Below are 72,089 nucleotides of genomic sequence, written 5' to 3' on the forward strand. Positions count from 1 at the left end.
TAATTAACAAAAACAGGTGTGCGTCTGTAACCCTCAGCAGGTGAAATTAATATGTTGCCATGGTGACCAAACTGACTCACAAAAAGGTACACAAAGAACAAAGGGAGTCCAAACTAACAGGAAATAACTAAACTAAACATGATCCAGACTACGGATCATGACAATACGGGGCTTAGGCTAAATAATTATTCGTTTAAGGCATGGGTGTCAAACTCTGGCCCGCGAGCCAAATCTGGCCCGCCGTGTAATTTAATTTGGCCCTTGAGGCAATATCAATTTATCATTAGAGCTGGCCCACCGGTGTTATACAGCGTCGGTGCCGCTGTAACACCGCATTCACCGCTAATACTCATACTTGCCAACCCTCCTAATTTTCCCGGTAGACTCTGGAAGTTCAATGTCCATCCATCCATCCATCTTCTTCCGCTTATCCGAGGTCGGGTCGCGGGGGCAGCAGCCTAAGCAGGGAAGCCCAGACTTCCCTCTCCCCAGCCACTTCTTCTAGCTCTTCCCGGGGGATCCCGAGGCGTTCCCAGGCCAGCCGGGAGACATAGTCTTCCCAACGTGTCCTGGGTCTTCCCCGTGGCCTCCTACCGGTTGGACGTGCCCTAAACACCTCCCTCGGGAGGCGTTCGGGTGGCATCCTGACCAGATGCCCGAACCACCTCATCTAGCTCCTCTCGATGTGAAGGAGCAGCGGCTTTACTTTGAGTCCCTCCCGGATGACAGAACTTCTCACCCTATCTCTAAGGGAGAGCCCCGCCACACGGCGGAGGAAACTCATTTCGGCCGCATGTACCCGTGATCTTATCCTTTCGGTCATGACCCAAAGCTCATGACCATAGGTGAGGATGGGAACGTAGATCGACCGGTAAATTGAGAGCTTTGCCTTCCGGCTCAGCTCCTTCTTCACCACAACGGATCGGTACAACGTCCGCATTACTGAAGACGCCGCACCGATCCGCCTGTCGATCTCACGATCCACTCTTCCCCCACTCGTGAACAAGACTCCTAGGTACTTGAACTCCTCCACTTGGGGCACGGTCTCCTCCCCAACCCGGAGATGGCACTCCACCCTTTTCCGGGAGAGAACCATGGACTCGGATTTGGAGGTGCTGATTCTCATTCCGGCCGCTTCACACTCGGCTGCGAACCGATCCAGTGAGAGCTGAAGATCCCGCCCAGATGAAGCCAACAGGACCACATCGTCTGCAAAAAGCATAGACCTAATCCCGCGGCCACCAAACCGGAACCCCTCAATGCCTTGACTGCGCCTAGAAATTCTGTCCATAAAAGTTATGAATCTCCCGGGGCAACCATTCTCCCGAATTTATACCGATTTCCACCTCGGACCACTATATTGGGGGCGTGCATTTAAGGCACTGCCTTTAGCGTTCTCTACAACCTGTCGTCATGTCCACTTTTCCTCCATACTAACAGCGTGTCACATAATATTTGTGGCTTTTACACACACACACACATACACAAGTGAATGCAAGGCTTGGTCAACAGTCATACAGGTCACACTGAGGGTGGCCGTATAAACAACTTTAGTACTGTTACAAATCTGCGCCACACTGTGAACCCACACCAAACAAGAATGACAAACACATTTCGGGTGAACATCCGCACCGTAATACAACAGAACAAATACCAAGAATCCCTTGCAGCACTAACTCTTCCGGGAAACTTCCAGCATACTGACCAATAATTATCGTTTTATTCATGCATTTTCTCTTGCTACTTCAAGGCTTGAATGTTTGGTTCATTCATTATTGTTATTTTATTTTCAAATGTATTATTAGCCTGTGGAAAAAAATTGATATATACCTCAGAGGATTGCAAATAGCAAAAAAGGCATAACATTTGTATTTAAATTTTATTTGATATGCCATTGATATTTTTTAAATTATTACTATTATTATTTGAAACTGGATTTTGCATGTCACTAAAGTTATATATGTTCAATATTTAATGCAAAACTTGTTTGGGTCCCTATTAAAAGGTTAATTTGTTCAACCTTGGCCCGCGGCTTTGTTCCGTTTAAAATTTTGGCCCTCTCTGTATTTGAGTTTGACACCCCTGATTTAATGGGTTATCCAGCTTAGTGTAGACATTACCTAACTCAAGTAACACTTACTCAATCAATCAATCAGTGTTTATTTATATATCCCTGAATCACAAGTGTCTCAAAGGGCTGCACAAACCACAACGACATCCTCAGTAGAGCCCACATAAGGGCAAGGAAAAACTCACCCCAGTGGGACGTCGGTAACACTTCTTGTATAATTATGGTCACAACCAGACACTGTTGTTTTTTTTCCAGTTGTTTTGGCCATTTCCACACGAACACAGATAGTTTCAAAAATGCATATCCAGAGTTAAAACGATCTCCATTCACACAAGAGTAGTTTCAAAACCGTCCAATCAGAAGCCTAACGCTAACAAGGAGGAAGGATACATCATGTTTCTTTAGTCGCTCATGCTCGTTAGACGCCGTCTCCATTAACACAAAGAGAACTAACTCACGTAAGGTAACTTCATTGTAACGCCGGTTCGGCATCGTGGTACCGGGTTCGATTCCCTCGAGGATGCGTCAAACGAAGAACACAACAAAGGTAAGATCTAACAAATTTATTAACAAAAAGTGAGCTCTGAACAAAAACACTGGAGCTAATAAAAAGGGAAAATAAAGACGCTAGCGTGAAAGCTAGGAAATATAAAGAACTAAGACTTGGCACGATGGCACAAAAAAATTAAAACAAAGATGATTAGCTTGTGAGCTAAAGATGACAACAAAGTGGCTTAGCTAATGAGCTGGCGAGAAAAACATACCTGACGTTACTTGTTGCATGTGAGCAAATTAGAGTCCCAGAAAGAATAAACAGAAGAGGCTGGCTTATAAAGGGAAGGTAATTAGGTTCGAGATGCTGCCTCAGTAGAAGCATTTAAGTCTCACCTTAAAACTCATCTGTATACTCTAGCCTTTAAATAGACCTCCTTTTTAGACCAGTTGATCTGCCGCTTCTTTTCTTTCTCCTATGTCCCCCCCTCCCTTGTGGAGGGGGTCCGGTCCGATGACCATGGATGAAGTACTGGCTGTCCAGAGTCGAGACCCAGGATGGACCGCTCGCCTGTATCGGTTGGGGACGTCTCTACGCTGCTGATCCGCTTGAGATGGTTTCCTGTGGACGGGACTCTCGCTGCTGTCTTGGATCCGCTTGAACTGAACTCTCGCGGCTGTGTTGGAGCCACTATGGATTGAACTTTCACAGTATCATGTTAGACCCGCTCGACATCCATTGCTTTTGGTCCCCTAGAGAGGGGGGGTTGCCCACATCTGAGGTCCTCTCCAAGGTTTCTCATAGTCAGCATTGTCACTGGTGTCCCACTGGATGTGAATTCTCCCTGCCCACTGGGTGTGAGTTTTCCTTGCCCTTTTGTGGGTTCTTCCGAGGATGTTGTAGTCGTAATGATTTGTACAGTCCTTTGAGACATTTGTGATTTGGGGCTATATAAATAAACATTGATTGATTGATTGAATTAGCAGTGAACAGGTGTGCAGGAACCGGGAGTAACAGCTGAAACTAATAAGTAACCATGGTGATGGACTAAACGGGATCAGACGGAGAATGAGAACAAAGATGGAAAAATAAACAATAATATTTGAAGCTCCGAGTCACAGATCGCAACATTCACGATCCGTTGTTAAAATAAGAATTGAAAACAAGAGATATTGTTGCACCTTTCTTCTGTGTGTACTTTCTCAATCAACACGATCAATAGCAGGGTTGCTGATCAGCCGCACTTTACTCCGGCAAAGCATCTAATGATATACAGGAAATACAAATGAAGTAGTTAATATTTGTTGCCAGTTGTGGAGCCCCTCTCGCGTAGATATCATGCACAAAAGGGCAGTAGAATTGTGCGTCCAACACATATAAAGGGGCAGGTGTCACAACAATTATTGCAGTAGCGGGGACACGGCGAGACAATGGTTCCACATATCGAGTTGAGTTGAGTTTGTGTTTATTTGGAACATTCATGCATGTATGCAACATGATACATCTCAATTTTCAGTGTCTTTATTCAGCGTGTTTGAAAAGGAGTAGGAAGAAGCAGAACTTTTTTAATCCTACCCCTTTTCTTTTACATAAAAGTCGCTAAACCATTTGTTTACTTCCTGTTCTCAATGTACTCACAATTTACTCCCTAACTATTAACAATAAAATAAAAAAAAGAATAATGCGTTAGGTGATTTATATTTCATATGGTGAGATCAATCAATCAGTGTTTACTTATACAGCCCTAAATCACTAGTGTCTCAAAGGGCTGCACAAACCACAACACAAACCACTACGACATCCTCGGTAGGCCCACATAAGGGCAAGGAAAACTCACACCCAGTGGGACATCGGTGACAATAATGACCCAGTGGGACGTCGGTGACAATGATGACTATGAGAACCTTGGAGAGGAGGAAAGCAATGGATGTCGAGCGGGTCTAACATGATACTGTGAAAGTTCAATCCATAATGGATCCAACACAGTCGCGAGAGTCCAGTCCAAAGCGGATCCAACACAGCAGCGAGAGTCCCGTTCACAGCGGAGCCAGCAGGAAACCATCCGAAGCGGAGGCGGATCAGCATCGCAGAGATGTCCCCAGCCGATACACAGGCAAGCAGTACATGGCCACCGGATCGGACCGGACTCCCTCCACAAGGGAGAGTGGGACATAGAAGAAAAAGAAAAGAAACGGCAGATCAACTGGTCTAAAAAGGGAGTCTATTTAAAGGCTAGAGTATACAAATGAGTTTTAAGGTGAGACTTAAATGCTTCTACTGAGGTGGCATCTTGAACTGTTACCGGGAGGGCATTCCAGAGTACTGGAGCCCGAACGGAAAACGCTCTATAGCCCGCAGACTTTTTTTGGGCTTTGGGAATCACTAATAAGCGGGAGTCCTTTGAACGCAGATTTCTTGCCGGGACATATGGTACAATACAATCGGCAAGATAGGATGGAGCTAGACCGTGTAGTATTTTATACGTAAGTAGTAAAACCTTAAAGTCACATCTTAAGTGCACAGGAAGCCAGTGCAGGTGAGCCAGATGAGTAAGATTATCTTGAAAATGAATGGATGGTTGAAATAAATTCAGAATATTTATCATGGTTCTTCTTCTTTGTACTTTGTAAACACTTTAAGTCTGAATAGTTTCTTTAATTGGATCATATTAGTATATTGTTTTATTTATTTGCTTACTGCATTCCATAATTTAATTCCACATACGGATATACTGAAGGTCTTAAGTCTTGTACGTGAGTACAAATGTTTTAAATTACATTTTTCTCTAAGGTTATATTTCTCCTGTATTATATTGATCAAACAAACTTCAGGTATTTTTATGTAACATACACATTTTCTGTAATTACAACATTATAAAATACACGCTGAGATCATTATCCATGCGTTTGTTACGTCTCGTCTCGATTACTGTAACGTATTATTTTCGGGTCTCCCCATGTCTAGCATTAAAAGATTACAGTTGGTACAAAATGCGGCTGCTAGACTTTTGACAAGAACAAGAAAGTTTGATCACATTACGCCTGTACTGGCTCACCTGCACTGGCTTCCTGTGCACTTAAGATGTGACTTTAAGGTTTTACTACCTACGTATAAAATACTACACGGTCTAGCTCCATCCTATCTTGCCGATTGTATTGTACCATACGTCCCGGCAAGAAATCTGCGTTCAAAGGACTCCGGCTTATTAGTGATTCCCAAAGCCCAAAAAAAGTCTGCGGGCTATAGAGCGTTTTCCGTTCGGGCTCCAGTACTCTGGAATGCCCTCCCGGTAACAGTTCGAGATGCCACCTCAGTAGAAGCATTTAAGTCTCACCTTAAAACTCATTTGTATAGTCTAGCCTTTAAATAGACTCCCTTTTTAGACCAGTTGATCTGCCGTTTCTTTTCTTTTTCTTCTATGTCCCACTCTCCTTTGTGGAGGGAGTCCGGTCCGATCCGGTGGCCATGTACTGCTCGCCTGTGTATCGGCTGGGGACATCTCTGCGCTGCTGATCCGCCTCCGCTTGGGATGGTTTCCTGCTGTCTCCGCTGTGAACAGGACTCTCGCTGCTGTATTGGATCCGCTTTGGACTGGACTCTCGCGACTGTGTTGGATCCATTATGGATTGAACTTTCACAGTATCATGTTAGACCCGCTCCACATCCATTGCTTTCCTCCTCTCCAAGGTTCTCATAGTCATCATTGTCACCGACGTCCCACTGGGTCATTATTGTCACCGATGTCCCACTGGGTGTGAGTTTTCCTTGCCCTTATGTGGGCCTACCGAGGATGTCGTAGTGGTTTGTGCAGCCCTTTGAGACACTAGTGATTTAGGGCTATATAAGTAAACATTGATTGATTGATTGATTGATATTTACAAGATATAATTGACCCTGTTAGACATACACACACACACGCACGCACGCACGCACACACACACACACACACACACACACACACACACACACAGTAAAAATGTTTGGACAACCCGGATCTAGAGGTTACTATAGATTTGTATTAGCTGGCTACCTAGTTGTTACACAGTTGTTAGCCTTGGTGTTGGCACGACATTTATTTTGGGGTTGTCTGTTGAATGTGGAGTGAATGAAGGATGGGTTCTCACTTCTTTGTGAAACGCTTTAAGTGTCGAGAAAAGCGCTATATAAAAATATAATCCATTATTATTATTAACATAGCCAATATACAGTAAATGCCACAAAACATCTCAAGTTTGGCAAACCCAATTCAATTAGTATGTTTGTACAAACAACTTGATATTCTCTGTCATCTACAAACCCTGTTTCCATATGATTTGGGAAATTGTGTTAGATGTAAATATAAACGGAATACAATGATTTGCAAATCATTTTCAACCAATATTCAGTTCAATGTGCTACAAAGACAACATATTTGATGTTCAAACTCATAAACAATTGTTTTTGGCAAATAATCATTAACTTTAGAATTTGATGCCAGCAACACGTGACAAAGAAGTTGGGAAAGGTGGCAATAAATACTGATAAAGTTGAGGAATGCTCATCAAACATTTATTTGGAACATCCCACAGGTGTGCAGGCTAATTGGGAACAGGTGGGTGCCATGATTGGCTATAAAAGCAGCTTCCGTGAAATGCTCAGTCATTCAGAAACAAGGATTGGGAAACGGTCACCACTTTGTGAACAAATGCGTGAGCAAATAGTCAAACCGTTTAAGAACAACATTTCTCAACGGGCTATTGCAAGGAATTTAGAGTTTTTACCATCTACTGTCCGTAATACCATCAAAAGGTTCAGAGAATCTGGAGAAATCACTGCACGTAAGCGATGATATAACAGACCTTCTTCCCTCAGGCGGTACTGCACCAAAAAGCCACATCAGTGTGTAAAGGATATCACCACATGGGCTCAGGAACACTTCAGAAAACCACTGTTAGTAACTACAGTTTGTCGCTACATCTGTAGGTGCAAGTTAAAACTACTATGCAAAGCCAAAGCCATTTATCAACGACACCCAGAAACACCGCCGGCTTGGCTGGGCCCGAGCTCAGCTAAGATGGACTGATGTAAAGTGAGAAAGTGTTCTGTGGTCTGACGAGTCCACATTTCAAATTGTTTTTGGAAATATTCGACATTGTGTCCTCCGGACCAAGGGGGAAGCGAACCATCCAGACTGTTATCGGTGCAAAGTTCAAAAGCCAGCATCTGTGATGGTATGGGGGTGCATTAGTGCCCAAGGCATGGGTAACTTACACATCTGTGAAGGAACCATTAATGCTGAAAGGTACATACAGATTTTGGAAAAAACATATGTTGCCATAGAAGCAACGTTATCATGGACGCCCCTGCTTATTTCAGCAAGACAATGCCAATTCACTTGTTACAACAGCATGGCTTCATAGTAAAAGGGTGCGGGTATTAGACTGTCTTGGCTGTAGTCCAGACCTGTTTCCCATTGAAAATGTGTGGTGCATTATGAAGCCTAAAATACCACAACGGAGACCCCGGATTGTTGAACAACTTAAGCTGTACATAAAACAAGAATGAGAAAAAATTCCACCTGAAAAGCTTCAAAAATGGGTCTCCTCAGTTCCCAAAGGTTTATTGAGTGTTGTTAAAAGAAAAGGTGATGAAACACAGTGGGGAACATGCCCTTTCCCAACTACTTTGGCATGTGTTGCAGCCATGAAATTATAAGTTAATTTTTGTTTGCAAAAAAAAAAAATAAAGTTTATGAGTTTGAACATCAATTATCTTGTCTTTGTAGTGCATTCAGTTGAATATGGGTTGAAAAGGATTTGCAAATCATTGTATTTCGTTTATATTTACATCTAACACAATTTCCCAACTCATATGGAACCGGGGTTTGTACATCAGTGGTCCCTAACCTTTTTTGCACGACGGACCGGTTTAATGTAAGCTTTGATTTCAGGGACCGGCTTTCCACTTGTGCCGGATAAATACAGCAAAAAAAAAGTGCATTAACAATACAACTCACATTAACGCTGAATTAGTGGGAGCCCTGGGCTTGTTACTTTTCAAAGAAATGCAGATGCAAATCAGCTCTTGGCTACAATCTGTCACATTTTTATTTTATAACACAGATAGACACAACATTCACAGGGTGTGCACCGCCTTCCGCCCCATTGTAGCTGAGATAGGCTCCAGCTCCCCCATGACTCCGAAGGAATAAGCGGTATAAATGGATGGATGTTCATTAATGTGAATTGTATCATGTCACAAAGTTATAACAAAAATAACAAATAACAACTTCCGATCAGGAGTTTTATTGTACATCTATGAACCAGCTTGTTGGTGTGTCTAGTGCAGGGGTGCCCATTACGTCGATCGCGAGCTACCAGTCGACCGCGGGGGGTGTGTCAGTCGATCTCCAGCCAGGCTTTTAAAAAAAATAGACCTAAAAATTAGTGATCATCAATCTTCACCAAGACGTCACTTAAATGACATTCACGGTACCGGAGGGTCTTGTGAGATGACGCTGGCTGCTGCAAGATCATTATTATGAAAATATGACCGAGAGGAAGGCGAGAAACACTTTTTATTTCAAGAGACTCTCGCGCCGTACCTTCCGTCAAAACTCTAAAGGCCGACTGCACATTTCCTATCTTCACAATAAAAGCCCTGCTTCATGCTGCCTGCGCTAACTAAATACAGAGTCTCGGAAAACTGGCGTGCACAAGCGATCCCTCAGAAAGCTGGCGTGCACAGCACTTGTGCACGCCAGCTTTCCGAGACTCTTATTTTGTTAGAGCAGGCAGCATGAAGCAGGGCTTTTATTGTGAAGATAGGAAATGTGCAGTCGGCCTTTAGAGTTTTGACGGAAGGGACGGCGCGAAAGTCTGTTGAAATAAAAAGTGTTTCTCGCCTTCCTCTCTGTCATTTTTTCATAATAATGAACTGGCAGCAGCCAGCGTCATCTCACAAGACCCTCGGGTGCCGTGAATGTCAATCAAGCAAGCTACGGAATTCGCCGCCAATGTTTTTCTTGTAAAGTGTATGGAAGCTGGATGAATTAGATGCCAAAAACCAACCACTTTAATGTGGTATTGTACAGAAAGGACAACTTTTTTTCTCCTCCATTTGAAAATGTGGGCGTTATCATCATTACTGTCTGATTCCAATCAATGCAAGTCATCAGAATCAGGTAATACACCAACTTATATTCTTGTCTTTGTGAAAGAAAGACATCTATATGTGTTACACATGCTTGTATTATCATTAAACACATTTAACTTGTTTACAAAAATGTCTCTTTCATAAATAAGTAAATATAAATGATATATATAAATGAGGTAGATCCCCTCGAGTTGGTCAATGGAAAAGTAGCTCGCCTGCAGAAAAAGTGTGGGCACCCCTGGTCTAGTGGGACAGGCGGAATTTAAGTTGGAGAAAATGCAGGAGTTTATAAATGATTTACCGGTAATGTTTCCCTGCGGCCCGGTAGCAGATGCGTCATGGACTGGTTGATTGATTGAGACTTTTATTAGTAGATTGCACAGTACAGTACATATTCCGTACAATTGACCACTAAATGGTAACACCCGAATAATAAGTTTTTCAACTTGTTTAAGTCGGGGTCCACATTAATCAATTCATGGTAGACTGGTGGTTGGGGACCACTGATCTACATGATTAAGCCCAACCAACTCAATTTAAAATGTTTTGAACGCCATTTGACATAGTTATTCTAACTTTCTAAGTCAGTGGTTCTCAAATGGGGGTGTGCGTACACCTGGGGATACTCGAAGGTATGCCAAGGGATAAGTGAGATTTTTTTTAAATATTCTAAAAATAGCAACAATTCAAAAATCCTTTATAAATATATTTATTGAATAATACTTCAATAAAATATGAATGTAAGTTCAATGCAATATTCAGTGTTGAATTTTGCCCACGAACGATGGGCAAAATTCCCCCCAAAGAGGCTTGTCCTCTTTAAGTGAGACATGTAATCCATGTACGCAGAATATGAGTTGATTATCAGAACACCCACAATACTCGGTGGAGAAGATGTAAATATAATTACAGTGGAACCTCCATTTACAAACATAATTAGTTCTTGAACATGATTTGCAAATTGAAGAGTTCATAAAGTGAAGCAGAGTTATTTCTTTAGAGTTACTTTCTGTTGTAAATTGCTTCTATCTACACTTAAGTTAAAATGTAATAGGCACTTATTCGTCTGTTTGATACTTTACATTAGTTTTGGGCGATACTACACATTTGGGTATTGACGGAGATAGATATCTACATATATCCAAATTTTAGAGTTATTTCTTTTTATTCATAGTCATATTTTAAAACAGCTAGTGTTCTTCTATTTGTTCTCTTTCTGTTTGCCCGCAAGTAAACTGTGTGTTAGCCTTGAAGCTTTGGAATGTAGGAAGTTGGAGTTCTCCCTAAAAATCTTATCTTTAGTTGAACAAAGGACCTGTATGTCCCATCTGGGGAGGGTGGGGGGCTGGTTGCGTATTCAAGAAGTAGTGTCTTCCCGTTGGAGTTAAATCAATTTGGGCAATGGGATTGAAAGGTTGTTGTATCTAGATTGGTCTCCCAAAGCTTTGGTAATAAAATATCAAAATGAGCAGCTCTGCCTGGGATTAATTTATAACCAGTTTATGTGTCATCAAAAGAACTTGGGAGAGACCGGCAGTTTAAATTCCCTGGGAGAAAAACTGGTCACAACGCAACAGTATCGATCCAAAAACACATAGATACAGGGACAGTATGTATTTAAAATTTTCCCGGATTATTAAATTATTATTTTTTATCTTTGACAAAACATGGGATAACGGTATAATATCGACATTTAGATGATTTCCTTATTGCCTTTTTATTACATGTAACATCCATCTATCCATCCATTTTCTACCGCTTGTCCCTTTTGGAGTCGTGGGGGGGGGGTGCTGGAGCCAATCTCAGCTGCATTCGGGAGGAAGGCGGTGTATACCCTGGACAAGTTGCCACCTCATGGCAGGGCCAACACAGATAGACAGACAACATTCACACTCACATTCACACACTAGGGCCAATTTAGTGTTGCCAATCAAAGTTTACGAACGCAAAGTTTGTAAACAACAATGTATGCGATGATAAAAAGTATCACTCTAATCATTGAGGTATCGACCATACAATGCTTGTTTTGCCCATTTAATCTAGACCCTTATTGACACCTCGTGGCGAGATGTCCCTATACAGTGGGGCAAAAAAGTATTTAGTCAGCCACCGGTTGTGCAAGTTCTCCCACTTAAAATGATGACAGAGGTCTGTAATTTTCATCATAGGTACACTTCAACTGTGAGAGACAGAATGTGAAAAAACAATCCGGGAATTCACATTGTAGGAGTTTTAAAGAATTTATTTGTAAATTACGGTGGAAAATAAGTATTTGTTTACCATTCAAAGCTCTCACTGATGGAAGGAGGTTTTGGCTCAAAATCTCACGATACATGGCCCCATTCATTCTTTCCTTAACACGGATCAATCATGCTGTCCCCTTAGCAGAAAAACAGCCCCAAAGCATAATGTTTCCACCCCCATGCTTCACAGTAGGTGTGGTGTTCTTGGGATGCAACTCGGTATTCTTCTTCCTCCATACACAACGAGTTGTATTTAGTTTGGCTGAGTAAATACTTTTTTGCCCCACTGTACTTGGTTAGTTTCTACCAACTTCCTTGTTTGACGATTTTAGAAATTTCTATTTGTTACGAATGAGGAGCAGACAAGTTATGTGCTTACCAGCCTTGGAAAAGGTGAGTTTGTAAGTAAACTGTGTTAACTTATTATGTAACTCGTCTTTAAGATGGAACGTTAATTAATTTGACAGTCGGATGGCTATGAAAACACTTAGTAATATTGGAAGTCCACCCAAAGACACTTCACAAGGAATGATATGTAACTCAAAAGATAGATTATTCATACTGAAAATCATACCATGAATTTATTTACGTGGACCCCGACTTAAACAAGTTAAAAAACTTATTCGGGTGTTACCATTTAGGGGTCAATTTTACGGAATATTTACTGAAGTGTGCAATCTACTAATCAATCAATCAATCAATCAATGTTTACTTATATAGCCCTAAATCACTAGTGTCTCAAAGGGCTGCACAAACCACCACGACATCCTCGGTAGGCCCACATAAGGGCAAGGAAAACTCACACCCAGTGGGACATCGGTGACAATAATGACCCAGTGGGACGTCGGTGACAATAATGACTATGAGAACCTTAGAGAGGAGGAAAGCAATGGATGTCGAGCGGGTCTAACATGATACTGTGAAAGTTCAATCCATAATGGATCCAACACAGTCGCGAGAGTCCAGTCCAAAGCGGATCCAACACAGCAGCGAGAGTCCCGTTCACAGCGGAGCCAGCAGGAAACCATCCCAAGCGGAGGCGGATCAGCAGCGCAGAGATGTCCCCAGCCGATACACAGGCAAGCAGTACATGGCCACCGGATCGGACCGGACCCCCTCCACAGGGGAGAGTGGGACATAGAAGAAAAAGAATAAAAGTTTCATTCAATCAATCAATCCAAAAAAAAAAAAAACACCGAGCCGAGCCTTATCACATCTCCGCAGCAGGAGACACTTCCTTCGACATTGGTGGTGCATCAGACCTGGCTAAATATATAATACGTAAAGAGAGGTTTCGTTCTGGTCTTCTTTAGTTTGATGACCAACCACAAAATTAATCAGCCCGGAGGGGAACTTTCATTACCTCCATAAAAAACTTAAATATTAGTGCACACAAAGATTTAGATTTGCTGGCTAAATGGCTTGGATCTCAATCAGCAGAGCAAGCTCAGAGGGGAAGAGTCGCGCACAAACATGAGACCGCAGCAGGTATCAAAATGGTGTGACAGAGGCTAGAAGAGTCATATTGAGCACCGGAAATCATTGAGCATACGTTGCTTAAAAAAACTCGAGAACTTCCCAAATATCTCAAACACAGACATTCAAAGACCGAGAGAGTTTTGGGACATTTTTCTTGAGTCAAATGAATTCTAACCAAGTCTTCTTCATCTTGACACAGCTCATTGCATTACAATGATCCTAATCAAGCTACCACATTGTCTCTAAAAAATGGGTGGGTGCGCCCCCAACATACAAGTGAGAACAAAAGGTGGCTTAACTAGCCTTTTACTTCTTTGTTAACTTCATTTGTAAAGTAGCTAGGGATCCACAATGATCCCAGCTTTGTCTGCAACACCAGGGCCAGCGTTAGCTAATGCCAAACCAAAATCCGCTACACTGCCTTGATACCGAAGTACATGTCAAATTACTTCCTTAATGTAAATGACCGCCACAACCACAACACAAGGGGGAGCTCCATAAACCACGTTAAACCCAGATTTCGATCGAACAAAGGTCTTAACTCATTCTCTTTCTATGCCACATCAATGTGGAATGCACTCCCAACAGGTATAAAAGTAAGTGCATCTCTATATTCCATCAAAACCGCTCTAAAACAACACCTCCAGGCAACTTCAACACTTTACTAATACCCTCCTCCATTCACATCCCATCTCCCCGGATTATAAACAACTCAAATGTACTTCTAATGTATATACTTGTTCTTATGCTATGTGAACTCACTATGTTCTCTGCTGGCTGTACATATCCTACTAAGTAAGACCTACACTGTTTCAATGTCCACATTTCTCTGTTGATGCAATTGTTGATGACTGAAGTTCTGATATCAACCAAAGCTCCTCATCCCACCCCCCGGATTGTAAATAATGTAAATAATTCAATGTACATACTATGATGATTAACTTGTGTGATGACTGTTTTATGTTGATAGTATATTTTTGTACCATGAATTGATTAACGTGGACCCCGACTTAAACAAGTTGAAAAACTTATTCGGGTGTTACCATTTAGTGGTCAATTGTACGGAATATGTACTGTACTGTGCAATCTACTAATAAAAGTATCAATCAATCAATCAATCAATCAAAAAACAACTTCAACATAATTACAGAATGCCAATGTCCATAAAGAAATCTCAAGTGGTGACAGTTCTTAAAGCGAAGTACAATTTCCCCGAAAACCAATCTGAAGATCCAGTTAAAATATAAAACTTTGGAACAATATCCCTATTGTTATTTGGATGACTCCCTTAAAGGCCTACTGAAACCCACTACTACCCACCACACAGTCTGATAGTTTATATATCAATGATGAAATATTAACATTGCAACACATGCCAATACGGCCTTTTTAGTTTACTAAATTGCAATTTTTAAATAGAATTTTGTTTCTTGAAAACGTCGCGTAATGATGACGCGTACGCTTGACGTCACGGGTTGTTAGGAATATGAGCGCTGCGCACACACACACAGCTAAAAGTCGTCTGCTTTAACGGCATAATTACACAGTATTTTGGAGATCTGTGTTGCTGAATCTTTTGCAATTTGTTCAATTAATATTGGAGAAGTCAAAGTAGAAAGACGGAGTTGGGAAGCTTTAGCCTTTAGCCACACAAACACACGGTGATTCCTTGTTTAAAATTCACGGAGGTGAAACTTTACTATGGATCAGATCCCAACCGAATGTCAACCAGCAGGTTTCGGTAAAAAAATTGTGGTTAAAAAGTCACTTTTTACCGGATATCAGCTGAGCTTGTGCCGCCCATAAAGCTGCCGTCGACTTCCCGGAGACACTGCGCGTCAACACACGGCCGTGGACGTACACTTCCGACTATCAGGTACTGTTAAACTCACTAAAACACTAGCAACACAATAGAAAGATAAGGGATTTCCCAGAATTATCCTAGTAAATGTGTCTAAAAACATATGAATCCGTCTCAATGCAATCGCGTTTTTTTTTTTAAACCTTTTTTTTTTTTCTAGTCCGTCGGTATCAATATCCTCAAACACAAATCTTTGATCCTCGCTCAAATAGATGGAGAAATAATAGTTTAATTGGTCCAAATAGCTATTTTTGTTGGAGGCTCCCATTAAAAACAATGTGAATATGTGAGGAGCCCTCAACATGTGACGTCATCGTCTGCGACTTCCGGTAGAGGCAGGGCTTTTCTCTTAGCACCGAAAGTTGCAAACTTTATCTTGGATGTTCTCTACTAAATCCTTTCAGCAAAAATATGGCAATATCGCGAAATGATCAAGTATGAACTCCTCAATATTTGCACCTGGCTCGCTGAAAACAAGCTATCCATACACTTAGGTAAAACGTAATCCATCCAATTTGGGTCCCATATCAAACTTAAGAAGGTCAGTGACTTCACTATAAAAGTGGGTGACATTGTTATCACCAGGAAGGATGAGATCACCTACCTAGGTTCCATTCTAGAGGCTAATCTTTCCTGTGATAAAATGGCAACCAAGGTGATCAAAAAGGTCAACCAAAGAACGAGATTCCTCTACAGAATCTCCTCTCTGGTCAACAAAAGCACCTTGAGGATTCTAGCGGGAACTCTCATTCAACCCTTCTTCGATTACGCTTGCACCTCCTGGTACCCCAGCACCTCCAAAACCCTCAAATCTAGACTCCAAACATCCCAGAATAAGCTAATCCGGTTACTTTTAGACCTCCACCCCAGATCACACCTCAATCCAACCCACTTCTCCAAAGTGGGCTGGCTCAGGGTGGAGGACAGAGTAAAACAACTTGCACTGAGCCTAGGCTATAAAATCCGCTACACCTCCTTGATACCGAAGTACATGTCAAATTACTTCCTTAACGTAAATGACCGCCATAACCACAACACCAGGGGGAGCTCCACAAACCACGTTAAACCCAGATTTCGATCTAACAAAGGTCTTAACTCATTCTCTTTCTATGCCACATCAATGTGGAATGCACTCCCAACAGGTATAAAAGTAAGTGCATCTCTATATTCCTTCAAAACCGCTCTAAAACAACACCTCCAGGCAACTTCAACACTTTACTAATACCCTCCTCCATTCACATCCCATCTCCCCGGATTATAAACAACTCAAATGTACTTCTAATGTATATACTTGTTCTTATGCTATGTGAACTCACTATGTTCTCTGCTGGCTGAACATATCCTACTAAATAAGACCTACACTGTTTCAATGTCCACATTTCTCTGTTGATGCAATTGTTGATGACTGAAGTTCTGATATCAACCAATGTTCCTCATCCCACGCCCCGGATTGTAAATAATGTAAATAATTCAATGTACATACTATGATGATTAACTTGTGTGATGACTGTATTATGTTGATAGTATATATTTGTAGCATGAATTGATTAACGTGGACCCCGACTTAAACAAGTTGAAAAACTTATTCGGGTGTTACCATTTAGTGGTCAATTGTACGGAATATGTACTGTACTGTGCAATCTACTAATAAAAGTATCAATCAATCAATCAATCAAAAAACAACTTCAACATAATTACAGAATGCCAATGTCCATAAAGAAATCTCAAGTGGTGACAGTTCTTAAAGCAAAGTACAATTTCCCCAAAAACCAATCTGAAGATCCATTTAAAATATAAAACTTTGGAACAATATCCCTATTGTTATTTGGATGACTCCCTTAAAGGCCTACTGAAACCCACTACTACCCACCACGCAGTCTGATAGTTTATATATCAACGATGAAATATTAACATTGCAACACATGCCAATACGGCCTTCTTAGTTTACTAAATTGCAATTTTTAAATAGAAATGTTTTTCTTGAAAACGTCGCGTAATGATGACGTGTACGCTTGACGTCACGGGTTGTTAGGAATATGAGCGCTGCGCACACACACAGCAAAAAGTCGTCTGCTTTAACGGCATAATAACACAGTATTTTGGAGATCTGTGTTGCTGAATCTTTTGCAATTTGTTCAATTAATATTGGAGAAGTCAAAGTTGAAAGATGGAGTTGGGAAGCTTTAGCCTTTAGCCACACAAACACACGGTGATTCCTTGTTTAAAATTCACGGAGGTGAAACTTTACTATGGATCAGAGCCGACATGGATCCCAACCGAATGTCAACCAGCAGGTTTCGGTAAAAAAATTGTGGTTAAAAAGTCACTTCTTACCGGATATCAGCTGAGCTTGTGCTGCCCTTACAGCTGCCGTCGACTTCCCGGAGACACTGCGCGTCAACACACGGCCGTGGACGTACACTTCCGACTATCAGGTACTGTTAAACTCAATAAAACACTAGCAACACAATAGAAAGATAAGGGATTTCCCAGAATTATCCTAGTAAATGTATCTAAAAACATATGAATCCGTCCCAATGCAATCGTGTTTTTTTTTTTAAACCTTTTTTTTTTTTCTAGTCCGTCGCTATCAATATCCTCAAACACAAATCTTTGATCCTCGCTCAAATAGATGGAGAAATTATCGTTTAATTGGTCCAAATAGCTATTTTTGTTGGAGGCTCCCATTAAAAACAATGTGAATATGTGAGGAGCCATCAACATGTGACGTCATCGTCTGCGACTTCCGGTAGAGGCAGGGCTTTTTTCCAGTTGCGAACTTTATCGTGGATGTTCTCTACTAAATCCTTTCAGCAAAAATATGGCAATATCGCGAAATGATCAAGTATGACACATAGAATGGACCTGCTATCCCCGTTTAAATAAGAAAATCTCATTTCAGCAGGCCTTTAATGACTTTTAAAACACATCTTAAAACATATTTTTACTCTTTGGCTTTTAAACCAGATTGAGAGTTGTGTGATTTTAGTCAATTTTATTTTCTCTGATGTATTTTAATGTTTTATATTACTGACTCTTCCAGTATGTATGTCTTAACTTCTTTGTGAAACATCTATTGCAGGGGTCGGGAACTTTTTTTGGCTGAGAGAGTCATGAAAGCAGCCAAATATCTTTAAATGTATTTCCGTGAGAGCCATGTAATATTTTTTTAACACTCAATACGACTAAATGTGGCATTTTTAAGTCAGACCAACATTTTTAGAGTATAATAAGTCTTATTATACTCAAAAGACTCCGGCTTATTAGTGATTCCTAGAGCCCCAAAAAAGTCTGCGGGCTATAGAGCGTTTTCCGTTCGGGCTCCAGTACTCTGGAATGCCCTCCCGGTAACAGTTCGAGATGCTACCTCAGTAGAAGCATTTAAGTCTCACCTTAAAACTCATCTGTATACTCTAGCCTTTAAATATACCTCCTTTTTAGACCAGTTGATCTGCCGCTTCTTTTCTTTCTCCTATGCCCCCCCCTCCCTTGTGGAGGGGGTCCGGTCCGATGACCATGGATGAAGTACTGACTGTCCAGAGTCGAGACCCAGGATGGACCGCTCGTCGGGACCCAGGATGGACCGCTCGCCTGTATCGGTTGGGGACATCTCTACGCTGCTGATCCGCCTCCGCTTGAGATGGTCTCTCCTGTGGACGGGACTCCCGCTGCTGTCTTAGATCCACTTGAACTGAACTCTCGCGGCTGTGTTGGAGCCACTATGGATTGAACTTTCACAGTATCATGTTAGACCCGCTCGACATCCATTGCTTTCGGTCCCCTAGAGGGGGGGGGGGTTGCCCACATCTGAGGTCCTCTCCAAGGTTTCTCATAGTCAGCATTGTCACTGGCGTCCCACTGGATGTGAATTCTCCCTGCCCACTGGGTGTGAGTTTTCCTTGCCCTTTTGTGGGTTCTTCCGAGGATGTTGTAGTCGTAATGATTTGTGCAGTCCTTTGAGACATTTGTGATTTGGGGCTACATAAATAAACATTGATTGATTGATTGATTATTATACCACTTATTCTTTTTAATAACATTGTAATTCTGAAGCTAACCAATAATAAATAAAATACTTCTTACCATTAATGCGACTTCTTGAACAAGTGTGGTAGAAAACGGATGAATGGATTAAAATGCATGACAATGTTTTATATTTTGAACGTTATTTTTAACACAGTGATTACCAGCGGAATTATTCATTACTTATCATGTTAAGCAATGTCAGCTAAGATTTATCTGAGAGCCAGATGCAGTCATCAAAAGAGCTACATCTGGCTCTGGAGCTACAGGCTCCCTACCCCTGCTCTATTGTTTTAACAGCCATCCTCTCCAGTAGACGTTTGGTTTTGGTCTACTTATTTTGTTACAGTTACAGGAGCGCTCTGTTGTTTTTAGGAATCTGCTGCAGAAATGTGAGTCTTTGTAACTTTGTTTGAACTAAACTCGCCAGCCACCAGTTGAATAGTTGAGATCAGTAGGTCGTGAGTTCAAACCCCGACCGAGTCATACCAAAAACTATAAAAAATGGGACCCATTACCTCCCTGCTTGGCACTCAGCATGGAGGAATGGAATCGGGGGGTAAATCACCAAAAATTATTCCCGAGCGCGGCCACCGCTGCTGCTCAGAACAAGCTAGTCAAGTTACTTTCAGACCTCCACACCAGATCACACCTCACTCCATCCCACTTCTCCAAAGTGGGCTGGCTCAGGGTGGAGGACAGAGTAAAACAACTTGCACTGAGCCTAGTCTATAAAATGACCGCCATAACCACAACACCAGGGGGAGCTCCCCAAACCACGTTAAACCCAGATTACGATCTAACACCCATTCTCCTTCTATGCCACATCAATGTGAAATGTACTCCCAACAGGTGTAAAAGTAAGTCCATCTCTATCCTCCTTCAAAACCGCACTAAAACAACACCTCGGGGCAACTTCAACCCTTTAATAACACCCTCCCCCCTTCACATCCCATCTCCCCGGATTGTAAATAACCAAATGTAAATCCATCCATCCATTTTTTACCGCTTATTCCCTTTGGGGTCGTGGGGGGCACTGGTGCCTATCTCAGCTACAATCGGGCGGAAGGCGGAAAAAAACACCCTGGACAAGTCGCTACCTCATCGCAGGGCCCAAATGTAAATAACCAAATGAATTTGTAATGTATATACTTGTTTTTATGCATGTGAACTCACTATGTTCTCTGCTGGCTGTACATATCCTACTAAGTCAGACCTACACTGTTTCAATGTTCATTTCTCTGATGATGCAATTGTTGACCAAACCAAAACCAAATCCTCCTCATCCCACCCCCCAGATTGTAAATAATGTAAATAATTCAGCGTATATACTCTGATGATTAAAGGCCTACTGAAATGAGATTTTCTTATTTAAACGGAGATAGCAGGTCCATTCTATGTGTCATACTTGATCATTTCGCGATATTGCCATATTTTTGCTGAAAGGATTTAGTAGAGAACATCGACGATAAAGTTCGCAACTTTTGGTCGCTAATAAAAAAGCCTTGCCTTTACCGGAAGTAGCAGACGATGTGGGCGGGACGTCACCGGTGTGAGGGCTCCTCACATCCTCACATTGTTTATAATGTGAGCCACTAGCAGCAAGAGCTATTCGGACCGAGAAAGCGACAATTTCCCCATTCACGGATGAGGAAAGTTAGAGTGAAGCAAAAAAACAACAACAAAAAACGACCGCTCCAGGCGGCGTTAGTGGGACTGTTTCAGATGTAATTAGACACATTTACTAGGATAATTCTGGAAGATCCCCTATCTGCTTATTGTTTTACTAGTGTTTTAGTGAGATTGTAAAGTCATACCTCAAAGTCGGATGGCTGCAATGAACGCCAGTGTGTCTCAGAGAAGCCAATGCAGGAGCCAAGATCACAGCTGCCTTTTTGAGCTGCAGGAGGAAGTCGCATAATCCGCTGAAGTCTCCGGTGATATCACAATTTTCCCATCCAAAAACTTGCTGGTTGACGTAGAGAAACATGTTCGCTTGACTGCTGTGTGTTAAAGCTTCACAACAAACAAAGAAACATAGGCTATGTTTTGGTGCTAAAGGCAGCTGCAATCCACCGCTTTCCACCAACAGCATTAGTCTTTATAGTCTCCATTATTAATTGAACAAATTGCAAAAGATTCAGCAACACAGATGTCCATATTACTCTGTAATTATGCGATGAAAAGAGACGACTTTTAGCCGTGTGTGGTGCTGAGCTAAAATGTCCCCTCCAACCCGAGACGTCACAAACACCGTCACAAACACAAACCGCGACGTTTTAAACAAGAAACTACGCGGGAAGTTTAAAATTGCAATTTAGTAAACTAAACCGGCCGTATTGGCATGTGTTGCAATGTTAATATTTCATCATTGATATATAAACTATCAGACTGTGTGGTCGGTAGTAAATAAATGATAAATGTGTTGTACTTGTATAGCGCTTTTCTACCTTCAAGGTACTCAAAGCGCTTTGACACTACTTCCACATTTACCCATTCACACACACATTCACACACTGATGGAGGGAGCTGCCATGCAAGGCGCTAACCAGCACCCATCAGGAGCAAGGGTGAAGTGTCTTGCTCAGGACACAACAGACATGACGAGGATGGTACTAGGTGGGGATTGAACCAGGGACCCCCGGGTTCCGTACGGCCACTCTCCCCACTGCGCCACGCCGTAGTGGGTTTCATCCATCCATCCATTTTCTACCGCTTATTCCCTTTTGGGGTCGCTGGCGCCTATCTCAGCTACAATCGGGCGGAAGGCGGGGTACACCCTGGACAAGTCGCCACACAGATAGACAGACCACATTCACACTCACATTCACACACTAGGGCCAATTTAGTGTTGCCAATCAACCTATCCCCAGGTGCATGTCTTTGGAAGTGGGAGGAAGCCGGAGTACCCGGAGGGAACCCACGCATTCACGGGGAGAACATGCAAACTCCACACAGAAAGATCCCGAGCCTGGATTTGAACCCAGGACTGCAGGAACTTTGTATTGTGAGGCAGATGCACTAACCCCTCTGCCACCGTGAAGCCCGTAGTGGATTTCAGTAGGCCTTTAACTTGTGTGATGACTGTATTATGATGATAGTACTGTATAGCGGTATAGCTCGGTTGGTAGAGTGGCCGTGCCAGCAACTTGAGGGTTGCAGGTTCAATTCCCGCTTCCGCCATCCTAGTCACTGCCGTTGTGTCCTTGGGCAAGACACTTTACCCACCTGCTCCCAGTGCCACCCACACTGGTTTAAATGTAACTTAGATATTGGGTTTCACTATGTAAAGCGCTTTGAGTCACTAGAGAAAAGCGCTATATAAATATAATTCACTTCACTATATATTTGTACCATGAATTAATTTAAGTGGACCCCGACTTAAACAAGTTGAAAAACTTATTCGGGTGTTCCCACTTAGTGGTCACTTGTACGGAATATGTACTGTACTGTGCAATCTACTAATAAAAGTTTCAATCAATCAATAATTGAGATTGGTAGGTCGTGAGTCGCACCAAAGACTATAAAGAATGGGACCCATTACCTCTCTGCTTGGCACTCAGCATGTAGGATTGGAATTGGGGGTTAAATCGCAAAAAAAAAAATCCAGAGCGTGGCCACCGCTGCTGCTCACTGCTCCCCTCAGCTCCCATGGGGTGAACAAGGGGATGGGTCAAATGCAGAGGACACATTTCACCACACCTAGCGTGCGTGTGACAATCATTGGTACTTTTGACTTTAATTTAGACGTTCACACTCTATGTTATGTTTTCGCTCCATGTGGAGTAATCCTTCAACCAGAGATGCAGGACATCACAGTGAGGGAGGTGCGTGACGTCATCGGTCAGCTGACACGTTTGTTTTGCTTGCCAGGAGGTCGTCATGATAAAAACACTGAGGCAGGAAAGCAGTACATCACAGCGCATCGTGTAAGGTGAAGGCTCCTCGCCGCCATTACAACACAGCTCGACGTCGTTGGTCCACGACCGTCTCGTCAACTGCTGCCCTTTTTCTTTGCCCACACCGCCATTACCTCCGTTGTCGACTGGGCGACGACTTTGACGCAGTATGCCTTCAGAGAAGTCCTTCAAACAAAGGAGAACATTCGGTAGGGGTTATTAAGAAACACCATTTTAATTGTATTTGTTTGTTTTCTGTCTTTTTCGTCCTATTGGAAGGGAATGAGCGTTTATGTTCATTTGTTGACTCGTTAAAACTGCGTCAAGGATATAACTTAAGACTGATAAAGAGTTAGTTGTCTCGTCACTTTTTTTTTTACCTGTACGACCTATTTACAGACATTTGTATGATTTAAATACAAGTATCAAACTGAGGACTTATTGTTGAATTCCTGTGTTTATTTGGGTTTAGTGGAGCTGCAGGATTGGGGGATGGGACATTTTGAGGAGGAGCAAGAAGTGCCTGACTAAAAATAAGAGTAACAGCTTCATATTTCTGTTTGGTATTAACATGTCAACATAACACTTCTCGAAAGACTGAATTGTTTGTATGTCCACTTGCCTTGCATTCACTGTATTATAATTCTAGGAAAATCGACTTCCGGTTGAACGTCACGTTATTGGTCAGCCTTTTACACAAAGCTGAGCACGTGAAGCTGTGCTTGCAGAAACATGAGGCCACTTGTTCCAACATGTCTGTTCAACTGTTGGTGGTTAGAAGTGGGCGATGCTACATTTTCTCATCCATTTAACATAAAGGATTGCTTAATATTTTTATTGGATAGTAGTCTGTTTATTTCAACTGTTAGTGTTTTCCTTTTCCTTCTTGTGTTATTTATTTCACCCCATATTTGTTCCCATTACCGAAATGAGATTTTTCTTATTTGAACGGGGATAGCAGGTCCATTCTATGTGTCATACTTGATCATTGTGTGATATTGCCATATTTTTGCTGAAAGGATTTAGTAGAGAACATCCACGATAAAGTTCGCAGCTTTTGGTGCTAAGAAAAGCCCTGCTTCTACCGGAAGTCGCAGACCATGACGTCACATGTTGATGGCTCCTCACATATTCACATTGTTTTTAATGGGAGCCTCCAACAAAAAGTGCTATTCGGACCGAGATATCGACAATTTCCCCATTAATTTGAGTGAGGATGAAAGATTCGTGTTTGAGGATATTGATAGTGACGGACTAGAAAAAAAAAGTGATTGCATTGGGATGGATTCCGATGTTTTTAGACACATTTACTAGGTTAATTCTGGGAAATCCCTTATCTTTCTATTGTGTTGCTAGTGTATTAGTGAGTTTAACACTACCTAATAGTCGGAGGTGTGTCTCCACGGGTGTCTTGACACCAATGTTGACGGCAGCTATGGACGGCACAAGCTCAGCTTTTCTCCGGTAATAACTGACTTTTTAAGCACAATTTTCTCACCGAAACCTGCTTGTTGACATGTGGTCGGGATCCATGTTCTCTTGACCGCGCTCTGATCCATAGGAAAGTTTCACCTCCAGGAATTTTAAACAAGGAATCACCATGTGTTTGTGTGGCTAAAGGCTAAAGCTTCCCAACTCCAACTTTCTACTGTGACTTTTCCAATATTAATTTAACAAATTGCAAAAGATTCAGCAGCACAGATGTCCATAAAACTGTATAATTATGCCGTTAAAGCAGACAACATTTAGCTGTGTGTGTGCGCAGCGCTCATACTTCCTAAAAACCTGTGACGTCTTGCGTACACGTCATCATTACACGACGTTTCGAAGACGAAACTCCCGGGAAATTTAAAATTGCAATTTAGTAAACTAAAAAGGCCGTATTGGCATGTGTTGCAATGTTAATATTTCATCATTAATATATAAATTATCAGACTGCGTGGTGGGTAGTCGTGGGTTTCAGTAGGCCTTTAAGTTGGAGTCTTTAATCTCGTTATATGCAAATATAATGACAATAAAGTCCATTCTATTCTAAAAAAAAAGTTCATACAGGGTCAGTATCGCAGATAACAATATTTTTCCAAGGTCAGTGAATGGTTAGTTTGTGGCCTTTTAATCCGTTGATCATGACCAAAATGAGAATAAGAAGGTATTGTTGATATTTTTCTTTTTTCATTTATTTATTTCAGGCAATGACATAAAAATAATAATAAATAAAAAAAAAGTACAAAGTTGAATACACATAATATTAATTGATATAGTGCAAAAGGTAATGTATAGTATGTAATAGAGGATTGTCCAGTTTTGCCTGAAAGGGAGTGGGAAGGTGATCATTTATTTAATCCCACCCGCAGTTCTCCATTCAGTGATTATTCACATGAGTTTCACTGTTACTTTGTTCAAGGATTATAATACAAATGTTGTATCATAGTGGCATTACCACAGGTAATAATAATTATTACACTGTAACAATAATTTGTATCAATAATGTAGGAATAATGAATATACCAACAATGTTAATAGACAAAATACCAACAATGGTAATAGACAAAATACCAACAATGGTAATAGACAACCTAACAATAATGATCAAAGACAACTTGGCAATAATGGTAAGGTAAACAATGAGCACATCATAACACTTTGAGACAGAGTACAACAGCAAGTCAAATGTGTTAACAATAATTATTACACTGTAACCATAATTTGTATCAATATTGTAGGAATGATGATTGTACCGACAATGGTAATAGACAAAATACCAACAATGGTAATAGACAACCTAGCATGTACCACCTGGTGGACCTTGTCAATTAAAATGCTATCACTATCCCCAGCTCATATTAACAGAACACTGGTAGCTCCTCAGTAGTACCTCAATTTACAAGCGTACTTGGTTCTATGACAGATCTCTTAATTTAAAACACTTGCACAACATCTCTGGTTGGAATGAATTTATCCATGCATCCAGCCATCGTCTTCTTTCCCATTGTTAGAAAACAAAGTTATATCGATCATAGGTGCCCATTTAAATTTCTGCCAGTGGGTGCTCTGTCTGTGTGTGTGTGTGTGTGTGTGAGTGTGAGTGTGAGTGTGAGTGTGTGTGTGTGTGTGTGTGTGTGTGTGTGTGTGTGTGTGTGTGTGTGTGTGCGCGTGTGTGTGTTTGTGTGTGTGTGTGTGTGTGTATTAAAAAAAATATATATAGACAAGGGGTCTCCAACTTAATTTACCTGGGGGCCACTGGACGCAGAGTCTGGGTGAGGCTGGGCCGCAAGAAAAGAGCTCTTAAAAAACATGTTGCATACTCCTCAGCATGTCTAATTGTATAATGACGTTTCAAATTGTATTCCTTGTGCACCACAACTTTCTCTGTTCAAATAAGACACGTTGGGGTGCCCCTGTGCTCAACAAAGAAACTATTTCTGGAATTGTCTTTGCTCATCACTAACCCTTATCTTCACTGCAGGCTTTGAAAAAGACTTGTTTGGGTTTGTGGAATATATTTTTGTAGTAAGCCGACGCAATGAGAATAATGTTATGTCCGCAGTGTGTGTCGTTCTGCTTTTCCTTCCGACAGCAACACGGCGGTCGGCGGATAATAGTACCGGGATAGCGAGCGCAAAAAAGTGACGGCTTCCGGAGTGTTATCCGGCGTCATAATAGAAATATATGTAGTGTTCATCGTGTGAGGCAATGCAAATTAAACAATAGGGAAAAAAATAACGGTATGAATTGGTCCAGATTATCGGAGACTGTTATTACTGACGCACAGGTGTCGCGGTGTGACTGCAGCCAGGCACGTAAGAAAACCCTCATCTCCATGGCAATGTCTCTGTCGCTTTCACTCATTTGCCGCTTTTCCACTAACGCAGAGGTAGGCAACCCAGAATGTTGAAAGAGCCATTTAGGAGCCAAGTAACACAGCGCTGTCAAGCGCCATTCATATAAAACTTTCAGGTCGCACTAACGTTAAACTTTCATATTAAGGTGGGGGCCGCAAAATAACGTCTTGCGGGCCGAGTGTCTTAGATCCCTGATACAAACATTCAGCGAAGTTAATATCCCATATGATTTATGGCTTTATTGTTTTGTAAAACGGACCAAACTCCCCACAAAATTAACTACAAGATTGATGTTTCAAAAATTATTTTAAAGACTGAAAGTTGCCATCAATCCCTCGTGGGTGCTCGGGCGCCTATGATGTCGATCCTTAGCTAGAAACTAATTCTAGTGACTCAACAAGATGTTTTAGTCAGATCTTATAGGGTTCAGTGTGACATTTGCTAAGGCAACTAATGGCTGGGATGCTTTTAACTCAAATGTATTATCATTTAAAGCATAGCAATTAGTCGAGAGACAGCTCTCATTTCAAAACACTCTTTAAGTTGAGGTATCATTGTGGTAAGTGCTCAAAAATCCTCTTACCATCTGCATAACTACATGCCAACTCGTCCTAAGTTTTCATTATCTATAGAACCCCCTGTAAAATCAACCAGTGAATGTGTACAGTATAGAATATTGACATTTTTTATTTAAAAGGCTGTAAATGCATTGCAACACATCATGAGATGAGATTGCATTGCAACAACAAATTCCAACATGATCTAGTGTCTGAAATGGATAGTGTCTGCTCACTGGCCTTGTGGTTAAAGTATCCACTCCGATATCGGTCGGTCATGAGTTCAAACCCTGGCCGAGTCATACCAAAGACTATAAAAATGGGACCAATTACCTCCCTGCTTGGCACTCAGCATCGACGGTTGGAATTGGCGGCTAAATCACCAAAATGATTCCTGAGCGTGGCCTACGCTGCTGCTCACTGCTCCCTACACCTCCCAGGAGGTGGAACAAGGGGGTGGGTCAAACGCGGAGGATCATTTCACCACACCTAGTGTGTGTGTGTGTGTGCGTGTGTGCGTGTGTGTGTGTGTGTGTGTGTGTGTGTGTGTGTGTGTGTGTGTGTGTGTGTGTGACTATAAGTGATACTTTAACTTTAATATGTTAAGTAATATGTTCCATGGTATATCGTATCCATCGACAAATCATTAACAAATTCAAATTGTCTAAAACAACATAAAAGCTTCACCCAATCAAACAAACACGCATACCAGGTGTGGGGGGGTTGGGGGCTGGGGGTGGGGCAATCAACAGTTAAAATTTCAAACAATTGCTTGCTATTGATTAGTTCAGTGACTCTCAGACTGTAGTACTTGTTACAGAGGCTCTATCTAGTGGGACGGCAAGTAATCAGTTGATTAAAGTGCAGTGTTTTATATTCCTATATTCAAACACATGTCACTGTTCAAATTAAATGGAATGTCATAGTGACCAAAATAGTAAATGTACTTGTTAAATAGCACCTATGCTTTTTTTTTTAATGAAAATGTAGGCCTACTACTCTACTGTATCCTAATCTTGGTTATTATGGTAATATTTGGATAGCTAAGTTTTGTTTGAGGTGGTACTTGGTGAAAAAAGTTTTCGAACCACTGGAGTAGTTGATTGATTAAAGTAACTGTGAATTACTTTGCTGCAACCAACAGAGGTACTTTGTTTTATTTTTTGAAATTAGTTAAAAAAAAAAAGAATGACAACTACAACTTGGAAATAAAGATTATTTTCATAGGCCCCCACGACTCCAAAAGGGACAAGCGGTAGAAATGGATGGATGGAGGGTTTTGTCACAAAAAATTAATGACGAAAAATAAATTGGTTCCAAATATTTCTTAGTAATAAATCAGGCAACTCAATGAATATATAACAAGCAAAGTGAAGAGCAGGGTGAGAGTATGAAATAACTATCATTTTGGATACTTGGCAATTAAGGAAATTCTCATTACGGTCACAAGTAGGCTGTAGACTATCCCAGCTGAATTTGTGCAAGAGGCAGGGTACACGCGACACTGTTCCTCAGTCATTCACATGGCATACGTACGTGTGCAGGATATGCACATGACGGAGATTTCAAACCAAAACTCCTGACTCTGTGGCATACTTGCTAACCAACAGTGCAGCAGTTAAAAATAAATATATGGTGGTCAGGGCAGCAACTGACAAATTATTTTGATAGTTAGTCGAAGATTATGTTGAAGATGAGTTAACTAATCAGATAATTAAGCGTACACATAATTAATCGCTCAAATTGTTCCATCGACTTTTACATGCAGCTTAAAGGCCTACTGAAATGAGATTTTCTTATTTCAACGGGGATAGCAGGTCCATTCTGTGTGTCATACTTGATCATTTCAAGATATTGCCATATTTTTGCTGAAAGGATTTAGTAGAGAACATCCACGATAAAGTTTGCAACTTTCGGTGCAAAGACAAAAGCCCCGCCTCTACTGGAAGTCGCAGACGATGACGTCACATGTTGATGGCTCCTCACATGTTCACATTGTTTATAATGGGAGCCTCCAACAAAAAGTGCTATTCGGACCGAGAAAACGACAATTTCCCCATTAATTTGAGCGAGGATGAAAGATTCGTGTTTGAGGATATTGATAGCGACAGACTAGAAAAAAAAACGCGATTGGGACGGATTCTGATGTTTTTAAGACACATATAATAGGATAATTCTGGGAAATCCCATATTTTTCTATTGTGTTGCTAGTGTTTTAGTGAGTTAAATAGTACCTGATAGTCGGAAGGGTGTGTCCATGGGTGTCTTGAGGCCAGTGTCTCAGGCGAGTCGACGGCAGCTGCATGGACGACACAAGCTCAGCTTTTCTCCGGTAAGGAGCGACTTTTTAACCACAATTTTCTCACGGAAACCTGCTGGTTGACATTCCGTCTGGATTCATGTTGGCTTGACCGCTCTCTGATCCATAGTAACATTTCACCTCCAGGAATTTTAAACAAATAATCACCGTGTGTTTGTGTGGCCAAAGGCTAAAGCTTCCCATCTCCATCTTTCTACTGTGACTTCTCCAATATTAATTGAACAAATTGCAAAAGATTCAGCAACACAGATCTCCAAAATACTGTGTAATTATGCCGTTTAAGCAGACGACATTTAGCTGTGTGTGTGCGCAGCGCTCATACTTCCTAAAAACCCGTGACGTCTTGCGTACACGTCATCATTACACGACGTTTCCAGGACAAAACTCCCAGGAAATTTAAAATTGCAATTCAGTAAACTAAAAAGGCCGTATTGGCATGTGTTGCAATGTTAATATTTCATCATTGATATATAAACTATCAGACTGCGTGGTGGGTAGTAGTGGGTTTCAGTAGGCCTTTAAGTTATTTTAGGCATGTGCTTACGAACAACAATGACTAATTCATTCATTAGTATGCATTTATAATGTAACTATGCTGCTTATTCAGCTGTTGCAAAACTTAAAATGACTAAAAATGTTGTTTATGTAAAAGAAAGGAAAGGTTAAGTGCTAAAAGAAAACAATGAACGTTGTTTATGTTTTAAAGAAAACTGTTAAATAGCAGCATTGAAAACTAACAACAAAACACAAAATCTTAACTTCCTCAAAAAGAAAAGTATTGTGTGATGCTTAAAAAGCTGCACACTGTTATACTGAGTAATGATCAACTCTTCGCTTCCCTTTTGTCTGTCTGTTCCTAGCCACTGAAACGTGATGACTCTGTTGGCTGCGAAGTAATGTCATGAGAGACAAACATCACCCACTGAGAGCTTCCCTGTTCTTCCACAGTGAACTTAACCTATTTAAGTTGTTATCAAAGGACATTATCCCACATCTCAACAGAAAGATAAACACAAATATTAGATTTAAAAAAAGTTTGTCACAAATAGTGAATGCCTGTAAATCACATGGCATGAATGTAAACATGATGTTTAAGAGTTAGTGAACTTAACCCAGTTCACTATGTCAAGTTGATCTTCAGGTGATTGTGAATTTGTTATCAGACTACCAAACAATGGTGTTGTTGATGTACTGGGTTACATTTGCAGAAAGCCTGAGATGTTGTTTATTTTAGGACCTATTGAGATAGAGTTAAACCCACTCTTAAGGCCTACTGAAATGAGATTTTCTTCTTTAAACGGGGATAGCATGTCCATTCTATGTGTCATACTTGATCATTTCGCGATATAGCCATATTTTTGCTGAAAGGATTTAGTAGAGAATATCGAGGATAATGTTCGGAACTTTTGGTCGCTAATAAAAAACCCTTGCCTGTACCGGAAGTAGCAGACGATGTGTGCGTGACGTCACGGGTTGTAGGGCTCCTCACACCCTCACATTGTTTATAACCATAGCCACCAGCAGCAGGAGCAATTAGGACCGAGAAAGCGACGATTTCCTCATTTAATATGAGCGACGATGAAAGATTCCTGGATGAGGAAAGTTAGAGTGAAGCACTAAAAAAAAGAAAAGGCGACTGCTCCAGGCAGCGGCAGTGGGAGCGATTCAGATGTAATTAGACACATTTTACTAGGATAATTCAGGAATATCCCTTATCTGCTTAATGTGTTAATAGTGTTTTAGTGAGATTTTAAAGTCATACCTAAAAGTCGGAGGGCTGCGGTGAACGCCAGTGTCTATGAGAGAAGCCAATGGAGGAGCCAAGATCACAGCTGCCCTTTTGACAGCTGCAGGAGGAGGTCGCATAGTCCGCTGAAGTCTCTGGTAAGAGTTGACTTAATATCACAATTGGTTGACGTGTGGTAGAGAAACATGTTTGCTTGACCGCTCTGTGTCCACTGCTTTCCACCACCAGCATTGTTCTCTATAGTCTCCATTATTATTTGAACAAATTGCAAAATATTCAGCAACACAATGTCCAAAATACTGTGTAATTAAGCGATGAAAAGAGACATATTTTAGCCGTGAGTAGTGCTGGGCTGAAATGTCCGTTCCAACCACAAGCACGGGTCAACATAAGCGTCATCATTCCGCGACGTTTTCAACAGGATACATCGCGGGAAATTTAAAATTGCAATTTAGTAAACTAAACCGGCCGTATCGGCATGTGTTGCAATGTTAAGATTTCATCAATGATATATAAAAACTATCAGACTGCGTGGTCGTTAGTAGTGGCTTTCAGTAGGCCTTTAGGTCATGTCCACACGAACACGGATGCTTAATAAACGCATACTTATCTTTGTGTTTAGGCCTCTTGTCCACACGCAAACATAAATGTTTGTCCTTAAAAACCCAGACTTTTGCAAACGCTGGCCAAGAGTACAGTTCAAAAACTCTCCGCTCAGAGTCTGCATGTACACGGCACAAACAGAGACTTGTACTTTCCTGATGACGTCACGGTTGTGCGTTGTCATTTCCAAAGCTCAACAACACTGCCTTGCTGCCACACTTTAAGAGGACTTACTGTACATTTGAATACATTTTCACTTTACATCAGGCCTGGGTAATTATTTTGACTCAGGGCCCACATTTAGAGAAAAAAATATGTCTGGGGGCTGGTATATCTATTTTTAGGAACACTAATACAAAACCTCACAATAATGTCTGTCTGATTGAATGCTTAAAACGTTATGACATACCGCCTTAAAAAACAGAATGGAATTTTTTCAATGTGACACACCTTTTCGATTGACATATTTTACAATCACGTAAGACGCAACAAAAATGCAAAAAAACAGTGAAATATGAACGCGAAGGGTATACAATAAACCCACCTAAAATATGATATATCTGATATTTGCTGAATTTCCCCAGGGATCAATAAAGTACTTTCTATTCTATTATACATCACTAAGCTTTAGAACTTTGTTGTGAAAATCTCCTTCCGCGTCTGTGGAAATGCTTCCCGCCAGAACTGCTTGGTGCCTCGTCTGAGGTGCTGTGAGGTTGATTACCATAGGAACTAATTTGATAACCATAGTAACTAATTATATTACCAAAGTAAATGGTATATCATCTATAAGCGCAAATTCCAACCATTGAAATACTTTGTATAGTTCAAGACTTACGGTCATTTGAAAACTTCACTGCACATCATATTTGCAGCTACACTTTCCATCTTAAAGACCAACATTTTATTTGGGAATGTCCGGCGGGCCAGATTGAAAAGCTCAACGGGCCGCATGTGGCCCCGGGCCTTAATTTTTCCAGGTCTGCTCTACATTGACAAAAAATATGCATCAAAATGGGCTTTGCGACGATCACAACTTTGACAAGCTAGACTTTGTGTCATAAGAAAGGTGCATTATTACTCCATGTTTTGGATCCTTGTTGAACAACAGATCATGAAGTTAACTTATGTGTGTTGGTTCCATCTTGCCAGTTTTGTGGAAAGTTAATCAGTTTGGAGTGCACAAATGCAGCATGAAGAGGTTTGTGTACACTTTATTATTCGCCTTTTGATATACCTGCTTCATTATCTTTCATCTCATTCGTATTTGTTTCGGGAGTCCGAATTAACCCTTCCTTGGCTATCTTTAATAAATCTCAGCTTCTTTTTTTGTACCATCGATGCACTTCGAAATGTTCTGTTCTTTTAATTTGTGAAGCAAATATACAGCCTCTTCATTACAATCGCTGCTATGTTTTGATTGAATGGTATTTGCTTCCGGGTTATATCCCGCGCGTTGAGACGGGCGCATCCGCGACATGAAGGGTCATTTCATACACTCTAACTCGAGAGATCTGGTTTCCAAACACATAATCCAGGTTTGTTAGTCCGATTTTTTAAAAACAGAACACAATCAGATTAAGATGTTTCCACGGGTTGAAGAAGTCTTATTTAGATCTATTTGAGAAATCGGACTAATTTAGTGCATAGACACATACTGAGTGACAGCCATGTTGACCAATCAGAATGGTGAGCCTTTTGTTTCTTTGTCTCTCGCTTCAAACAGGGAGAAAGAGATCTCACTCTGTGCATCGCTCTTAGAACGTGAGCACATTTATTTAACAATAGAATTAGCCTCCCTACTCGTGACAAGTCGCCAGTTAAGAGTGACGCGAAGTTACAAAAAATAGGAGGAATAAAAATAATTACAAAGCCAAATGTTATGTTGTGGAAATATTTGAGCTTGAAATCAAATGGGCATTATGAGCCCATCGACACAGACTAATGCGCGAGAATGCCATGAACACAGAATTGAAATAAAAAAAAAAAGACAATCCGTCCAAGTTTTTCCAACTGGAAAATAAAATGCGCTTTAAGATGTTTTATATTTAAGGTTTAATTTTTGTCGAAGCGGCTGACGAGCTGTGGTCGCAAGGTAGTTGGTGCCTGTCGTGGCTGTAATCCTAGAACCCGTTGGTGGACACTAGCGGTGAGGGATGCCGTCAAGCTGAAGGAGTCCTATCGGGTTCTTTTGGCTCATTAGACTCCGGAAGCAGCGGACAGGTACCGACAGGACAAGCTGTGTGCGGCTTCAGCGGTCACGGAGACAAAAACTCGGACATGGGAAGAGTTCGGAGAAGCCATGGAAAACGACTTCCGGACGGCTTTGAAGTGATTATGGACCACCATCCGCCGCCTCAGGAAGGGGAAGCAGTGCACTGTCAACACTGTGTATGGTGCGGATGGTGTTCTGCTGACCTCGACTGCGGATGTTGTGGATCGGTGGAAGGAATACTTCGAAGACCTCCTCAATCCCACCAACACGTCTTCCTATGAAGAAGCAGTGCCTGGGGAATCTGTGGTGGGCTCTCCCATTTCTTGGGCTGAGGTTGCTGAGGTAGTTTAAAAGCTCCTCGGTGGCAAGGCCCCAGGGGTGGATGAGATCCGCCCGGAGTTCCTTAAGGCTCTGGATGCTGTGGGGCTGTTTTGGTTGACAAGACTCTGCACCATCGCGTGGACATCGGGGGCGGTACCTCTGGATTGGCAGACCGGGATGGTGGTCCCTCTCTTTAAAAAGGGGGACCGCAGGGTGTGTTCCAACTATCGTGGGATCACACTCCTCAGCCTTCCCGGTAAGGTTTATTCAGGTGTACTGGAGAGGAGGCTACGCCGGATAGTCGACCCTCGGATTCATGAAGAACAGTGTGGTTTTCGTCCTGGTCGTGGAACTGTGGACCAGCTCTATACTCTCGACAGGGTCCTTGAGGGTGCATGGGAGTTTGCCCAACCAGTCTACATGTGTTTTGTAAACTTGGAGTAGGCCTTCAACCGTGTCCCTCGGGAAGTCCTGTGGGGAGTGCTCAGAGAGTATGGGGTATCGGACTGTCTGATTGTGGCGATCCGTTCCCTGTACGATCAGTGTCAGAGCTTGGTCCGCATTGCCGGCAGTAAGTCGGACACATTTCCAGTGAGGGTTGGACTCCGCCAAAGCTGGCCTTTGTCACCGACTCTGTTCATAACTTTTATGGACAGAGTTTCTAGGTGCAGTTAGGGCGTTGAGGGGATCCGATTTGGTGGCTGCAGGATTAAGTCTCTGCTTTTTGCAGATGATGTGGTCCTGATGGCTTTATCTGGCCAGGATCTTCAGCTCTCACTGGATCGGTTCGCAGGAGAGTGTGAAGCGATGGGGATGAGAATCAGCACCTCCAAGTCCGAGTCCATGGATCTCGCCATCTCCGGGTTGGGGAGGAGACCCTGCCCCAAGTGGAGGAGTTCAAGTACCTAGGAGTGTTGTTCACGAATGAGGGAAGAGTGGATCGTGAGGTCGACAGGCGGATCAGTGCGGCGTCTTCAGTAATGCGGACGCTGTACCGATCCGTTGTTGTGAAGAAGGAGCTGAGCCGAAAGGCAAAGCTCTCAATTTACCGGTCGATCTACGTTCCCATCCTCACCTATGGTCATGAGCTTTGGGTCATGACCGAAAAGACAAGATCACGGGTACAAGCGGCCGTAATGAGTTTCCTCCGCTGGGTGGTGGGGCTCTCCCTTAGAGATAGGGTGAGAAGCTCTGCCATCCGGGAGGAGCTCAAAGTAAAGCCGCTGCTCCTCCACATCGAGAGAAGCCAGGTGAGGTGGTTCTGGCATCTGATCAGGATGCCACCTGAACGCCTCCCTAGGGAGGTGTATAGAGCACGTCCAACTGGTAGGAGACCACGGGGAAGACCCAGGAAATGTTGGGAAGACTCTCTCCCTGCTGGCCTGGGGATCCCCCGGGAAGAGCTGAACGAAGTGGCTGGGGAGAGGAAGATCTGGGCTTCCCTGCTTAGGCTGCTGCCCCCGCGACCCGACCTCAGATAAGCGGAAGAAGATGGATGGATGGGTTTAATTTTTGCCTTTAGAATTGAACGTTCATTCTATTTTCGTGTTTGTTTTTAATTTAAGATAACAAAGTTATCCAATTACATTACAATGGCAAACAATTCTACAGTAATGACGAATAATTGTGTACATCCTTTTAAATGGTTACTTGCATTTTTACTATATATTATGATTACATTGTATAGAATGTTAAGATTGTCTTCAGTTTAGTCTGTCTGCATAAAGCCAAATATTTTTTAAATAAATAATCACACATTGCAATTTAGGAAAGAAAAATTGCAATTAAGTTCTTTCTCAAAATCGTGCAGCCCTAGTAGCTGCCTGGTGTGGACTTATGTGGCTGTCTTTAAAATAAATGTGGTGGAGTGGTCATTTGTTTTAGGTGAACCCAAGTGGTCACAATATTTCAATCAGTGATGTAGTTTAATGATGTGGACACGTCTGTGACTGGATTCTTTCTAATATGTTCTACCTTGGGAACCTAGTTTGTTAGTCGTATGCAATTCTAATCATTCGATACTTGTTTATATTGACAAATGTGATGTTGTAGACTGCAATATTGTTCAATTAAGGACTTGTGTCTAACTTCTGTGCTTAACTGTTGTGTAATTGCTAGCTCGCAGTAGCTTATCGACTATCATGTTTACCTTTTGGAAATGACTTGATAAAAGAAAAGACCAACCATGTGTCCTTACTTGAGGACATTAGATGTTAACTGGCTTCCCAGCTTTCCTCATTAAACACGCTGCAGGACTGCTTATATTACTGATGGAAAGTTGCAAACAGTGCCACATAATAATTGTATTATCCGTACATGTCGTCTAGATCAGTGGTTCTCAAATGGGGGTACTTGAAGGTATGCCAAGGGGTACGTCAGATTTTTTTTAGAAATATTCTAAAGATAGCAACAATTCAAAAATCCTTTATAAATATATTTATTGAATAATACTTAAACAAAATATGAATGTAAGTTCATAAACTGTGAAAAGAAATGCAACAATGCAATATTCAGTGTTGACAGCTAGATTTTTTTGTGGACATGCTCCATAAATATTGATGTTAAAGATTTATTTTTTTGAGAAGAAATGTTTAGAATTAAGTTGATGAATCCAGATGGATCTCTATTACAATCCCCAAAGAGGGCACTTTAAGTTGATGATTACTTCTATGTGTAGAAATCTTTATTTATAATTGAATCACTTGTTTTCTATTACAATCCCCAAAGAGGGCACTTTAAGTTGATGATTACTTCTATGTGTAGAAATCTGTATTTATAATTGAATCACTTGTTTATTTTTCAACAAGTTTTTAGTTATTTTTACATCTTTTTTTCCAAATGGTTCAAGAAAGACCACTACAAATGTGCAATAGTTTGCAGTCTTATACAATTTAATAAATCAGAAACTGATGACATAGTGCTGTATTTTACTTCTTTATCTCTTTTTTCAACCAAAAATGCTTTGCTCTGATTAGGGGGTACTTGAATTAAAAAAATTTTCACAGGGGGTACATCACTGAAAAAAGGTTGAGAACCACTGGTTTAGATCAATTTCACCTAGTGGGTCGGGACTCAAAAGTGGGTTGAAGACCCATCTGGGTGTGTCGTGGACAGCTAGTCCGAAAAGACATCCCTCCATCAAAGGTCTATACTGTTTATTTTTTTTATTACGTGTGAGCTAGAGTCTATCCCAGACTTGGTGTGAAAGGCTCCACAGGTAAATGTTGGTCCGAGGATAAGGCCAGTTGGAAACAACTGGACTATATCCAGCACTACACTACGCATTTCTTTGTCTGCTTATTTGATTTTTGAGCTGCACAAGTTAAACATCTGCTTGTTTGTATCCTTATAGATCAGAGAGTAGAAGATGTCCGGCTGATCCGGGAGCAGCACCCTAACAAGATACCCGTGAGTATTCCTGCGTCCTTTCCAGCAGTGACCAATTAACCCATGGAGGCAAAGTGGACATGTTGTCACACTGTGCATGCAGTCACATGACCAACATGAGTGAGCAAGAGCAGCACAAGGTGTAAAATGCAGTAGTGTATTTGTATTTGTACAGCAATTCCAGTTGAGTACTTGTCTAGTTTGTTGCTTTTACCAAAGTATATATTATCAGTAGAAGCATCAGTGTGTGTAGGAGAACTATGACCAAGACAAACCTATTAAAGTTAAAGTACCAATGATTGTCACACACACACTAGATGTGGCGAAATTATTCTCTGCATTTGACCCATCACCCTTGATCACCCCCTTATACTGTTTGATACAACAAACAAAAGCCCTTCGTTTGAAAGTGCAGGAAACATCGACATACACCAGACCACATTAAGGGCCTAGGGCCTTATGTAACAGTTCCGTGGCTTTCCTACTAAAAATAGATTTAAGTTCAAATCCAGAAATCATTGGACGCAAGTATAAAAGTTCAGATGTATTAAAAGGTTTGCACGCTCTAATCCAAGTACATTTCTTTTTTACATCGCAATCAACTTGAAATTTATTGAAGATGTGCCTGGCTTGGCACGCCCAGACCCCGATTGATCGAGTCTTGTCCAAGCACAGGCAGGATTGCAAGAATGGACAATGAAGGTGAAGGCAAAAGTGTGAGCAGTGTCCTGACCAGATATCTAGATCCCTAGTTTGATTGTTGTAAAATGTTCTTTATCACATTGTTTACTTTCACAAGTCCATCAAAGATTTGATTCATTTATGATGGCTCAGGTGTGATTCACTACAACCTAACAGTATCGATATATATATGCCGGGTAAGAATACACTTGGACATAATATGGACTATACACAAATGCTTTTTATGAAAATGTAATTTTGTTTATAACTTATATGCAATCTGTTGTTTCCCTAATTTTTGTTGTTGTACATGGATGAGGGTGTGTGTTGCTGAGCCCACTTTGACATTGTCTGGATTGGACCTGGTTTTAAAAACCTTTTAGACAAGTCTAATTCCATTAACAACCTGGTCTGATGAAGATAAGGTTATTTATTTTTTTATTTTTTTTAATAAAATAAAATGAGGTAAAAAAAAAGGAAAACAGTGACATTTTTTTGGGGATAAAAAAGAAAGTAAAATCATATAAAACAATTACATAAAAAATAGTAATTAATGATAGGGTTAGTGGACCGGCGACACACACAATCATGTGTGTTTCAGGGACTATGTCCCTTGCAGACTGTGTTATATATGTTGTGGGAACCAGCATTTTGGTAGCAGAAAGAAACAACCCTTTTTTGTGTGAGTGGGTGTGGCTGGGTGTGAACGGGGGAGGGAGGGGTTTTCTTTGGGGGGTTGATGCACTGATGGAAAGTGTATTTTGTGTGTTTTTGTGTTGATTTAATAAAAAATAAAAAAAAGTTAAAAAAAAAAAGAAAAAAGAATACACTTCCAGGTCAGAGGTGACTATGACGTAATATATGCGCATGCATACTAGGTCGCCTTGCACACGCTGACGGTGGGGAGAGGGGTCTTAAACCAAAGCTTAAACGATGGCATTGTGTGTGTGTGTGTGTGTGTGTGTGTGTGGACAGGGATAAGGTTATAGGTGGGTTATACCTTTTATAACCTTGGTCGTGTTAGGCCCCAGTTTACACTAAGCCGGCGAAGGTTATCCAGGGTAAATCCCACCTCACCTTTTCCTTGTCTACACACATAGGGACGGCGTGGCGCAGTGGGAGAGTGGCCGTGCGCAACCCGAGGGTCACTGGTTCAAATCCCACCTAGAACCAACCTCGTCACATCCGTTTTGTCCTGAGCAAGACACTTCACCCTTGCTCCTGATGGGTGCCGGTTGGCGCCTTGCATGGCAGCTCCCTCCATCAGCGTGTGAATGTGAATGGGTAAATGTGGAAGTAGTGTCAAAGCGCTTTGAGTACCTTGAAGGTAGAAAAGCGCTATACAAGTACAACCCATTTACCCATTTATACACAATGATCGTCTAAGACCCCCTCCCCCCTCCGTCAGCCGGGGCAACGCGACCCAATACGCAAGTCATGGTCACCTCCAGTGTTGCTTTGTGTGCAAGTTCTTATATTTAACTTATCTGAACAATATCCAGTGGTGTTGTATTTCATTGAACTGGAATCCAGTGTGCTGTGGGGCCCAATTGTAGTGAATCACACCTGAGCCATCATAAATTAATCAAATCTTTATTGGACACGTGATAGGTACACTATGTGACAAATAACATTTTACAACAATCAATCGTGCTTGGTGACTTGATATACTCTGGACCTGGACCTGGAGTCCGCGACATACATGGCGGACAATGACTGATACAGTCTGCTTTGCCAGTCCAAATGCATTCGATGTTTTCCGTAGTCTTCTCTCGACTGCCAGGTAATACAAAGCATATTTTATCACATCCCTGGGAGCTCACATTCTCGTTGTCTTTCCTTCGACAAATGGACAAAGTTTTTCAGTAAGTAGAATTACAGCTGACCTGGACATTGTAAAGTTATCTTGCCGTCTGAGATGTGTTGTATCCGAAATAGCTGCAATCACGTATTCTTAAGGTATTCATGTGTGATTTCCGCAAGCGTCTTTACAGATGGAAGGAGAAACACGGGCATGTCTGGATGACTCGCCTCCATATTTCCAGTGGTTAGCTCCGAGTTATGAAACCGCTTTATTATAAAGCTGGCTTTGGCGTGTTCTTTATGACGTCACTTCCTGTGTTGGCACGGTCTTTCTGGCGTCACTTCCTCTCCAACCTCAGTTTGTAAACGATCAATAAATCCATACAAAGTGAAGCGCCGGAGATTCAAGAAATACACAGCGCACTTACCTGTGTAAAAAAAATTATCCGAGGAGGGTAACCTTAAACGCTGGTTTAGTGTGGCTGAAACGGGGCTTAGGCTAAATAATTATTCATTTAAGGGGTTATCCGGCTTAGTGTAGCGGCAACCTTAATATATTTTCTCCTTGTCCGTAATTTCTATAGGTTATAAAAAAGATCAATAATTATCTATAACAACCATTATACAACACTTATCGGTATAACGTGATACAGTTTTCAGCCATATTGCCCAGCCTTACTATTACTTAGAAAAACATAGAAAGTGGAGTAAAAACGCAAACCGATTTAATGTAAAAATAAAAACTTAAAACGTTGATACTAATAAGATGACATGCAGGCTGTTTTTTTTTTTCTGGGAAAAAAATCTATTATCAAAATGTTCCCTGCATCTTTTGATTTTTAGTGGAAAAGTTTGAACCCCCCCCTGCTGTAATATGCTTTATTAGCAGTTATTACACACATTTTAAAGGATGAAATGTGCTAATCAATGACAATGAAAGACGCAGGCTATGGTTTATAAGTTACAATTTAGTCTCATCACGTCGTACACGTGTGCTGTGTAGGGTTGTACGGTATACCGGTATTAGTATAGTACCGCGATACTAATGAATCATATTCGGTACTATACCGCCTCTGAAAAGTACCACTCAGGAAATATGTCTCTGGACACATGAGGACTTTGCATATGACCAATGTATGATCCTGTATTGATGCTTAAAATTTGTGCTATCATCCAAAACTAATATAAAGTATCAAACAACAGAAGAATAAGTGATTACTACATTTTAACAGAAGTGTAGATAGAACATGTTAAAAGAGAAAGTAAGCAGATATTAACAGTAAATGAATAAGTAGATTAATAATTCATTTTCTACCACTTAATAATTTTGACAAAATAATAGAATGGAAAATGACACAATATGTTATTGCATATGTCAGCAGCTAAATTAGGAGCCTTTGTTTGTTTACTTACTACTAAAAGACAAGTTGTCTTGTATGTTCACTATTTTATTTAGGGACAAACTTGCAATAAAAAATATATGTTTATTGTACCCTAAAAAATGTTGTTCAAATAAAGCGAATAATAAAACATTTTGTGGTCCCCTTTATTTAGAGAGTACCGAAAAGTATCTAAATAATTTTGGTACCGGTACCAAAATACTGGTATCGGAACAACACAAGTGTTGTGTTATTGTTGTACTTTTCAAGTATTCACACGTTTACCATGTAGGGTGAATCAGGGGCAGATTTCCCACAAAATAAGATTTGACACTGTAGAATAGAGCAGTGGTTCTCAAGCTTTTCTCACCAAATGCCACCTCAGGAAACACTATTGGCACTCCATGCACCACCTTCATGACCAAAATTACAACACAGTAGCGTAGTAGACCTAATTATTAATTACAAACAATTTATTTAACAGGTACATTTAATATTTTTGGCCAGTGTAGCATTACATATGATCATTAACAATGATACTCCATGTAGCGTACATGTTTACAGACCTCTACCACTAAAACGAGCGTGCGTACCACTACCACAGTTATAAGAATCCCTGGACTTGAGTGTTAAATGGTTGATGTCATCGTTGTGCACGTCTTGTGTCCCGCAGGTGATCATTGAACGCTATAAAGGAGAGAAACAACTTCCTATCCTGGACAAGACCAAGTTCTTAGTGCCAGATCACGTCAACATGAGCGAACTGATCAAGATCATCAGGTAAGCTCCTCTGGTCCACGCTCACACACAAGTCACGCGGTCTGTCTCTCACCATGTCCAATCCTGACCACCAGGAGGCGCCTCCAGCTCAATTCCAACCAGGCGTTCTTCCTGCTGGTCAACGGCCACAGCATGGTGTCCGTGTCGTCCGCCATATTGGAGGTTTACGAGCGAGAGCGGGACCAAGATGGCTTCCTCTACATGGTGTATGCCTCCCAGGAGACCTTTGGTGCCGCTTCTTCCCTCCAGTGATCAAACTTCCTTTTCCTCGTCCTTCTTCCCGGCCAGCAATTGGACAATTTTAGTTTTTAGCTCCTCTAGGTGTTCTTTCCCTCGTAATAACCTCGTTTTGTCGCCACCGACTAAGGTCATGTCCACACCAACACGGATACTTAATAAACACACACTTATCTGTGTTTAGGCCTCTTCTCCACACCACATGCATACTTTTGGTTTTCCAAACGCTGGACAAAGTGTAGAGCAGGGGTCGGCAACCCGCGGCTCCTTGGCCACTCTGATGTGACTCAGCTGCATAATCGCCGACCCCCTGATTTTTACGGAGGGATTCCGGATTTCGGTGCCTCTCCCGGACATCACTCGGGGTCAACATTCTCCGATTTTCACTCGGACTACAATATTGAGGGCGTGCCGTGATGGATTTACTTTTAACGTCCTCTACAACATGCCATCGCGCCCGCCTTTACGCCATGCTATGCTATGCTATGCTATGCTATACTAGCCGCGTGCCGACCGGAAGCATGCATTTCGCTGCTTCTATCGTCACACGTACGAGATTGCAAGGCACACTGGGTGATACAGGTTACACTGAAGGTTGTTATATAAACAACTTTAACATAGCTCGGTTGGTAGAGTGACCGTGTCAGCAACTTGAGGGTTGCAGATTCGATTCCCGCTTCCGCCAATCTAGTCACTGCCGTTGTGTCCTTGGGTAAGACACTTTACCCACCTGCCCCCAGTGCCAACCACACTGGTTTAAATGTAACTTAGATATTGGGTGTCACTATGTAAAGCGCTTTGAGTCACTTGAGAAAAGCGCTATATAAATATAATTCACTTCACTTCATCTTACTAATATGCGCCACACTGTGAACCCAAACCAAACAAGAACGACAAACACATTTCGGGAGAACATCCCGAACAACGCAACATAACAATATAACAATGTAATATAACAACATAACAATTACCCAGAATCCCGTGCATCCATGACGGGGTTTGGTGCTAGCGGGGGTGTATAATATAGTCTGGAAGAGTCATGGATGCACAGGATTCTGGGTAAATGTTATGTTGCGTTTATAATGTGTTACTGTAAGGAACTATCTCTCCCTTAGAGATAGGGGGAGAAGCTCTGCCATCCAGGAGGAACTCAAAGTAAAGCAGCGGCTTTACTACAATGTAATCATAATATATAGTAAAAATGCAAGTAACCATTTAAAAGGATATACACAATTATTTGTCATTACTGTAGAATTGTTTGCCATTGTAATGTAATTGGATAACTTTGTTATCTTAAATTAAAAACAAACACGAAAATAGAATGAACTTTCAATTCTAAAGGCAAAAATTAAACCCATCCATCCATCTGCTTCCGCTTATCCGAGGTCGGGTCGCGGGGGCAGCAGCCTAAGCAGGGAAGCCCAGATCTTCCTCTCCCCAGCCACTTCGTCCAGCTTCGTTTAGCTCTTCCCGGGGGATCCCCAGGCCAGCAGGGAGAGAGTCTTCCCAACATTTCCTGGGTCTTCCCCGTGGTCTCCTACCGGTTGGACGTGCTCTATACACCTCCCTAGTCTTGTTCACGAGTGAGGGAAGAGTGGATCGTGAGATCGACAGGCGGATCGGTGCGGCGTCTTCAGTAATGCGGACGTTGTACCGATCCGTTGTGGTGAAGAAGGAGCTGAGCCGGAAGGCAAAGCTCTCAATTTACCGGTCGATCTACGTTCCCATCCTCACCTATGGTCATGAGCTTTGGGTCATGACCGAAAGGATAAGATCACGGGTACAAGCGGCCGAAATGAGTTTCCTCCGCCGTGTGGCGGGGCTCTCCCTTAGAGATAGGGTGAGAAGCTCTGCCATCCGGGAGGAACTCAAAGTAAAGCCGCTGCTCCTTCACATCGAGAGGAGCCAGATGAGGTGGTTCGGGCATCTGGTCAGGATGCCACCCGAACACCTCCCTAGGGAGGTGTTTAGGGCACGTCCAACCGGTAGGAGGCCACGGGGAAGACCCAGGACACGTTGGGAAGACTATGTCTCCCGGCTGGCCTGGGAACGCCTCGGGATCCCCCGGGAAGAGCTAGACGAAGTGGCTGGGGAAAGGGAAGTCTGGGTTTCCCTGCTTAGGCTGTTGCCCCCGCGACCCGACCTCAGATAAGCGGAAGAAGATGGATGGATGGATGGATGTAAGGATGTTTTCCCGAAATGTGTTTGTCATTCTTGTTTGGTGTGGGTTCACAGTGTGGCGCATATCAGTAAGAGTGTTAAAGTTGTTTATATCACAACTCTATCACCCAGTATGCCTTGCAATCTCGTACGTGTATCTGCAAAAGCCACATCCAACATGATACTGAACTGGCAAGCTGTACATGTTGTAGAAGGCGTCAAAGGCAATGGCTTCATAGCACGCCCTCATTATTGTTATCTGGGTGACCACCAGCAGATATTCGCGAGAATGGGTGCGGCTCCTATCGTCTTCTTTATTTTGTGAAATGGGTCAAAATGGCTCTTTGAGTGGTGAAGGTTGCCGACCCCTGTTGTAGAAGCATCCAAAAGAGATGACATCACAGTTGTGCGTTTTTTTTTTTTTGAAACTGCACTTGTGTGGATGGAGATAGTTTGATCCCCAAATATGTGTTCATGTTGGTGTGGCCATGGTCTTACCGCTTAAAGACAAAGTAGAGCTCCTTCTCACAGGTTGTGGTTTTTTCTTTTAAGGGTTCTGCTGGTGTTTTTGTGACATTAGTTCCATCTTCCCGTCTGTTGCCATGGCAGCAAACTATGTGGTCATCAAAGTGGCGCCGCTCCACCACCTTTTCTATGCTTCCACTTGCAGCAGTCGCTGAACAAAGCAAAGTGTGTGCTTCGACACGCATGAAGAAAAGATTCAAGCACATGTGATGTTTCCGTTCATGTTGACACAAAACGTGGTGGTAGCTTGTAGGCCGATACAGGTGTGCCTTAAAGTGGATTAGATGTGTGATTGTATAGAACACAACACCATAGAAGTATTGCGTGTTACCGATATTTACTGTCAAAAATAGCAACATGTGTGTCGTCGTCCACCCTCAGGTCCAAATATGGTCACTCAAGGCTCCAAAAAGTCAATATTCACTTTTTGAAAGGTTAGGATATGTGATCCAACCAATCCTTTTTGGTTGTTTTTTTAGTATTTTTAAGACGTTTGTTGAAGTTGTTGTACTGCTTAGAATGATTTAGTTTCTTTAAGTGAGGAAAGAAGAGGGATTGTATGAACACATGTATGTGTGCTGACTTTGGCCCGCAGGGTTGATTTCCGGGTGCTGCTGCCTGCGGTCAGTAGGAAACTTCACTGTTGCTGCACATCCTGTGTGTGTGTGTGTGTGTGTTTCTTTTTTAATGTTGTACAGAGCGAGTTGCGGCTGCCTATATTGTAGCATTCGATCATTTAGATTGTTTTATTTAACTTTGTTTTTTCATCTGATTGTGCAACACCGTCAATGATACATCGGACAAGTCCAAGCCACTGTGTGTTGCTGTTTGCGTTGTCTTCCAGCCCCTCACGTTCACGCTGAGCAATAGCCATGTAGTAATTATGTTGGTATTTTGTTAACAATAAAAGGTACAAAAATGTTTTGTTTTTTTCTGTCCATTCATGTTTTTCTACACTTCCACACATGTAAGAGTGCAATTGTCCACTTAAAATAAAAGATACAACTTGTAAAGATTTACAGTTAAACTTACATTGAGAGGACGGTACATTCATACTATTAAACTGTACGTTGACTACTCTTAAAAGTTGTAACAAGTTTCAAGTTTTCTGTCCTTTCAGAAGATATAATAAAGTAGTCTCTCCTTTGAGGCACACATTAAAGGCGTTACTAAAACGGCCTTCTTTCATCTCCGTAATATCACTAAAATTCGCTCCATTCTGTCCACTAAAGACACCGATATTATCCATGCGTTTGTTACGTCTCGCCTCGATTACTGTAACGTATTATTTTGGGGTCTCCCCATGTCTAGCATTAAAAGATTACAGTTGGTACAAAATGCGGCTGCTAGACTTTTGACAAGAACAAGAAAGTTTGATCACATTACGCCTGTACTGGCTCACCTGCACTGGCTTCCTGTGCACTTAAGATGTGACTTTAAGGTTTTACTACTTACGTATAAAATACTACACGGTCTAGCTCCATCCTATCTTGCCGATTGTATTGTACCATATGTCCCGGCAAGAAATCTGCGTTCAAAGGACTCCGGCTTATTAGTGATTCCCAAAGCCCAAAAAAAGTCTGCGGGCTATAGAGCGTTTTCCGTTCGGGCTCCAGTACTCTGGAATGCCCTCCCGGTAACAGTTCGAGATGCTACCTCAGTAGAAGCATTTAAGTCTCACCTTAAAACTCATCTGTATACTCTAGCCTTTAAATAGACCTCCTTTTTAGACCAGTTGATCTGCCGCTTCTTTTCTTTCTCCTATGTCCCCCCCTCCCTTGTGGAGGGGGTCCGGTCCGATGACCATGGATGAAGTACTGGCTGTCCAGAGTCGAGACCCAGGATGGACCGCTCGCCTGTATCGGTTGGGGACATCTCTACGCTGCTGATCCGCTTGAGATGGTTTCCTGTGGACGGGACTCTCGCTGCTGTCTTGGATCCGCTTGAACTGAACTCTCGCGGCTGTGTTGGATCCACTATGGATTGAACTTTCACAGTATCATGTTAGACCCGCTCGACATCCATTGCTTTCGGTCCCCTAGAGGGGGGGGGGGGGGTTGCCCACATCTGAGGTCCTCTCCAAGGTTTCTCATAGTCAGCATTGTCACTGGCGTCCCACTGGGTGTGAGTTTTCCTTGCCCTTTTGTGGGTTCTTCCGAGGATGTCGTAGTCGTAATGATTTGTGCAGTCCTTTGAGACATTTGTGATTTGGGGCTATATAAATAAACATTGATTGATTGATTGAGATTCAAAACTTGAATAATAATAAAAATAATAATACTGAATGACACATTTTTAACATTTTATTTTTTACCAAATCCCTCAGGGGTCCCCGGGACCAAGACTTAAGTGGAGGTCCAAATGTATATTTTTTATACTTATATTGTATTGGTTTTTAAAATAAATGGCCCTCGCTTGCTTTGATTATTCAGTGTGCGGCCCTCAGTGGAAAAAGTTTGGACACCCCTGGTGTAGAACTACTGCCAGGTTCCTGACTACAGCGCTAAGCCTTCTGGGTAATATAGTATAGACACGTTTAGCAACACACCATTGTGCTCACTTCCAAGTTGACATGTTTTGTATTTATTTTTGTACTTACCGGTAATATTCTTTTATCCAGGGCAAAACAATTTTGAGACGGAGCAGAATGTCTGCAACTAGTAGGGTTTCTTTTCATGATGATTAGTTCTCGTTAGTATAGTGGAAAATAGCTCTGCCTCTCATGCGGAAGACCAGGGTTCGATTCCCTGACATGTAGAGGTTTTATACCATGAATTGATTTACGTGGACCCCGACTTAAACAAGTTGAAAAACGTCTTCGGGTGTTACCGTTTAGTGGTCGACTGTACGGAATATGTACTGAACTATGCAATCTACTAATAAAAGTATCAATCAATCAATCAAAACCATCACTATTTTAGTTACATTGAATCAAAATAGAGTCATTTGACAATGTGCTCTAAGTATGTGCTTTTACTGCCAACTACTGTCCGCTTTTAAGTCGGGTGGTGTAAAACATCAGTACAGTATTTTGTTTCCCATCGTTGCAAACCTGTGGTTCTGGAGGTTTAGGTTACAAGCAACATTGATGGTACATTTAAAAAATCCCAGGTTGATTCAATGTTACTGGAAAAAAATCTCAAGACATTGCAACTTTCTGAAAAAATGTGATTTTAGGTATTTTAGGCCGCACATCAATTAAAACAAGCCGGCGAAATCCTGCTAAAGGTTGGTGGAACGTGAAATGTGTCCACGCTTTATTACGTGCTTGCCAACCCTCCCGATTTTCCCGGGAGACTCACAATTTTTTTCTCCCTGCGATGAGGTGGCGACTTGTCCAGGGTGTACCCCGCCTTCCACCCGAATGTAGCTGAAATAGGCACCAACGCCCCCCCGCGACCCCAAAGGGAATAAGCGGTAGAAAATGGATGGATGGATGGACTCACGAATTTCAGCGCCCCTCCCGAAAATCTCCCAGGGCAACCATTCTTCCGAATTTCTCACGATTTCCGCCCGGACAACAAGATTGGGGGCCTTAGCGTTCTCTACAACCTGTCATCACGTCTGCTTTTCCTTCATATAAACAGCGTGCCGGCCCAGTCACATGATATACGCGGCTTCTACGCACACATGTGAGAATATAAGGCACACTTGGTCAACAGCCATACAGGTCACACTGAGGGTGGCCGTATAAACGACTTTAACACCGTTACAAATATGTGCCACACTGTGAACGCACACCAAAGAAGAATGACAAACAACATTTTGGGAGAACATCCGCACTGTAACACAACATAACAAATATCCAGAATCCCTTGCAGCACTAACACTTCCGGGATGCTACAATACACTCCACCCCTAAGCACCGAACCCTGCCCACATCTCCCGAATTCGGAGGTCTCAAGGTTGGCAGGTATGCTGTATTACATACTTGCCAACCCTCCCGATTTTTCTGGGAGACTCCCCAATTTCGGTGCCCCTCCCGAAAATCTCCCAGGGCAACCATTCTTCCGAATTTCTCACGATTCCTGCCCGGACAACAAGATTGGGGGCCTTAGCGTTCTCTACAACCTGTCATCACGTCTGCTTTTCCTTCATATAAACAGCGTGCCGGCCCAGTCACATGATATACGCGGCTTCTACGCACATATGTGAGAATATAAGGCACACTTGGTCAACAGCCATACAGGTCACACTGAGGGTGGCCGTATAAACGACTTTAACACCGTTACAAATATGTGCCACACTGTGAACGCACACCAAAGAAGAATGACAAACAACATTTTGGGAGAACATCCGCACTGTAACACAACATAACAAATATCCAGAATCCCTTGCAGCACTAACACTTCCGGGATGCTACAATACACTCCACCCCTAAGCACCGAACCCTGCCGACATCTCCCGAATTCGAAGGTCTCAAGGTTGGCAGGTATGCTGTATTACATACTTGCCAACCCTCCCGATTTTTCTGGGAGACTCCCCAATTTCGGTGCCCCTCCCGAAAATCTCCCAGGGCAACCATTCTTCCGAATTTCTCACGATTTCCGCCCGGACAACAAGATTGGGGGCCTTAGCGTTCTCTACAACCTGTCATCACGTCTGCTTTTCCTTCATATAAACAGCGTGCCGGCCCAGTCACATGATATAGGCGGCTTCTACGCACATATGTGAGAATATAAGGCACACTTGGTCAACAGCCATACAGGTCACACTGAGGGTGGCCGTATAAACAACTTTAACACCGTTACAAATATGTGCCACACTGTGAACGCACACCAAAGAAGAATGACAACATTTTGGGAGAACATCCGCACTGTAACACAACATAAAAAATATCCAGAATCCCTTGCAGCACTAACACTTCCGGGATGCTACAATACACTCCACCCCTAAGCACCGAACCCTGCCCACATCTCCTGAATTCGGAGGTCTCAAGGTTGGCAGGTATGCTGTATTACATACTTGCCAACCCTCCTGATTTTTCTAGGAGACTCCCCAATTTCAGCGCCCCTCCCGAAAATCTCCCAGGGCAACCATTCTTCCGAATTTCTCACGATTCCTGCCCGGACAACAATATTGGGGGCATGCCTTGACGACACTGCCTTTAGCGTTCTCTACAACCTGTCATCACGTCTGCTTTTCCTTCATATAAACAGCGTGCCGGCCCAGTCACATGATAAATGCGGCTTCTACGCACACATGTGAGAATACAAGGCACACTTGGTCAACAGGTCACACTGAGGGTGGCCGTATAAACAACTTTAACACCGTTACAAATATGTGCCACACTGTGAACGCACACCAAAGAAGAATGACAAACAACATTTTGGGAGAACATCCGCACTGTAACACAACATAACAAATATCCAGAATCCCTTGCAGCACTAACACTTCCGGGATGCTACAATACACTCCACCCCTAAGCACCGAACCCTGCCCACATCTCCCGAATTCGGAGGTCTCAAGGTTGGCAGGTATGCTGTATTACATACTTGCCAACCCTCCCGATTTTTCTGGGAGACTCCCCAATTTCGGTGCCCCTCCCGAAAATCTCCCAGGGCAACCATTCTTCCGAATTTCTCACGATTCCTGCCCGGACAACAAGATTGGGGGCCTTAGCGTTCTCTACAACCTGTCATCACGTCTGCTTTTCCTTCATATAAACAGCGTGCCGGCCCAGTCACATGATATACGCGGCTTCTACGCACATATGTGAGAATATAAGGCACACTTGGTCAACAGCCATACAGGTCACACTGAGGGTGGCCGTATAAACGACTTTAACACCGTTACAAATATGTGCCACACTGTGAACGCACACCAAAGAAGAATGACAACATTTTGGGAGAACATCCGCACTGTAACACAACATAAAAAATATCCAGAATCCCTTGCAGCACTAACACTTCCGGGATGCTACAATACACTCCACCCCTAAGCACCGAACCCTGCCCACATCTCCCGAATTCGGAGGTCTCAAGGTTGGCAGGTATGCTGTATTACATACTTGCCAACCCTCCCGATTTTTCTGGGAGACTCCCCAATTTCAGTTCCCCTCCCGAAGATCTCCTGGATTTCTCCCGATATCCGCCCGGACAACAATATTGGGGTCATGCCTTTAAAGCAGTGCCTTTAGTTTCCTCTCCAATCTCCAATCTGTCGTCACAGCTACTTTCCTCCTTTCAAAGAACATGTCGGCCGAGCTACGTAATATATACATCCTTTGCAGACACACACAAGTGAATGCAATACATACTTGGTCAACAGCCATACAGGTCCCACTGAGGGTGGCCGTATAAACAATTTGAACACAGTTACAAATATGCGCCACCCGGTGAACCCACACCAAACAAGAATGACAAACACATTTCGGGAGAACATCCGCACCCTAACACAACATAAACAGAACAGAACAAATACCAAGAACCCCTTGCAGCACTAACTCTTCCGGGATGCTACAATATACACCCCCACTACCACCAACATCCGCCCTCCCCCACTCCACAGACACATCTCCCGAATTCGGGGGACTCAAGGTTGGCAAGTATGATTTATTACATACTTGCCAACGCTCCCGATTTTTCCCGGAGACTCCCAAATTTCAGTGCCCCTCCCGAAACTTTTCCGGGGTAACCATTCTCCCGGATTTCTTCCGATTTTCACCCAGATATTGGGTCGTGCCTTTAAGGCCCTGCCTTTAGCGTTCACTACAACCTGAAGTCAGGTCCGCTTTTTTCCTTCATACAAAGAGCGTGTCGACTCAGCCACATAATATATACGTCCTGTGCAGACACACACAAGTGAATGCAAGGCACACTTGGTCAACAGCCATACAGGTCACACTGTGGGTGGCCGTATAAACAATTTTAACACTGTTGCAAATATGCGCCACACTGTGAACCCAAACCAAACAAGAATGACAAACACATTTAATCATTCATCATTGTCACCGACGTCCCACTGGGTGTGAGTTTTCCTTGCCCTTATGTAGGCCTACCGAGGATGTGGTAGTGGTTTGTGCAGCCCTTTGAGACACTAGTGATTTAGGGCTATATAAGCAAACATTGATAGGTTGATTGGCAACACTAAATTGGCCCTAGTGTGTGAATGTGAGTGTGAATGTTGTCTGTCTATCTGTGTGGGCCCTGTGATGAGGTGGCGACTTGTCCAGGGTGTACCCCGCCTTCCGCCCGATTGTAGCTGAGATAGGCGCCAGCGCCCCCCGCGACCCCGAAAGGGAATAAGCGGTAGGAAATGGATGGATGGATGATTGATTGATGGATTGACATTTCGGGAGAACATTGTGAATTATATTTTATATAGCGCTTTTCTCTAGTGACTCAAAGCGCTTTACATAGTGAAACCCAATATCTAAGTTACATTTAAACCAGTGTGGGTGGTACTGGGAGCAGGTGGGTAAAGTGTCTTGCCCAAGGACACAACGGCAGTGACTAGGATGGCGGAAGCGGGGATTGAACCTGCAACCCTGAAGTTGCTGGCACGGCCGCTCTACCAACCGAGCTATACATCCGCACCGTTACACAACAGAACAAATACCCAGAACCCCTTGCAGCACTAACTCTTCCGGCACACTATAATATACACCCCCACCCCCCCTCACCCGCAGAGGTTGGTAAGTATGCTTTATTAGCATTTTGTGACTTTAATTTATCAACTTTTTTTTGTTCATTGAGCAAAACCCCACAAATATGTAAAATGATGTCAAATAAATCTGGCCATGAACTTGCCAAAATAGAAAAATACTTTATTGTACAAAATTATTTTCTCTCCAAATATGTTTGTTGTTATTAAAATACTGGCATAGGAACATTTTTAAAATCACTTCCCTTTTTTTTTTTTTTTTTTTTTACCAAAAAGGAAGCGATATGCTGGTGATTGATTCTAGTCCCACTTCAACCAACACGAGTCTTCCCATAAGACGTAAAAAAACCATGCTTTTGTACAATCCCACAAAAACATTTCAATAAAGACGGCACATGTCAGTGCTGCACCCTCCCGGGGTTCATTTCAACAGTTCTCTGGGTCCTGCCCACAAACTTGAGTCAACTACTTTTTAACCACAACCTTTTTTGCTGTGTAAAGGATAAAAGCCAACATGATAATCAGGCCCATTGAGGCAAGGACAGACAAAATGGCAACAATGTAGAAAAACATGAACGTAATCACAAAGTCACACTTGATTATCAAGGCAGCAAGAAGCATGAAGAGCTTTAAAGGAGGAGGACATGTCCCATGTAGGATTTTCAGTGGGGCAAAAAAGTATTTAGTCAGCCAGCGATTGTGCAAGTTCTCCCACTTAAAATGATGACAGAGGTCTGTAATTTTCATCATAGGTACACTTCAACTGTGAGAGACAGAATGTGAAAAAAAAATCCAGGAATTCACATTGTAGGAATTTTAAAGAATTTATTTGTAAATTATTGTGGAAAATTAGTAGTCAACCATTCAAAGCTCTCACTGATGGAAGGAGGTTTTGGCTCAAAATCTCACGATACATGGCCCCATTCATTCTTTCCTTAACACGGATCAATCGTCCTGTCCCCTTAGCAGAAAAACAGCCCCAAAGCATGATGTTTCCACCCCCATGCTTCACAGTAGTTATGGTGTTCTTGGGATGCAACTCACGACGAGTTGAGTTTATACCAAAAAGTTCTATTTTGGTTTCATCTGACCACATGACATTCTCCCAATCCTCTGCTGTATCATCCATGTATCCATTTTGGTATAAACTCAACTCGTCGTGTTTGGAGGAAGAAGAATACTGAGTTGCATCCCAAGAACACCAGACCTACTGTGAAGCATGGGGGTGGAAACATCATGCTTTGGGGCTGTTTTTCTGCTAAGGGGACAGGACGATTGATCCGTGTTAAGGAAAGAATGAATGGGGGCTTGAGCCAAAACCTCCTACCATCAGTGTGAGCTTTGAATGGTTGACTACTAATTTTCCACCATAATGTACAAATAAATTCTTTAAAATTCCAACAAAGTGAATTCCTGGATTTTTTTTTCACATTCTGTCTCTCACAGTTGAAGTGTACCTATGATGAAAATTACAGACCTCTGTCATCATTTTAAGTGGGAGAACTTGCACAATCGCTGGCTGACTAAATACTTTTTTGCCCCACTGTATGTTCAAAAAGAGTGAAGATGATTTTCTGTAGTGTCTTTATGGTCTTCAAGCTTGTAAAGTTCCTGACGAAGCAATTCCACTTTTTTAATCCGTCCATGAAACTTACTAATGCCCTTTTTCCCCCCCCGTGTGGAGTTTGACTGTCCTTGTCCTCGGCTGATGCTCCTTATTTGTTGAGGTAACTGCTGTTACAGAACAGAAAATGTTTAGTTTTTTTTCCCACCAGAACAGAAATGGTGGTTGAAGTCTCAGAAGAAAATAATTGCAGTTTTGTTCAAATCCCCAGTCAGTCTCCTGAATCTTTACTGTCAGGGTGAGGCGTGTACTTGAGTCGAAAAGAGCCTGTCAAACACAACAACAAACATTAGTATGCAGGTAAAGGTGCTTCAAGACAAGACATGCCAGTCCAGTAAAACACACATGCCTTAATTACATCGTGATGTTGTGACGCTCACTTTATCAAACAAGCAGGTGGAATGCATTGGTTGTTTATATTTGTATCATTCTTAAAGGCCTACTGAAATGAGATTTTCTTATTCAAACGGGAATAGCAGGTCCATTCTAAGTATCATACTTGATCATTTCGCGATATTGCCATATTTTTGCTGAAAGGATTTAGTGAAGAACATCGACAATAAAGTTTGCAACTTTTAAGGCTATGTGTGCGCGTGACGTCACGAGTTGCAGGGCTCCACACATATTCACATTGTTTTAATGGGAGCCACCAGCAGTAAGAGCAATTTGGACCGAGAAAGCGACAATTTCCCCATTAATTTGAGCAAGGATGAAAGATTTGTGAATTAGGATAAACTATCAAGCGTTTCAGATGTAATTAGACACATTTACTAGGATCATTCTGGAAGATCCCTTATCTGCTTATTGTTTTAATAGTGTTTTATTGAGATTTTAAAGATTGTAAAGACATACATCTGCGGTCCTCTCCATGGTTTCTTATTGTCATCACACTGGGTTGAGTTTTTCTTTGCCCTGATGTGGGATCTGAACAAAGGATGTCGTAGCTTGTGCAGCCTTTTGGGACACTTGTGATTTAGGGCTATATAAATAAACATTGATTGATTGATTAATGGTATTGATCATATCATGGACACCAGCTGGGATGTCAAAGTGTATTACATCAGAGGGTCAAAGAAACAAATTTGCTACAACCCGAGGGCCGGACTGATACAACATTTATGAAAACATTAAAATGAGGGCGCCTATCTCAGCTACAATCGGGCGGAAGGCAGGGTACACCCTGGACAAGTCGCCACCTCATCGCAGGGCCAACACAGATAGACAGACAACACTCACACTCACATTCACACACTAGGGCCAATTTAGTGTTGCCAATCAACCTATCCCCAGGTGCATGTCTTTGGAGGTGGGAGGAAGCCGGAGTACCCGGAGGGAACCCACGCATTCACGGGGAGAACATGCAAACTCCACACAGAAAGATCCCGAGCCTGGATTTGAACCCAGGACTGCAGGAACTTCGTATTGTGAGGCAGACGCACTAACCCCTCTGCCACCGTGAAGCCCAGACCTAACACAATGTACTGTATTTGATTTCATGATTAAATGAATAATCCAACATTTGTGCATGGCTCTAACACTAATTTCAAGTGAAAAAAAATGTCTACAGGCTTACAGACAAAAACAAACTTCCTTCAAAGCAGGGGGCTGTGGCATGAGGGCCGGCTCTAATGCTAATCAAACATCAAAGGGGCCATGGATCATTCATTGACTTTGACTGTAAATGCAGACTTTAATTGTCTTGGCGCCCCCTATGTGCCGCATGGAGTGCACAGCGCCATGGACCAGCCGCTGATAAACTAGCGAGGAGAATGTCCACATCAACAGTTTTGGCCTCACTTCCCATCCGTTTTTATGTCGCCATCTGATACTTTGACCAAAGGGTTGGAATTGGGGGTTAAATCACCATAAATGATTCCCGGGCGCGGCACCGCTGCTGCCCACTGCTGCCCTCACCTTGCAGGGTGATGGGTGAAATGCAGAGAATAGTTTCGCCACACCAAGAGTGTGTGTGACAATCATTGGTACTTTAACCATTTTAACTACAGTTGCACAATAACGAAACTAAAACTCCTATTGATCCAGAGACTTACACTCCCTGATATTGTACACAACAATAAAAACAAGAAACACAATGATTCTGTAAAATATTGAGTTAGTCTCGGTTTTTTGGCCCACAGCTTGAGTTTTGTTTGCCTGTCCCAGATTGTCCAAAGAAAAATCTAAAAAGTAAAAATGTAAGAAAAAAGATCAAAAGAAGTAACGTCATGAGAAGAAACAGAAACTTTGATAATGATAACTAATAGTCATAGGATTGCTACTTATAACACAAAACATACACCAAGTGTTGTCATTAATTATCAATCAATCAATCAATGTTCACCTTAAAACTCATTTGTATACTCTAGCCTTTAAATAGACTCCCTTTTTAGACCAGTTAATCTGCCGTTTCTTTTCTTTTTCTTCAATGTCCCACTCTCCCTTGTGGAGGGGGTCCGGTCCGATCCGGTGGCCATGTACTGCTTGCCTGTGTATCGGCTGGGGACATCTCTGCGCTGCTGATCCGCCTCCGCTTGGGATGGTTTCCTGCTGGCTCCGCTGTGAACGGGACTCTCGCTGCTGTGTTGGATCCGCTTTGGACTGGACTCTCGCGACTGTGTTGGATCCATTGTGGATTGAACTTTCACAGTATCATGTTAGACCTGCTCGACATCCATTGCTTTCCTCCTCTCCAAGGTTCTCATAGTCATCATTGTCACCGACGTCCCACTGGGTGTGAGTTTTCCTTGCCCTTATGTGGGCCTACCGAAGATGTCGTAGTGGTTTGTGCAGCCCTTTGAGACACTTGTGATTGAGGGCTATATAAGTAAACATTGATTGATTGATTGATTATTTATATAGCCCTAAATAACAAGTGTCTCAAAGGGCTGCACAAACCACAACGACATCATCAGTACAGAGCCCACATAAGGGCAAGGAATAACTCACCCCAGTGGGACGTCGGTGACAGTGGCTATGATGACCATGAGAAACCTTGGAGAGGACCCCGGGGAAATTATGTATAGCTTGTGTTCTTAGCATTGACTTTTTTTTGCAAAATGTTTTGACTTTTCAGTATTCGGCCCCTGGTGGATGAAGTTTGGACACTCCTGATCTAGTCGTATGTGTGTGGATGTTCTCATTCATCCAGGTGGTTGTCTTCTCAGGGATCTCAGTCCATCGCTACTGGACTGTTTGGCTTGTCAGATCTAGTCCAGATCTGACCAATCCAAGTCCATGAGCAGGAACTCACTTGGATGAGAGGCCAAACGTCTTCTAAGACAAACCGATCCAGGGTCCCCCAACTTTTTTGGCATTGGGTTAAAAAAAATTGTCTGCGGATTTGAAAGGATATTTAAAAAAATTATAATAATTTGAAAGGACAGATTTATTAATAATAATAAAAAAATAAAAATTAAACTTTTATTATTATTTGTTTACTTGGAACTTCCCGCGGTCTGGATTTAAATTTTGTTGGACCTGTACCTGTACATGCACAATGACAAAAAAGATCAACCATTCATTTTGGACGCTGAATCTGGCCCGCGGGCCGTAGTTTGGGGACCCCTGAACCAAACAGTCCAGTGGCAAACGACTGAATTCCCGGAGATCCTGATCTAGTCACTATGGTATTGTTCATATAACCATACTATACGAGGTATCGATAATAACATCCTATTGCTTTTTTCTCGCCCTCCAGTGATTTAAATACTTGGACGGAACATTGTTTATTTTCCGCCACCGTGGTGAGAATTAGCCTCTTAGAAGCGGCTTTGCACTGTGGATAGACAGCACAATCGTTATAGCTTGCTGTCCAATTTAAGCCGGTTTTCTGGCAAGATAAGCCCCCTCCTGGGGCGGTATAGCTCGGTTGCTAGAGTGGCCGTGCCAGTGTTGTACCGAAATCTGTTACCAATCGGAATTTGTAACTCCAGGGGGCGATGTTCCCATGATGGTTAAACGGCAAGGCCAAAGAGGAGGAGAAGAAGAACGCTTGCGTAAATGGCGTAATCTATCCTTAATGCTGAAACGTCAGTTGTCAGAATTTCAGCATTAATAAATTACACATACTCTGAAAATCAATGACTTGCTTTCATCATAGTATGAGTCCATTGTATCAGCTGTTGATTCTCTCTCACTCACATACATTTTCCAATATAGATAAGGCTATACGTGCACATGCGGTTCAGCTGATACAATGGACTCATACTATAATGAAAGTAAGTCATTGATTTCAAGAATATGTGTAATTTATTAATGCTGAAATTCTGACGACTGACGTTTCAGCATTAAGGATAGATTACACCAAGCGTTCTTCTTCTCCTTCTCTTTGGCCTTGCCGTTTAACCATCAAACAAACGCCATGGGAACATCGATCCCCGCTTCCCCCATCCTAGTCACTGCCGTTGTGTCCTTGGGCAAGACACTTTACCCGCCTGCTCCCAGTGCCACCCAAACTGGTTTAAATGTAACTTAGATATTGGGTTTCACTATGTAAAATGCTTTGACTCACAAGAGAAAAAGCGCTATATAAATATAATTCACTTCACTCCTGGAATTCATGCACTTCCTGCAGCTGTGCATTAGGAATCTAGAAATGTAATTGTGCATCCTTTTTGAGTGAGTACAGTCTTTAGCCATGCAAACAAAGCTCAACATGTGACATCTCTCCAAACAATCATTACCAGGCACATTCACCGGTGTTACGTATCGTCACCCTTTACTTTCACGTACCTACATCTTTAAATGATGACATTTCACCACTACTGTAATTGTTATATGGTATGGACCTCACTATAAAAGTGGGTGACATTGTTATCACCAGGAAGGATGAGATCACCTACCTAGGTTTCATTCTAGAGGCTAATCTTTCCTGTGATAAAATGGCAACCAAGGTGATCAAAAAGGTCAACCAAAGAACGAGATTCCTCTACAGAATCTCCTCTCTGGTCAACAAAAGCACCTTGAGGATTCTAGCGGGAACTCTCATTCAACCCTTCTTCGATTACGCTTGCACCTCCTGGTACCCCAGCACCTCCAAAACCCTCAAATCTAGACTCCAAACATCCCAGAATAAGATAATCCGGTTACTTTTAGACCTCCACCCCAGATCACACCTCAATCCATCCCACTTCTCCAAAGTGGGCTGGCTCAGGGTGGAGGACAGAGTAAAACAACTTGCACTGAGCCTAGTCTATAAAATCCGCTACACCTCCTTGATACCGAAGTACATGTCAAATTACTTCCTTAACGTAAATGACCGCCATAACCACAACACCAGGGGGAGCTCCACAAACCACGTTAAACCCAGATTCCGATCTAACAAAGGTCTTAACTCATTCTCTTTCTATGCCACATCAATGTGGAATGCACTCCCAACAGGTATAAAAGTAAGTGCATCTCTATCCTCCTTCAAAACCGCTCTAAAACAACACCTCCAGGCAACTTCAACACTTTACTAATACCCTCCTCCATTCACATCCCATCTCCCCGGATTATAAACAACTCAAATGTACTTCTAATGTATATACTTGTTCTTATGCTATGTGAACTCACTATGTTCTCTGCTGGCTGTACATATCCTACTAAGTAAGACCTACACTGTTTCAATGTCCACATTTCTCTGTTGATGCAATTGTTGATGACTGAAGTTCTGATATCAACCAAATCTCCTCATCCCACCCCCCGGATTGTAAATAATGTAAATAATTCAATGTACATACTATGATGATTAACTTGTGTGATGACTGTATTATGTTGATAGTATATATTTGTACCATGAATTGATTAACGTGGACCCCGACTTAAACAAGTTGAAAAACTTATTCGGGTGTTACCATTTAGTGGTCAATTGTACGGAATATGTACTGTACTGTGCAATCTACTAATAAAAGTATCAATCAATCAATATTGTGAATAAACTTGAAACTTAAACTTACTTTGTCGTGTAGAATCCATGAGCGGCTGTTTGCAGTCCTCCGCTCTGTGCCCGTTAGCGCCGCAGTTGTAACAAGAAAAGTTCCCCGTGACCCGTCTCTGGCTGCCATTACCCACATTGCCATGTGTGTGGTAGAAGCCGAAGCCTTTATGCTGGTCATGTGACACGTGGCTCTGGCAGTAGAGGGGATGCGGTGCAATCATGGGGTAGGAGAAGGGCACGGCGCCGGTGGCGGTGCCACTGGAAGAGGCCACCAAAGGTCTGAGATGGAGCAGGGGCCCGAGCGTGAAGACGGAGGCGGCCGTGAAGGGCTGCAGGTAGCCGGCCGCAGGAGGGCACCCAGACGGGGCGCCGTACGCGCCGCAGCTGCCCTGACATCCGCACGAGCTGCAAACACAGTGGGTGTGGCCTGGGCTGGGGTCTAATGAGGCGCCGGAGGAGGCGGAGAGGCCAGGGCTGGAGCGAGCAGGGTAGTACATGTTTCCTGGCACTGCGGCAATAGGGACGGTGCCGGCGGTTGGCATGGAAACGAAGCCACTTCCACCAATGGAGCTAGCGGGCTGCGACATGGGCTTGGAGGAGGCGTACGGAGAAAAGGAGGGCGTTGAAGAGGAAAGAGACGGGTAGGAGTAGTACAAGGATGGGGACGAGGAAGAGGAGGAGGAAAGGTGGAACTGGAGGGGTGGTTGGGACACGTGATGGAGGCTGTTTGAGGTGGAGGTCAAAGCAGAGCTGGTCTCCACCATCAGACCCACAGCAGCTCCTGTAGAACCGAGACCCCCTGCAGGGTCATGGAGTATGGAAGAGCCGTCCACTTTGAGCTTGGGCAAAAGATTCTCCAGCCTCATGCCCGCACTAAAGCCCGCACTGGTCCCGGACAGACCTGAGCCCAGAACTTTAGTTCTGTCCTCCATGCACAGAGGGGGCGGCCTCGGCTTTCGCGGGGAAGACAAGATCCGTGCTGGGTTGGAGGTCGGGGAGAGCAGGCTCTGAGGATAGCTGCCTTGAGGGTGGTAGTGAGGAGGAGTGAACGGCAGGTGGGATGAGCTGGACGGAGCGACAGGAGGAGATGGATCCGTTTGGACGGGGAGGACCTGGGCAGTGGGGCGACTGGAGCCTGCGGGGCAGTGGGAGTTGAGGATGAAAATGCACGAGCGGTCCTTCTCGTGACTTCCTCCTACAGCTTCTTGGAGCGAAACACCTGCATGACAAGTAAACATATCAAATACTGAAGTCACAATAAGACACTTAAGGCCTCATCTATTAAGTGAGTATAAACTTTACAATTGTGTGTACTATTAGTGGGCTCGTTGCAGATGATCTACTAAGTCTGCTCGTGCATACAGTATTTGAATGGCTGTCACCATGGAAACACTCATTTTACTCCACAATCATGACAATATATGCTCCAACTGTCCAACCTGTGCTGTCTTTCATGTTGCGCAATATGCAGCACGCCCCAAACTTTTCTGGCTGACGTAGTGGAAAACGGCGGACAGAATCTATTTTCAGAGCACACAAGGTGCTGTGATGGTGCATCTGGAATGATCCAGAAATGCATGCAAGTCTGCATGAAGATGCACATTTATTTCATGTAGGAGATATACTATTAATACACACATTATTATTATATGCATGGAAAAAACAAATCCCCCCAAAAACGCCAAACTGACACCAAAACAAACCATTGTAGTATATTTTAATCGGTGCCTAAAGTCATCCAACAGCTATGAAATGATTAAAAAAAAAACATTTCAAAACAGAGCTCAAATATGTTGACATGCACATGGAAGATGGTGGCATTGCTGCCTTCTTGTGCATAAGTTTGCATGCCCATTTGAATCTTGCTAAATATGGATGCAAAAAAGTGTCGCAGAACAGTTTCAGTTTTGATCAATCACATTGCGAGTGCTAAATGAGTATATTTGCACAGCATTGTGGCCGTTATAAAATGTACCATATTTTCTGCATATTCATGAAGACAGTCTGAATGGATTGCACGTTCTATTTTGGTCATTTATTACAAACCCCGTTTCTATATGAGTTTGGAAATTGTATTAGATGTAAAGATAAACAGAATACAATTATTTGCAAATCACTTTCAACCCATATTCAGTTGAATATGCTACAAAGACAACATATTTGATGTTCAAACTGATAAAAAAAATGTTTGCAAATAATCATTAACTTTAGAATTTCTATGCCATCAAAACGTGACAAAGAAGTTGGGAAAGGTGGCAATAAATTCTGATAAAGTTGAGGAATGCTCATCAAACACTTATTTAGAAACATCCCAGAGGTGTGCATGCTAATTGAGAACAGGTGGGTGCCATGATTGGGTATAAAAGCAGCTTCCATGAAATGCTCAGTAATTCACAAACAAGGATGGAGCGAAGGTCACCACTTTGTAAGCAAATCGTCAAACAGTTTTAGAACAACATTTCTCAACGAGCTGTTGCAAGGAATTAAGGGATTTTACCATCTACGGTCCGTAAAATCATCAAAAGGTTCAGAGAATCTGGAGAAATCACTGCACGTAAGCGATGATATCACAGACCTTTGACCCCTCAGGCAGTACAGCATAAAAACAGACATCAGTGTGTAAAGGATATCACCACATGGGCTCAGGAACACTTCATAGAACCACTGTCAGTAACTATAGTTGGTCGCTACATCTGTAAGTGCAAGTTAAAACTCTACTAGCAAAGCCAAACCCATTTATCAACAACACCCTGAAACGCCGCCGCCTTCGCTGGGCCCAAGCTCATCTAAGATGGACTGATGCAAAATGGAAAAGTGTTCTGTGGTCTAACGGGTCCACATTTCAAATTATATTTGGAAACAGAGGACGTGGTGTCCTCCAGAACAATATGGAAAATAACCATTCGGATTGTTATAGGCGCAAAGTTCAAAAGCCAGCATCTGTGATGGTATGGGGGTGCATTAGTGCCCAAGGCATGGGTAATTTACACATCTGTGAAGGCACCATTAATGCTGAATGGTCCATACAGGTTTTGGAACAACATATGTTGTCATTCAAGCAACGTTATCATGGATGCCCCTGTTTATTTCAGTAAGACAATGCCAAGCCACGTGTTACAACAGCGTGGCTTCGTAGTAAAAGAGTGCGGGTACTTTCCTGGCCCGCCTGCAGTCCAGACCTGTCTCCCATCGAAAATGTGTTGCGTATTATGAAGCGTAAAATACGACAGCGGAGACCCTGGACTGTTGAACGACTGAAGCTCTACATAAAACTAGAATGGGAAAGAATTCCACTTTTAAAGCTTCAACAGTAAGTTTCCGCAGTTCCCAAACGTTTATTGAGTGTTGTTAAAAGAAAAGGTGATGTAACACAGTGGTGAACATGCCCTTTCCCAACTACTTTGGCACATGTTGCAGCCATGAAATTCTAAGTTAATTATTATTTGCAAAAAAAAAAAATTTAGTTTATGAGTTTGAACATCAAATATCTTGTCTTTGTAGTGCATTCAATTGAATATGGGTTGAAAAGGATTTGCAAATCATTGTAGTCCATTTGGCTTCATGGTGGAAGAGGGGTTAGTGCGTCTGCCTCACAATACGAAGGTCCTGAGTAGTCTGGGGTTCAATCCCGGGCTCGGGATCTTTCTTTGTGGAGTATGCATGTTCTCCCCGTGAATGCGTGGGTTCCCTCCTGGTACTCCGGCTTCCTCCTACTTCCAAAGACATGCACCTGGGGATAGGTTGATTGGCAACACTAAATTGGCCCTAGTATGTGAGTGTGAATGTTGTCTGTCTATCTGTGTTGGCCCTGCGATGAGGTGGCGGCTTGTCCAGGGTGTACATCGCCTTCCGCCCGATTGTAGCTCAGATAGGCACCAGCTCCCCCCGCTATCCCAAAGGGAATAATGGATGGATGGGATGTATTCCATTTATATTTACATCTAACACAATTTCCTAACTCATATGGAAATGGGATTGGTATTATATCTATGGAAAAAAACAAATTCCCCCTCAAAAACGCCAAACTGACACCAAAACAAACCATTATAATATGTTTTAATCAGTGCCTAAAGTCATCCAACAGCTATGAAATGATAAAAAAAACAAAAAAACCCATTTCAAAACAGAGCTCAAATATGATGACATGCACACGGAAGATGGTGGATCCGCTGCCTCCTTGTGCATAAGTTTGCATGCACATTTCAATCTTGCTAAATATGGGTGCAAAAGTGTTGCAGAACAGTTTCAGTTTTGATCAATCACATTGCGAGCGCTAAATGAGTAAATTTGCACCGCTTCTTCCCAGCATTGTGGCCGTTCTAACAATTTAGCATATTTTCTGCATATTCATGAAGACAAACACGCTGAATGGATTGCACATTATATGTTGGCCATTTATTACAGTGGTCCCCAACCACCAATTGGTACCGGGCCCCACAAGAAATTAAATTTTTTTACTTATTATTATTATTTTTTTATTATTAAATCAACATAAAAAACACAATATATACATTATATATCAAGATAGATCAATACAGTCTGCAGGGATAGTCTGTAAGCACACATGATTGTGTCCGTGGGACAAATTTTCAAGCGTTGACCAGTCCGCAGCTACAAAAAGGTTGGGGACCACTGATTTATTAGATACAGTCCTCTGTGTGCTATCAGGTTTGCACATGTTTTACTGCACGCAAACCTTTAGTAGATCAGAGACTATGCACTGTACTGTACAACAACCACGCTGCAGTAGAAGAACAGCAGAGGTCCACAAATGTGAGTGCAAAACAACAAAAAGGTGCTTTGACAACATTCCCAGACTCGGGGGGGAAATATATTATATCCTATGTGTGATGTAAGACGTGACACCTAGAATATGTGTGATGTAACACATATGATATGTGTGATGTAACACATAGGATATGTGTGATGCTTTGAAGGATCAGGTTTATCAGGACATGAGAATTTCTAGTAACGTTCTGACCTCAAAGTCGTGCCATATCCTAACCAACTATCAGTGTGCCTTGCAGTGCATTCCATTTAGCCTCAAACAATTCTTAGATGTGACTAATTGCACAAAACCTACACATGCTGTCATTGAGTAAAGCAGCGGAAATGAGTTTCCAAAAAAAGAAGCTCATTGCGATCTCGGTGATGACTGACATTTGCAGGGAGTGCTCTAATGGCGTTCACACCAGCGCCATCTGCAGTGGACATTTGTGTTTTGTAAAAATATGGGCTTTTTCCCCCCAAAAATGCGTAACTCTGAAATAGACCAACCGAGACTCTGGTTCTCATGAGGATATACGAGGGGGAACACGTCAACATGTTGACAACTGTGAGGAAGGAAGGGTTTTTTGTTGCTGATGTGACGAAGAGTGTGAAAGTGATGGAACATTTGTGGGGAATCTCACCATGTCTTCCGTGCTAAGTTGACGTGCCAACAAGGTATTTAATTTAATAATTGTTTTCTTTAACTTTGTGATCAAACGTTGTACCTGAGTAATTGTGATGCTTCTGTTTGGTGTATAGCTTTATATTGTGGTCAAAGTAAACATAAATGAGAGTTATTACATATATATTGGAACTAATTAACCACATTTCTTTTATTTCCTATAGGGAAATAGCCTTGCAAACGGTTCAATTAACTGAATTAATTTTGTTCTGACCATCTTTAATGAGAAAGGCTGGAGGTTTAATTCCTGCAAGACTCATCCTCACACCTCTTGAGCAAAGCCTCTAATTCCCCCGCTGCTCCAGTGTCACTAACGGTGTGTGCTCGCTATGTTCCCTCCTGTGATGGAGTCAATTCTCAGGACACGTGCTCATGAAAAGAACTCGGGGCTTAATTGTGTGAATGCTCCAAAGCATTTAAACATGTTGTTCTCTGCACCAAAATTCATCCATGTATTCCTCAACTTGATAAATGGGTTGTACTTGTGTAGCGCTTTTCTACCTTCAAGGTACTCAAAGCGCTTTGACACTACTTCCACATTTACCCATTCACACACACATTCACACACTGATCGAGGGAGCTGCCATGCAAGGCGCTAACCAGCACCCATCAAGAGCAAGGGCGAAATGTCTTGCTCAGGACACAACGGACGTGACGAGGTTGGTAGTAGGTGGGGATCGAACCAGGGACCCTCGGCTTCCACTGCGCCACGCCGTCCCCAGATTTTGTCGCGCTCTACCTTCCACATTTTACACCCGATTCAAACTGTTCCAACTTCAAACTGTTCAGCCTATTCGGGAATCACGGCTTTCCCTTGACAAATTCCAAAAACTCCAAGATTTCCCAGAATTCCAGGTTTTCCAGGACAATTTTTCCATTTAAAATGAATTGGCCATTTCTCAAACTTTCACCAATTCCACACATTTCAACCGATTCAAATCATTCCACCTTCAACACGTTCCACCATTCTGGAAATTTGAACTACCCCTTTTTCCAAGTGAAAAAAATTCAAGGATTTTCCAGAATTTTTCCAAAGCCCTATTTCCACCCTTTTTTCTGTCGACTACTCCTCCCACATTTTTCAACCGTCAAAACATTCCTCTTAATTAGAACAAAAAACAAAGTTGTTTTTTGAAATGGAAAAATTCCCGGTTTTCCCGAAATTCCGGGAATTCAAAATATTTTGACCGATTAGAAAAATTCTAAAACCAACCATTTCAACTCATTCAGACCATTCAAGTTTTTTTTTTTAACCATTTTCAAAGATATTCACGCTTTTCCCGAAATTCCGACATATTTGGGAAATTCCTATTGAAATGAAGAGGACATTCATAAAAGTTCCACAACTCTCACATTTTTCATTTGATTCAAACCGTTCCAACTTCAAAATATTCAACCTTTTTAGGAATTGTGTGCTCTACTTTAACAATTCTAAAATAAATCTAGGATTTCAGTGCATTCACCTACAATTCCTTCAGGAATTGCCTCATCTAGTTTGGAATTAAGTTTGAAAAGGTGACAGAAATGTCCCTAAATGTTACTTTTATCTACTTCATTATTTCGCGCTGTAACAGTTCTAAGGTCCTATGAAGAAACTTACGCCTGTACAGATCTCTGCTCCTGTCCACAGTGGAGTCACAGCAGAGGGGGATTCGGGGGGAACAAGAGGAGCTGGAATAGCCTGACGATGAGCTGCTATCTGTGCGGACGGGGTGATGGTGCAGCACGGAGTCCACTTCCACCCGCAGCTCTACTGAGTACAGCAACACTTTTGGTTAAGCCTGATACACACAGTCTGCAGTACACACTTGTCTAAAGTACTGTGTCTTCTGCTGTACACTAAATGTGTAGCTGCTCAGGAGCAGGGAGGGAATATCACCAGGCTTTGACATCTGAGTGGCTGTTCATCACAAATGTTTTCACATCCTGTCCAAATGAACAAAGTGGCTTTGGTACCTGCAGTAGAAGAGGCGTGCATTGAGGTTCCCATATGACTGGAAGGCGTCACTCTTGCAATGCTGCTGCAAGTCCGTTTCTCCATCTTCATCTCCCTGCTGAACACAGAACATTTACAACTTTGACGCTCTGAAAAAGTCATCTTAAAATTAAGCAACTTAAGGCTGAATGTTGTCAACTTTTAAAGGTGTCGTATCATGATTTATGTTCTACATTCGTTCCATTTTGTCCACTAAAGACGCCGAGATCATTATCCGTGCGTTTGTTACCTCTCGTCTCGATTACTGTAACGTATTATTTTCGGGTCTCCCCATGTCTAGCATTAAAAGATTACAGTTGGTACAAAATGCGGCTGCTAGACTTTTGACAAGAACAAGAAAGTTTGATCACATTACGCCTGTACTGGCTCACCTGCACTGGCTTCCTGTGCACTTAAGATGTGACTTTAAGGTTTTACTACTTACGTATAAAATACTACACGGTCTAGCTCCAGCCTATCTTGCCGATTGTATTGTACCATATGTCCCGGCAAGAAATCTGCGTTCAAAGGACTCCGGCTTATTAGTGATTCCTAGAGCCCAAAAAAAGTCTGCGGGCTATAGAGCGTTTTCCGTTCGGGCTCCAGTACTCTGGAATGCCCTCCCGGTAACAGTTTGAGATGCTACCTCAGTAGAAGCATTTAAGTCTCACCTTAAAACTCATCTGTATACTCTAGCCTTTAAATAGACCTCCTTTTTAGACCAGTTGATCTGCCGCTTCTTTTCGTTCTCCTATGTCCCCCCCTCCCTTGTGGAGGGGGTCCGGTCCGATGACCATGGATGAAGTACTGGCTGTCCAGAGTCGAGACCCAGGATGGACCGCTCGTCGGGACCCAGGATGGACCGCTCGCCTGTATCGATTGGGGACATCTCTACGCTGCTGATCCCCCTCCGCTTGAGATGGTCTCCTGTGGACGGGACTCTCGCTGCTGTCTTGGATCCGCTTCGAACTGAACTCTCGCGGCTGTGTTGGAGCCACTATGGATTGAACTTTCACAGTATCATGTTAGACCCGCTCGACATCCATTGCTTTCGGTCCCCTAGAGGGGGTGGGGGGGTTTGCCCACATCTGAGGTCCTCTCCAAGGTTTCTCATAGTCAGCATTGTCACTGGCGTCCCACTGGATGTGAATTCTCCCTGCCCACTGGGTGTGAGTTTTCCTTGCCCTTTTGTGGGTTCTTCCGAGGATGTTGTAGTCGTAATGATTTGTGCAGTCCTTTGAGACATTTGTGATTTGGGGCTACATAAATAAACATTGATTGATTGATTGATTGATGCCCTGCGATGAGATGGCGACTTGTCCAGGGTGTACCCTGCCTTCCGCCCGATTGTAGCTGAGATAGGCGCCAGCGCCCCCCGCGACCCCGAAAGGGAATAAGCGGTAGAAAATGGATGGATGGATGATTGATTGATTGATTTATAACACTTCATTGTACTCAACATAACATGTCGTGGTGGTTCCTTAGTCAAAATGTTGCATGGATTATGTTTTACCGACCATCTTCAAGCACCTTTCTGAATGTCTCTTCAGGATGTGCCGTTTGTGGGCGGTCTTATTTACGTGCCTCCACTTTGACTGTGTCCACTCTGCCAGCCACGTTGTAGTTTTTAGCACTTTCATAGTGATTATAATGACAGATATAAGTTACAAGTATACGCTACATTGTATTAGAAATGCCAACAGCACAGTATGCATGTGCATGTACAAGCCAGTCTGCCCCACAACAAGAGGATAGAGACAAATAAGTAATTTATTTACTGCAATGGTGGACCCGCGCAAAGCTCTTCAGGTAAAAACGTTACCATATATGGAGATATCCGCTGACATCACTAATGGGTAAAAATGTCACAAATGCGGCAAATTCTAAATTGGGGTAAATATGAAGGAGGGAACGATTAGACTTACTTATGATGATATATTGACAATCGTAAGCACATTGTTCTGGGCAAATTGAGTTATGTGGATCCAGATCAATGTGATACAAATTAGTTAAAGTAACTATGTAAAAAAGGGGGTATTCAACAAGGTTATACTTCTTCCCATTACCCTTTTGAGATATGTTTAATTTCATTTTATTTACTCCAGTACTCTGGAATGCCCTCCCGGTAACAGTTCGAGATGCCACCTCAGTAGAAGCATTTAAGTCTCACCTTAAAACTCATTTGTATACTCTAGCCTTTAAATAGACTCCCTTTTTAGACCAGTTGATCTGCCGTTTCTTTTCTTTTTCTTCTATGTCCCGCTCTCCTTTGTGGAGGGGGTCCGGTCCGATCCGGTGGCCATGTACTGCTTGCCTGTGTATCGGCTGGGGACATATCTGCGCTGCTGATCCGCCTCCGCTTGGGATGGTTTCCTGCTGGCTCCGCTGTGAACGGGACTCTCGCTGCTGTGTTGGATCCGCTTTGGACTGGACTCTCGCGACTGTGTTGGATCCATTATGGATTGAACTTTCACAGTATCATGTTAGACCCGCTCGACATCCATTGCTTTCCTCCTCTCCAAGGTTCTCATAGTCATCATTGTCACCGACGTCCCACTGGGTGTGAGTTTTCCTTGCCCTTATGTGGGCCTACCGAGGATGTCGTAGTGGTTTGTGCAGCCCTTTGAGACACTAGTGATTTAGGGCTATATAAGTAAACATTGATTGATTGATTGATTGACTTAATTAAATGTTCTTTTTTGTTTGTAAAATAATAATATTGCCATTGAGCACAATACTGTTCACTGGAGATATGTATGTATATTATGTACTACATGTATGATGTGGCGCTGACTATGACATACTCAATAAACAATTTACTCACTGTTTTGTAAATATCTCCACTATGCCTCCATGGTTTGATTTCAAACACACAGTACTTATGCTGATCCCAAATACACACAAACATTTACCAATAGGTAAGGAAAGTTGTTTTTGCATTATAGGTCCCATTTAAATCAGCAGGATGTTGTCAAATAACCTTATGTAATTCTGCTCTCTAACAAGACACATTTTAGAGGCAACTGCAGGAGCGCAAGTATCACCACTAGAGGGAGACAAGCTGCACGAGGTAAGCTCATCAACATCCTCAGAGCTCAAAAACCCCAATTGTCCAAACATTGGTTTGGACAATTGTTTATATTTTTTACAATTACAAAGTTTATGTAATAACATTTTTCAACGGCCCGAATAAAATGATTGGTGTTTACGGCGGTCACTCAGCCGGTCTCATCAACACGTACAAGAGGAGCAATGAACAATTTGCAATCATGTTGTTGTTTTGATAGAATATACATTCAATGACAGCTAACGCTAGCTATCTAAATTCCATCCATCCATCCATTTCCTACCGCTTATTCCCTTTGGGGTCGCGGGGGGGGGACTGGTGCCTATCTCAGCTACAATCGGGCGAAGGCGGGATACACCCTGGACAAGTCGTTACCTCATCGCAGAGCCGCTATCTAAATTCCATCCATCCATTTTCTACCGCTTATTCCCTTTGGGGTCGCGGGGGCGCTGGTGCCTATCTGAGCTATAAACGGGCGGAAGGCGGGATACACCCTGGACTTTTGACAAGAACAAGAAAGTTTGATCATATTACGCCTGGACTGGCTCACCTGCACTGGCTTCCTGTGCACTTAAGATGTGACTTTAAGGTTTTACTACTTACGTATAAAATACTACACGGTCTAGCTCCAGCCTATCGTGCCGATTGTATTGTACCATATGTCCCGGCAAGAAATCTGCGTTCAAAAG

At 42.5% G+C, this 72,089-nt stretch overlaps 2 protein-coding genes across 6 annotated transcripts in view; one reads left to right on the top strand and one right to left on the bottom strand.

Moving 5' to 3' along the window:
* Positions 1–23,134: 23,134 nt before the first annotated feature.
* On the top strand, positions 23,135–46,681 carry map1lc3b (microtubule-associated protein 1 light chain 3 beta). Its single transcript, XM_061917469.1, has 4 exons — positions 23,135–23,412; positions 38,161–38,216; positions 42,732–42,838; positions 42,913–46,681. The coding sequence occupies exons 1-4, from the start codon at positions 23,373–23,375 to the stop codon at positions 43,088–43,090; spliced, it is 381 nt and encodes a 126-aa protein (XP_061773453.1). The 5' UTR covers positions 23,135–23,372; the 3' UTR covers positions 43,091–46,681.
* An 8,171-nt stretch (positions 46,682–54,852) lies between these two features.
* Positions 54,853–72,089, bottom strand: part of zcchc14 (zinc finger, CCHC domain containing 14) — a 75,792-nt gene continuing 58,555 nt past the window's right edge. The window contains exons 10-13 of one of the 5 annotated variants that reach the window (XM_061917473.1): positions 68,315–68,409; positions 67,959–68,108; positions 60,926–62,125; positions 54,853–55,256 (exon numbers count right to left, since the gene is read on the bottom strand). In XM_061917473.1, coding sequence (XP_061773457.1) covers positions 55,201–55,256; positions 60,926–62,125; positions 67,959–68,108; positions 68,315–68,409 — 1,501 coding nt within the window. In that variant the 3' untranslated portion in view covers positions 54,853–55,200. Of the gene's footprint in view, positions 55,257–60,925; positions 62,126–67,958; positions 68,112–68,314; positions 68,413–72,089 lie in introns of all 5 variants that reach the window. The other 4 variants (XM_061917472.1, XM_061917471.1, XM_061917470.1 and 1 more) reach the window with 4 other exon arrangements.

This window comes from Nerophis ophidion, linkage group LG12 (assembly GCF_033978795.1).
Source record: "Nerophis ophidion isolate RoL-2023_Sa linkage group LG12, RoL_Noph_v1.0, whole genome shotgun sequence".
Classification (NCBI taxonomy): Eukaryota; Metazoa; Chordata; class Actinopteri; order Syngnathiformes; family Syngnathidae; genus Nerophis; species Nerophis ophidion.

Excerpts from the sequence above, each read along its gene's own strand:
- map1lc3b (XM_061917469.1), top strand. The coding sequence starts at position 23,373 with ATGCCTTCAGAGAAGTCCTTCAAACAAAGGAGAACATTCG. Across the intron at positions 23,413-38,160 it reads CAAACAAAGGAGAACATTCG|ATCAGAGAGTAGAAGATGTC; the intron begins GTAGGGGTTATT and ends GTATCCTTATAG. Across the intron at positions 38,217-42,731 it reads AGCACCCTAACAAGATACCC|GTGATCATTGAACGCTATAA; the intron begins GTGAGTATTCCT and ends TGTGTCCCGCAG.